This window comes from Engystomops pustulosus, chromosome 9 (genome assembly GCF_040894005.1).
Source record: "Engystomops pustulosus chromosome 9, aEngPut4.maternal, whole genome shotgun sequence".
NCBI lineage: Eukaryota > Metazoa > Chordata > Amphibia > Anura > Leptodactylidae > Engystomops > Engystomops pustulosus.
This window is the reverse complement of record NC_092419.1, coordinates 42,425,455-42,497,543: the sequence shown is the minus strand read 5'-3', so window position 1 is coordinate 42,497,543 and position 72,089 is coordinate 42,425,455. Positions and strand designations below refer to the sequence as shown.

Genomic DNA, 72,089 nt, shown 5'->3' with positions numbered 1-72,089 from the left:
CAATTTCAAAATCACTTGGATATGTTAAAGCGTTCCAAAGTTATAACCACTTATAGTGACACAGGGCAGATTTGAAAAAATGGGCCGTGTCAGGAAGGTGAAAAGTGGCTTTGGCGTTAAGAGGTTAAAGGGCATCCACCAGGATTGTAAACCAAGTACACTGACATACGGGTGTGTGGCCCCTCTGGCAGGATCTGCGCTTTGTGTAGTTTCTTATGCCCTTGTTTTTAAGAAATAAAGGTTTTATTCAAATGAGCCTGAGGGGCTCTGGGTTCCATTGAGATCCATGGAGCTTGGAGCCCCTCAGGTTCATTTGCATAATTTGTAAAGGTTCTAAGAAGCTAAAAGCAGAGCAGATCCTGCCAGAGGGGGCACACACTGGTATGTCAGTGTGCTTGGTTTACAATCCTTCATCCTGGTAGTAGATGTCCATTAAAGTAGCTTTAGCTGTTTGTTTAGGGTTAAGTAAAAAGTCCATCAGACACTACAAAAAGTCCAAAGATAAAATTGAAGTTGTTTCTCTGCTTCAATGTTCTCCTATGCACCGAAAAAAATGAATTAAAGCAGGAAACAGGACCTTAAGATTCCAAGTCCAAGTTTTGGAGTAAAGATAATGTGCAATGTTGCAGTTGTTTTCCTGGAGGAAAAATCGCTACCAACCTTAGTAGCCATGGAAGGTGTTACTAGTCGGAGGACCATTTTGTGGGGACTAGGTAGATCCAAAGGAAGGAACAGACACAAGACGTGAGTGTTTTTTTGTCCAGGAAAAAGACTGCAACATTGTGCATTATCTTTACTCCAAATCTTGGACTGGGAATCAAAAAAGTAGAAATTCCTTTTTGGGTGTAAAGGAGAACGAGCCCCCCAGCCCCCCCCCCCCCCCCCCCACCACCAAAATGATACTGTCACCATCATCCTTCATGGTGGAGATAGTATTATTTGGGTGATGGTCAGTTTTGGCTTTCCTCCAAACATTGCGTTTTGCATTCAGGTCAGCGGATAAATTTTGATTTCATGTGACCAGAGCTCCTACTTTCATAGGCTTTCTGTGTCCCTTACAAAACTTTCTGCAAACTGGACTTCTCATGGCTCATTTTCTAAAATAGCTTTCTCTGTGCCTCTTTTCCATTAAAAAAAAACTTTAAACAGATCTCCTAGGAACACCGGAGCTGTGGATCTCTGCAGCCAGTCATAGGCAAGAACAGAGACTTGTCAATGGTAACACATAACACTGCAGCAAGAGATTAGACAAAGTTTAGGCAATGATTATTAATGATCCACATTGATGATATTTTACTAATATTTATAGAGTAGGATCACCTCCGGTTTAGAAGAAGTAATCCACTGTGAAATGACCCTTGTTCACATTATTGGTGGTGGCCCCAATTGGTGGGATATGCACTTTTTAAACCCTTGTTACTCTGATTTTCACTCGGCTTTTTCCACAAGCCATAACTTTTAGATTTTTTTACATAGCAATATGACATCTTATACTGTACCAGATTAATCATCCAGCCAGGGCCAGATTAGGGCCTTATGAAATATGGAGCTCTTCAATTCTTGAGGGGCCCCCTCCCACACATTTAAAGGTGCGGCATTTGTATGGCATTTACATATATAATGTAAATACACTGGGGCAGCGATCGGCCTTATTGCATATGGGTTTCTATTGAAATGTATGCAATTGTAACCAGCACCCAATGGAAAAACATATGCGACAGGGCCAAGCCCCGCCCCAGGGTGTTTGCATTATGTTTGTAAATGCAATGCAAATGCCACGTGTGGCCTCCCCTCTTAATCAACAAATCAACAAACTATTGTAAAAAGTTACCCATAAAATAGGCTTAAATTCTGACCTGTCACCCATAAAAAACGCAGTAGCACTACCCAATTTTTGTGGGTGATAAAGGGTTCCGATAAAGCTAGCAAAAAATGCAGTGCCGTAGCTTCAGAACACAGGACCAAGCTCAAAGCGGTCGGGCATATTCATGAGGGGCGGTCCGAGGCGCTGCTTCTTCCCCGGACCGACCCTCCCACTCCATAGGCCCGTGGTGACATCACCTCCTAGTCCCGCCCCCTCATGAATACGCCCGGCCTCTTGAGTTCGGTCTGGCGTTCAGAAGGTGCGGTGCTGCAGTGTCTATTAGCTTTATCAGAGGGTTACACAAATAGCAGAAAAATCTTTTTCAATAATTCTGTCATATAGTATATACACAATTCTCAGCCAGAAAAAATGACAGTTAAAAAGGCATAAGTTTAATTATAATCCTCTAAAAGGTACCTAGCGTACCAGCAACTCACACACTATAAATAGTCAATTGATTAACGCACCAAACAACTACACCCTAGTGCAGATACATAATATTGTGAACAATCGAAAACATGCTCAGATCTCATACAGGCTAGAAAGTGGCAAATTGGATTGGTTACATACCCTGAGGGAGCATCTACTGCATAGGATCCCTCTTGGATCCAAACTTACCACTCCTTATGTAGCCAGGTTGAGAGGGCCTATGGCGGGAGGAGATAAATACTTGTATTCTCATGGATCAAATGGGGGAGGTGTGAATTGTGTTCTAGATACACCCTATCCCCCAAAAAGACTCCCGTCCTTACAAGGACAGTACCAATATTCTGTCCCTAGTACTCATTCAAACAAAAAGCACACCTCCCTGACGCGTTTCCACAATCATGCTTCATAAGAGGGAGAATATACACTGACATGGACAAGTGGCCCACAGGGGTACGTGGTCGAGTCCAAAAGAGGTGCTAGGTAAGGAGGGAGTGCCCTCTCATACCTGCCATACCTCGTGTTCACACCAGTGGCAGGTATGAGAGGGCACTCCCTCCTTACCTAGCACCTCTTTTGGTCTAGAATATAAGACATATTTTCAGTTGTTTCACACTTTTTTGTTAAAGGGGTATTCCCATCTGGACATTCACATTTAATTTAATTCATTTGCCATATGTAAACATTTCTTCAGTTGGATGTTTTTTAAAAAAATGTTCCTGTGTGAAGATCATTGCTCATAAATGTAACCATGTTGTCCCTTAGAAACAAGATGGCCTCCCTGGATACGACCACCCCGCACTCTGGCAGCCATGGTCTGACATGCGCTATTGAGCCCTGCCTGACCACCTGGACTCTGTGGGACATCCAGTAACTTTTGTTTCTTTGTGCAATCTCTCCAGCAGAGGTGGTCATATCCAAGGACACAGTCTTGGTTCTAAGGGGCCATATGACTACATTTATGAGAAATTATCTTCACACAGGTAAAAAAAATTTTAATAACATCTAATTGAAGAAATGTATATATGTGGCAGATTAATTAAATCACGTATGATTGCCCAGATAAGAATACCCCTTAGTATATAATTCCACGTGTGTTAATTCATAATTTTGATTCATATATATATATATATATATATATATACACACACATACAAATATATACAGGTTCTTCTCACTTATGACATCACAATTAGCGCAGGTTCTATGGGCGGCAGTTTCTCATACAGTAAGTGTTATTCTCCTTTGGAATGACTGTAAGTAGCCTGTATTCCTCCTTACTCCATATTATGTCACATATCTCATCACTTTCTTATCTCAAACTTCTACTAAGCTCTTTGTGGTCTTTTCAGTAACAACTATTAGTGTTCTCTCTCTTTCTAAAATGTTATTTTATGTGTATTTTATAACTTCTTGCCTTAGCCATAAGCCATGTACATAGGAGAATTCCTCCATAGTGAGGTTACAGGCTCATGTACACGTCCTGTTATGTCTTTACTGCGTTATCACATATAATCTATGGCTCATGTAAAGTTTGTTAAAGGGGTTGTACAGAGGTTGAAAAACTTTGCCAGATTCTTACAAAAAAACAGCGCCACAACTGACTCTGGCTTGTGCCAGTATTGCAGCTCAGCTGCATTGAAATGAATGGAGCTTACTTGTTATACCACATATTATCCATGGTCAGGTGTCTAGCTGTTATTGGAAAAAAGTAGCCATGTTTTTGGACATTTGGACAAGCCCTTTAATAGATCCATGGGCTTGGCTCAATAAACTTGATGCTTGCCTCATTTTGGTCCATTTGTACAGAGCACATGAAGCCATTCTGAACTAATGAAATCCATAAAAGAACAATAACTGTGTATGTTACAGATGCAACATGGATGTAAAAAATTAACACATAGATAATATTTCAGGTCAGAAATCTATTCTATCTGCGACCAACAGCTGTCACCTCACTATGGGCCTATGGCTACATATGAGCTCTCTGGTGGACGTGCATATTGCTACACATGAACATTTGGAGGACATGTTATTTTCCTCTCATGGTTACAGTGAATCTGATATATTATGATGGGACAACCCCTTAAACAATTTCTTGTTCTCACTTTATAGCAAATGGATTACGAGATGAATTCTTTTGGCTTTATGAGCATATCGTATACTAGCTCTGGAGTGGATATTGAGATGATCAGATACAACCACACACCAATGGAAGAAAGGTGGACAACACCTCCGAATATGATGGGATACTCGGCACTGGAGGAAGAAGTTTTCATTCCCTCCGATGAAGACCTGCCCCCCATTCCTTCATGGTACAGCACGGGATGTGATATTGTGAGGCATATTCATGCTCCATCAGACATCAGCAGATCAGAGTCTCCAGATATTCTGCTGTATTCACCTGAGGAGGAGGGGGACTTCAATCCCCTCCATGATGAGATGCCTTCATTTACCTACTGGCCAGACACCGGATGTGAGATTGTAAAACACATTCGTGCACCATCAGATGATAGCAGGTCAACTACTCCAGGACATATGGAGGAGTTCCCTGAGGAAGAAGACTCTTCAGATGATGATCTGCCCCCCATCCACCAGGATCCAGAGGAGGACAAAATCCTCTATGATGTTTCATCACTAAATGTGGATGGCTGGATGGATGAAGAATCAACAGAAAACTCTGAAGAAATAAGACGTCCAAGAAGATGGTCTCTGCGATGGATGAGACTTGGACTGAGAAGAATAACCAATGCTCTTTTTAGCTGCCACAGGGGGCAGCAAGTAGAGTAATAAGCCCATATGCAATGGCTGGCCTCCCATGACATCGGAGGTCATGATAAATGCTGCTAGCAAGCAGTTCAAAACACACTAAAAAGAAGCAAATTATAATGCCCCCCCCCCCCCCAAAAAAAAAAAAAGTTTTATCAATAGAACTTGTCACCATAGAGGCACTAGAGACATCAGCATTTGAAATAACAGATCAAAGGACTTCACAGAGGTCTCAAGCATCAAAAAGAGACCTTCCCTAATAGTGGCTTTAATGATGTTGCCGGATCAAAAAAAAAACCTTAAGAAGATCATTAATCCATCATAGAAGCCTTTTTCCAGGGTCTGTTGATAACAAAAGTTTTCAAGTGGACCTTGTAGAGATCAGGACTTACTGGCACCCTCATCGGCACAACTTTAATCCTTCTGAGACCATAAAGGCAAATTGAAAGTACCTTTATCAAGAGACCCAAATAGATAGGTCCCAAAAAAAACCCAGGGCTCATCAAGAAACCCAACATAATGCCTCTAAACACTGCAATTTCAGGAGACCTTTATTACAAGCATTCATTACATGATTGTCTCTGAAAATCTACCCAAGACACTGGAAGCCGCCACAGGCTGTAAGACACATATCTGTCTGCTGCAAGTCATGAAGCTCCCTAAGCCGTCAAATAACCACAAGGATCTTGCTGGAACCCACAACAGACATCAGAGAGCCCAATAAAGACCCCAAAGACATATTGCAGGTGCCTCTGTCAGGAGACTGACCATGATTTCAGAGAACCATAAAGACTTTACGGATATACATAAAAGACCTGAAATGTACCCTCCCCAGACAACTGTTGGTCTCTATTTTGTTCTATTTTCAGTTTAATAAATATTACATTAACTTGAAAATAAAATTGTGTGGATTATTGTTTCCCTCTATCTATAGTGCAATGTGATATCTGCAATAGTTGCAGATACAGAGGTTTCTTGGGATCTTGGCCCAACAAAATAGTACGGGCTGGAAATCATAAGCTAGCGCCCATGTATTGGGTCACAGCGTCTTATAAAGTACTACGTTTAGTCTCTGCCATCAGATTGACTTACTGAGACCACAGACTGGTTTAGGAATGTAACATCCAAAACACAGGGGTGGACTGATGATGTCGGCAATCCAATGAAGAGAGGATGTGGTCACTGTATCCCACTCCTGCTCAGCGTGCTGAACCTACAGATAGCATGAAGCCCTTGGGCACAATAGGGACACCATTAATGGGAGGAGGGGACAATACTCCTGGATGGTGTCTATAAGGGAGCTGTAAGCTCTAGGTCAGGGGTAGGGAACCTATGGCTCGGGAGCCAGATATGGCTCTTTTGTTGGCTGCATCTGGCTCTCAGACAGAGCTTTAATAAATAGTGATGGCTGCTATGTGTCATAGACTGATCACTTGACACAGGCAGCGATGTTACCGCTGCCACGTCCTTTGTATGACCCAAGTGCCATCGCCGCCATTGTCTAAGCCTGGGTCAAAAAGAAGAGCATGGGAGCAATGAGGAGCTGGCTGCAGGGAGCGCTGTTAAGTGAATATTACCTATTTACTTGGGGGCATGTGCTGTGGGCACCTATATACTGGGGGACATGTGCTATGGTTTCCTATCTGGTAGCCGCCGGTCTTTATAGGAACCTGGGAAGTGGGCAGCACCAATGAGCGGTGCACTGGCCCTTTAAATTCGCGAGTGCTGGCCGGACCCGGGAAGGGGTGGGTTGAGTGAGCTCGGAAAGGGGCGCCGCCAAAGAGAGTGGCACAGGTATGCCTGCGTTCGGAGACCTAGATCGCAGGGGCACCTGTGACACTGGGACTACCTATCTACTGGGGGGCATGTGCATTTGGTACGGCTCTTACGGAATAATATTTTAAAATATGTGGCGTTCATGGCTCTCTCAGCCAAAAAGGTTCCTGACCCCTGCTCTAGGTGAAGGCATAAGTTGGGTTATTACAACCAAGTTGGGATGTAAAGTGAGCAGGGGCGTTATTACTAAATGGGGCATAACTGGGACTTTATTACTAAGTTCTACCATGGAAGGGGGTATTAGTTTTGTGTATATGGTTCGGACAAAGGAACCAAAGAAGCAGATGTGATGGTCAGGTACAAAGAAACTAGTCCTCAGGATAGTTGGATGGAGGAGAATAGATGAGCAATATGTGGTCTGTAAGAACCTATACTGTAATCTTACACATGATATGTATATATTTGGCATCACACAATATGGTCACTGTATGGCGATGATATCCAACATTGCCTATCCTTCATTAAGCAGAAGTTAGGAGGCTCCCTTACACATGAGATGGTCAGCCAAACCTGCTGATGTCTCAATGAGCCTAAGCGTATGGGCAGACAAGTTAGGCCCTTGATGGGCAACCTTTTGAGTTAGGTGTGTCAAAATTCGCCAAAAAAACGAGCATAACTCGGGTGCTGTGTCACCTTTTGAAAAACCTAATTTTGTAATAACCTGTCCAGCAGCGGCCTCCCCTTATTAATAACATGTCCAGCAGCGACCTCCTCTTATTAATAACATGTCCAGCAGCGGCCTCCCCTTATTAATAACATGTCCAGCAGCGCCCTCCCTTTACTACTAAAATACCCCTGGCGGCCTCCCTTTACTACTAAAATACCCCTAGCGCCCTCCCTTTACTACTAAAATACCCCTAGCGCCCTCCCTTTACTACTAAAATACCCCTAGCGGCCTCCCTTTACTACTTAAATACCCCTAGCGGCCTCCCTTTACTACTTAAATACCCCTAGCGGCCTCCTTTACTACTAAAATACCCCTAGCGGCCTCCCTTTACTACTAAAATACCCCTAGCGGCCTCCCTTTACTATTAAAATACCCCTAGCGGCCTCCCTTTACTACTAAAATACCCCTAGCACCCTCCCTTTACTACTAAATTACCCCTGGCGCCCTCCCTTTAAATATAATAAACTTACACACTTACCCAGTGATGTCTACTTCCCTGTAGCCTTACTGCAGGCGGCTCGGCTCCTCCAGGTTGCACCGCGCGCCTCGGGTCACGTGACTAGCAGCGCGCATTGCAGCCTGGAGGAGCCGGAGGAGTTGCAGAAGGTGGGTGGACCAACGCGGCGCCGGACAGGTAAGCAGGGGGCAGAAACAGGGGGCAGGGACGGGGGCGGGACATTACCACAGGGGCAGCACATTACACAGGGACATTAACACAGGGGGAGCACATTGCACAGGGACAGAAACACAAGGACGGGGGCGGGACATTAACATAGGGGTAGCACATTACACTTGGGCAGCACATTACACAGGGAGGGGGGCGGACAGCGGGCGCTGGGCGGCCGCGTGTTAGCAAAAATGACTTGGGTCATAGGTTTGCCATCACTGCCCTATACCGTGAATAGGGTCTAACTTTCCTTTGTGGGAAAACCCCTTTAAGAACACCCGACTTACAGACAAACGGACCTCTGGATGTTGGTAATTTACTGTACATTAGCCCTAGGCTACAATAAACAGCTATAACCGTTATCACAGGTGTCTGTAATGAAGCTCTAGTGTTAATCCTGGTTCATGTCACAATCAAACATTTTTAAAATCCAAATGTCAAAGAGAACAAAAAAATTTGTCTGGAGTTAGAATTATAAAATGTACAGTTCCAACTTATAAATTCAACTTAAGAACAAACCTACAGAACTTGTCTTGTACGTAACCCGGGGACTACCTGTATATCAAACTATAGCACTTTTTCATCACTTTTACCAAACTTCAGATACAGCCGCAAAATAAATTACAGGCAGTCCCCGGGTTACATACAAGATAGGGTCTGTAGGTTTGTTCTTAAGTTGAATTTGTATGTAAGTCGGAACTGTATATTTTATCATTGAAATCCCAGCCAGAACTTTTTTGGTCTCTGTGACAATTGGATTTTAAAAATGTAGAGTTGTCATAAGAATCAGGATTAACACTAAAGCTTCATTACAGACGCCTGTGATAACTGTTACAGCTGATTATTGTAGCCTAGGACTAAAGCACAATAAATTACCAATATCCAGAGGTCCGTTTGTAACTAGGGGTCGTATGTAAGTCGAGTGTTCTTAAGTAGGGGACCGCCTGTATATATAACATGTAGTGGGTTGCACTATTTCTGCCCTTTTATTTTTTTTGAATTCTTGAACACTACAACTACAAACTATTTTAACAATATTTTATGTGATGGAGAAACACAAATAAAAATGATAAAACGGAAAAGTGTGGTGTGCATATGTCGTCAGCCCCTCTATGAATAGTTTCTAAGATCACCTTTACATGCAATAAGAGCTGCCAGGCTGTTGGCGGATGTCTTTACCAGTTTTGCACATTGTGAGACACCGAAGGGGTTAACTGTGGATGGGGGATATGTTTCCCCAGGTTTTCTTTTTATGCAAGGCCTTAGGCTTAGGGTGATGTCAGACATGGCGTTGTTGGCCGTTTTTAGTTAGTGCGTTTTTTAATGCGTTAAATACCGCATCCGTTTTTGCGCAATTAAAAAGGGATAAAAACGCATACAGTCTTTACAATCTGAAAAACTAAAAACGGCCCAAAAACGCCATGTGTGACATCACCCTTAATGCGGAGTTTGAGTTGTCCAGCACCTTGGACACAGGTGGTGGGAGCAGCCTTATCAGCCTGCATAAAGCTGCTGAGCAGAGCTGAGAGTGTGGGCTCTGACAGGAGGCTGGAGAGCAGAACTGAGAGTGTGGGCTCTGACAGGAGGCTGGAGAGCAGAGCTGAGAGTGTGGGCTCTGACAGGAGGCTGGAGAGCAGAGCTGAGAGTGTGGGCTCTGACAGGAGGCTGGAGAGCAGAGCTGAGAGTGTGGGCTCTGACAGGAGGCTGGAAAGCAGAGCTGAGAGTGTGGGCTCTGACAGGAGGCTGGAGAGCAGAGCTGGGGGTGGGGGCTCCGACAGGAGGCTGGAGAGCAGAGCTGAGAGTGTTGGCTCTGACAGGAGGCTGGAGAGCAGAGCTGAGAGTGTGGGCTCTGACAGGAGGCTGGAGAGCAGAGCTGAGAGTGTGGGCTCTGACAGGAGGCTGGAGAGCAGAGCTGAGAGTGTGGGCTCTGACAGGAAGCTGTAGAGCAGAGCTGAGGGTGGGGGCTCTGACAGGAGGCTGGAGAGCAGAGCTGAGAGTGGGGGCTCTGACAGGAGGCTGGAGAGCAGAGCTGAGGGTGGGGGCTCTGACAGGAGGCTAGAGAGCAGAGCTGAGGGCGGGGGCTCTGACAGGAGGCTGGAGTGCAGAGCTGAGAGTGTGGGCTCTGACAGGAGGCTGGAGAGCAGAGCTGAGAGTGTGGGCTCTGACAGGAGGCTGGAGAGCAGAGCTGAGAGTGTGGGCTCTGACAGGAGGCTGGAGAGCAGAGTTGAGAGTGTGGGCTCTGACAGGAGGCTGGAGAGCAGAGCTGAGAGTGTGGGCTCTGACAGGAGGCTGGAGAGCAGAGCTGAGGGTGGGGGCTCTGACAGGAGGCTAGAGAGCAGAGCTGAGGGCGGGGGCTCTGACAGGAGGCTGGAGTGCAGAGCTGAGAGTGTGGGCTCTGACAGGAGGCTGGAGAGCAGAGCTGAGAGTGTGGGCTCTGACAGGAGGCTGGAGAGCAGAGCTGAGAGTGTGGGCTCTGACAGGAGGCTGGAGAGCAGAGTTGAGAGTGTGGGCTCTGACAGGAGGCTGGAGAGCAGAGCTGAGAGTGTGGGCTCTGACAGGAGGCTGGAGAGCAGAGCTGGGGGTGGGGGCTCCGACAGGAGGCTGGAGAGCAGAGCTGAGAGTGTTGGCTCTGACAGGAGGCTGCATTTCATAGTTTCATAGTTTATACGGTTGAAAAAAAGACACTTGTCCATCAAGTTCAACTGAGGAAGGGTAATTTCAAAATTGCATCTGATTTTGTTTTAACCCCTGTAAACCAATTGAAGGGTTAACAAACTTCATAAAAGTTGTTTTATATACGTTGAGGGGTGTAGTTTCTATAATGGGGTAATTTATGGGGTTTTACTTTTATTTAGGTCTCTCAAAGTGACTTCAAACCTGAGCAGGTCCCTCAATAGCAGGATTTAGCTTTTTCTATGAAAATGTGAAAAATCGCACCTAACGTTCAAAGCCCCATAACATCTTACAAAAATAAGAGTATGCATAAAAAACCATGGAGGTATAAAGTAGACATTTGGTGAATGTTAGTTATTATGTTTTCTGGTGTTATGACTCATGTGTGGAAAAAGTAGAACATTTTGAATTTTTCAAAATTTTCACCAAATATCTGATTTTCTCATAAATAAATGCAAAACATACCACCAAAATTTTGTAACTAACATGAAGTACAATGTGTCACGAGAAAACAATTTCAAAATCACTTGGATATGTTAAAGCGTTCCGAAGTTATAACCACTTGTAGTGACACAGGGCAGATTTGAAAAAATGGGCCGTGTCAGGAAGGTGAAAAGTGGCTTTGGCGTTAAGGGGTTAAAGGGCATCTACCACCAGGATTGTAAACCAAGTACACTGACATACGGGTGTGTGGCCCCTCTGGCAGGATCTGCGCTTTGTGTAGTTTCTTATGCCCTTGTTTTTAAGAAATAAAGGTTTTATTCAAATGAGCCTGAGGGGCTCTGGGCTCCATTGAGATCCATGGAGCTTGGAGCCCCTCAGGTTCATTTGCATAATTTGTAAAGGTTCTAAGAAACTAAGAGCAGAGCAGATCCTGCCAGAAGAGGCACACACTGGTATGTCAGTGTGCTTGGTTTACAATCCTTCATCCTGGTAGTAGATGTCCATTAAAGTAGCTTTAGCTGTTTGTTTAGGGTTAAGTAAAAAGTCCATCAGACACTACAAAAAGTCCAAAGATAAAATTGAAGTTATTTCTCTGCTTCAATGTTCTCCTATGCACCGAAAAAAATGAATTAAAGCAGGAAACAGGACCTTAAGATTCCAAGTCCAAGTTTTGGAGTAAAGATAATGTGCAATGTTGCAGTTGTTTTCCTGGAGGTGTTACTAGTCGGAGGATCATTTTGTGGGGACTAGGTAGATCGGAAGGAAGGAACAGACACAAGACGTGAAGGTTTTTTTCTCCAGGAAAAAGACTGCAACATTGTGCATTATCTTTACTCCAAATCTTGAACTGGGAATCAAAAAAGTAGTGTTTCCTGTAGAAATTCCTTTTTGGGTGTAAAGTAGAACGACCCCCCCCAAAAAAAATTATTCTGCCACCATCATCCTTCATGGTGGAGATGGTATTTTTTGGGTGATGGTCAGTTTTGGCTTTCCTCCAAACATTGCGTTTTGCATTCAGGTCAGCGGATAAATTTTGATTTCATGTGACCAGAGCTCCTACTTTCATAGGCTTTCTGTGTCCCTTACAAAACTTTCTGCAAACTGGACTTCTCATGGCTCATTTTCTAAAATGGCTTTCATCATGCCTCTTTTCCATTAAACAAAGATTTAAGCAGATCTCCTGGGAACACCGGAGCTGTGGATCACTGCAGCCAGTCATAGGCAAGAACAGAGACTTGTCAATGGTAACACATAAGACTGCAGCAAGAGATTAGACAAAGTTTAGGCAATGATTATTAATGATCCACATTGATGATATTTTATCAATATTTAGTAGGTTCACCTCCGGTTTAGAAGAAGTAATCCACTGTGAAATGACCCTTGTTCACATTATTGGTGGGATATGCACTTTTTAAAATTTGTCTGGAGTTAGAATTATAAAATGTACAGTTCCAACTTATAAATTCAACTTAAGAACAAACCTACAGAACTTGTCTTGTACGTAACCCGGGGACTGCCTGTATATCAAACTATAGCACTTTTTCATCACTTTTAGCAAACTTCAGATACAGCCGCAAAATAAATTACAGGCAGTCCCCGGGTTACATACAAGATAGGGTCTGTAGGTTTGTTCTTAAGTTGAATTTGTATGTAAGTCGGAACTGTATATTTTATCATTGTAATCCCAGCCAGAACTTTTTTGGTCTCTGTGACAATTGGATTTTAAAAATGTAGAGTTGTCATTAGAATCAGGATTAACAATAAATCTTCATTACAGACACCTGTGATAACTTTTACAGCTGATTATTGTAGCCTGGGACTAAAGTACAATAAATTACAAATATCCAGTGGCCTGTTTGTAACTAGGGGTCGTATGTAAGTCGAGTGTTCTTAAGTAGGGGACCGCCTGTATATATAACATGTAGTGAGTTGCAGTATTTATGCCCTTTTAATTTTTTTGAATTCTTGAACACTACAACTACAAACTATTTTAACAATATTTTATGTGATGGAGAATCACAGAGACAAATGATAAAACTGAAAAGTGTGGTGGGCATATGTCTTCAACCCCTCTATGAATAGTTTCTAAGATCACCTTTACATACAATAAGAGCTGCCAGGCTGTTGGCGGATGTCTTTACCAGTTTTGCACATTTTGAGACACAGAAGGGGTTAACTGTGGATGGGGGATATGTTTCCCCAGGTTTTCTTTTTATGCAAGGCCTTAGGCTTAGGGTGATGTCAGACATGGCGTTTTTTTGGCCGTTTTTAGTTAGTGCGTTTTTTAATGCGTTAAATACCGCATCCGTTTTTGCGCAATTAAAAACGGACAAAAACGCATGCGGTTTTTAACACATGCAGTCTTTACAATCAGAAAAAGCACTAACTAAAAACGGCCCAAAAACGCCATGTGTGACATCACCCTTAATGCAGAGGTTGAGTTGTCCAGCACCTTGGACACAGGTGGTGGGAGCAGCCTTATCAGCCTGCATAAAGCTGCTGAGCAGAGCTGAGAGTGTGGGCTCTGACAGGAGGCTGGAGAGCAGAGCTGAGGGTGGGGGCTCTATAAGGAGGCTGGAGAGCAGAGCTGAGAGTCTTGGCTCTGACAGGAGGCTGGAGAGCAGAGCTGAGAGTGTGGGGGCTCTGACAGGAGGCTGGAGAGCAGAGCTGAGAGTGTGGGGGCTCTATAAGGAGGCTGGAGAGCAGAGCTGAGAGTGTTGGCTCTGACAGGAGGCTGGAGAGCAGAGCTGAGAGTGTGGGGGCTCTGACAGGAGGCTGGAGAGCAGAGCTGAGAGTGTGGGCTCTGACAGGAGGCTGGAGAGCAGAGCTGAGAGTGTGGGGGCTCTGACAGGAGGCTAGAGAGCAGAGCTGAGAGTGTGGGCTCTGACAGGAGGCTGGAGAGCAGAGCTGAGGGTGGGGGCTCTATAAGGAGGCTGGAGAGAAGAGCTGAGAGTGTTGGCTCTGACAGGAGGCTGTAGAGCAGAGCTGAGAGTGTGTGGGCTCTGACAGGAGGCTGGAGAGCAGAGCTGAGAGTGTGGGCTCTGACAGGAGGCTGGATAGCAGAGCTGAGAGTGTGGGCTCTGACAGGAGGCTGGAGAGCAGAGCTGAGAGTGTGGGCTCTGACAGGAGGCTGGAGAGCAGAGCTGAGAGTGTGGGGGCTCTGACAGGAGGCTGGAGAGCAGAGCTGAGAGTGTGGGGGCTCTGACAGGAGGCTGGAGAGCAGAGCTGAGAGTGTGGGCTCTGACAGGAGGCTGGAGAGCAGAGCTGAGAGTGTGGGCTCTGACAGGAGGCTGGAGAGCAGAGCTGAGAGTGTGGTCTCTGACAGGAGGCTGGAGAGCAGAGCTGAGAGTGTGGTCTCTGAGTGGAGGCTGGAGAGCAGAGCTGAGAGTGTGGGCTCTGAGTGGAGGCTGGAGAGCACACAGCCCCGACTTCTGTGCCTGGAGCAGCGACGTCTTTTATATGTTTTAGTGGTGAGTTAGGAGAACTCTGTTTAGCTAGCACCCGGACGGGTATTATTTTGTTTTATGTTTGATGCCTGAATGTGAAGGTTGTTTTATTTCGTACCTGCTGCTGGAATAAACGCAGGCGAGATGTGTTTGGACTGAACTTTGGTGTCACGGTCTTGAACTGCATCACACATTTCCACTACGTCAGTCTCTAGATGTTCTGGAAGATTTGGCCCAGTAGAGGCTGCTATTTGTGCTCATTCTTCTTTGCAGCATTCCTCTTGGAGAACATTGGTGAACATCAAGTCAAGCCACAGATTCCCAAAGAGCATGACTATGCATTAACCCCTTGCCGACATTTGACGTACTATTACATTTGACGACTATTACTGCATTACTACTATTACTGCATGCTCCGATCGCAGCCCGGGGACTGCCAGTGCCTGGGGCTGCGCGATCTGCTTCCGGGGAGCCGTGTCCTGCCTTCTGGCAGGACCCGGCTCTGACACACTGAACATGCCCAGCATGCTCAGTGTGTCACATAATACAGTGTTAAACATCTGTATTACACTGTATTAGATGAAGAATAGCTTGAACAAGTGATCAGTGGATCGCTTGTTCAAGCTAACCTGTAAAAGTAAAGAAAAAAAGTAAAAAACACTAATTCAACACACTTTTGAACAAAAAGAATTAATTAAATAAAGTTAAAGTCCCCTAAACACAAACATTCCCTATACACATCTAATAAAGTGAAAAAAACCTGAAAATCACCAAAACCCCCCACATATTTGGTATCACAGCTTCCGTAACAATCTGTACAATAAGAAACATTATTCGACCTGTACGGTGAACGCCGTAAAAACAAAACGCGAAAAACTCGCCAAAAATGTAAATTTTCATAAAATCCCTTCACTAAAATGTTCCAAAAAGTGATAAAAAAAGTTATGTGCACCAAAATGGTACCACTGAAAAGGACAACTCAACATGTAAAAAATAAGCCCTAAACTAGCACTGTCAACCAAAAAATATTAAAGTTATATTTCCGAAAAGGTGGCGATGCAAAAACAAATGAGATTTTCTTTATATTCGTTTTTTCCTGTAAAATTGTAAAATATATAAAAAACTATATAAATGAGGTATCACCGTAATCGTAGTGACCTATAGAATAAAAATATTATAGTATTTTTAGTGTACGGTGTACGACCCCCAAAATATACAAAAAAAAGAACCCAAAATTGACAATTTTCTTTTCCTCCATACATTAAAGAGTTAATTAAATCTCATCAAAAAGCTACAGGCATCTCATGTCGCAAAAAATAAGCCCTTATATGTCCAAATTGCCAAAAAAATAAAGATTGTATAGCCATTATAAAGTGACAATGCATAATCTGCTCTGAATGGCGCAGCTCCCCCCTCAATGCCCTGACGTGTGCCCATACAGCAGGTTACCACCACAAATTTTGTGGAGCGTTTTAGTATTCACTGAGAATTTGTACATTTTATGAAAAACACATTAATTTAGTAAAAAAAAAATTAATTTCAAAATTGCATCTGATTTTGTTTTAACCCCTGTAAACCAATTAAAGGGTTAACAAACTTCATAAAAGTTGTTTTATGTACGTTGAGGGGTGTAGTTTCTATAATGGGGTAATTTATGGGGTTTTACTTTTATTTAGGTCTCTCAAAGTGACTTCAAACCTGAGCAGGTCCCTCAATAGCAGGATTTTGTGTTTTTTATGAAAATGTGAAAAATCACACCTCACGTTCAAAGCCCCATAACAGCTTATAAAAATGATAGTATGTATAAAAAACCACAGAGGTATAAAGTATACATTCGGTGAATGTTAGTTATTACGTTTTTTGGTGTTATGACTCATGTGTGGAAAAAGTAGAACATTTTGAATTTTTCCAAATTTTCACCAAATATCTGATTTTCTCATAAATAAATGCAAAACATACCACCAAAATTTTGTAACTAACATGAATTACAATGTGTCACGAGAAAACAATTTCAAAATCACTTGGATATGTTAAAGCGTTCCAAAGTTATAACCACTTACAGTGACACAGGGCAAATTTGAAAAAATGGGCCGTGTCAGGAAGGTGAAAAGTGGCTTTGGCGTTAAGGGGTTAAAGGGCATCTACCACCAGGATTGTAAACCAAGTACAGTGACATACGGGTGTGTGGCCCCTCTGGCAGGATCTGCGCTTTGTGTAGTTTCTTATGCCCTTGTTTTTAAGAAATAAAGGTTTTATTCAAATGAGCCTGAGGGGCTCTGGGCTCCATTGAGATCCATGGAGCTTGGAGCCCCTCATTTGCATAATTTGTAAAGGTTCTAAGAAACTAAGAGCAGAGCAGATCCTGCCAGAAGAGGCACACACTGGTATGTCAGTGTGCTTGGTTTACAATCCTTCATCCTGGTAGTAGATGTCCATTAAAGTAGCTTTAGCTGTTTGTTTAGGGTTAAGTAAAAAGTCCATCAGACACTACAAAAAGTCCAAAGATAAAATTGAAGTTATTTCTCTGCTTCAATGTTCTCCTATGCACCGAAAAAAATGAATTAAAGCAGGAAACAGGACCTTAAGATTCCAAGTCCAAGTTTTGGAGTAAAGATAATGTGCAATGTTGCAGTCTTTTTCCTGGAGGTGTTACTAGTCGGAGGATCATTTTGTGGGGACTAGGTAGATCGGAAGGAAGGAACAGACACAAGACGTGAAGGTTTTTTTCTCCAGGAAAAAGACTGCAACATTGTGCATTATCTTTACTCCAAATCTTGAACTGGGAATCAAAAAAGTAGTGTTTCCTGTAGAAATTCCTTTTTGGGTGTAAAGTAGAACGACCCCCCCCAAAAAAAATGATTCTGCCACCATCATCCTTCATGGTGGAGATGGTATTTTTTGGGTGATGGTCAGTTTTGGCTTTCCTCCAAACATTGCGTTTTGCATTCAGGTCAGCGGATAAATTTTGATTTCATGTGACCAGAGCTCCTACTTTCATAGGCTTTCTGTGTCCCTTACAAAACTTTCTGCAAACTGGACTTCTCATGGCTCATTTTCTAAAATGGCTTTCATCATGCCTCTTTTCCATTAAACAAAGATTTAAGCAGATCTCCTGGGAACACCGGAGCTGTGGATCACTGCAGCCAGTCATAGGCAAGAACAGAGACTTGTCAATGGTAACACATAACACTGCAGCAAGAGATTAGACAAAGTTTAGGCAATGATTATTAATGATCCACATTGATGATATTTTACCAATATTTAGTAGGTTCACCTCCGGTTTAGAAGAAGTAATCCACTGTGAAATGACCCTTGTTCACATTATTGGTGGGATATGCACTTTTTAAACCCTTGTTACTCTGATTTTTACTCTGCTTTTTCCACAAGCCATAACTTTTAGATTTTTTTACATAGCAATATGACATCTTATACTGCACCAGATTAATCATCCAGCCAGGGCCAGATTAAGGCCTTATGAAGTATGGAGCTCTTCAATTCTTGAGGGGCCCCCTCCCACACATTTAAAGGTGCGGCATTTGTATGGCATTTACATATATAATGTAAATACACTGGGGCAGCGATCGGCCTTATTGCATATGGGTTTCTATTGAAATGTATGCAATTGTAACCAGCACCCAATGGAAAAACATATGCGACAGGGCCAAGCCCCGCCCCAGGGTGTTTGCATTATGTTTGTAAATGCAATGCAAATGCCACGTGTGGCTTCCCCTCTTAATCAACAAATCAACAAACTATTGTAAAAAGTTACCCACAAAACAGGCTTAAATCCTGACCTGTCACCCATAAAAAACGCAGTAGCACTACCCAATTTTTGTGGGTGATAAAGGGTTCCGATAAAGCTAGCAAAAAATGCAGTGCCGTAGCTTCAGAACAGTGGACCAAGCTCAAAGCGGTCGGGCATATTCATGAGGGGCGGTCCGAGGCGCTGCTTCTTCCCCGGACTGACCCTCCCACTCCATAGGCCCGTGGTGACATCACCTCCTAGTCCCGTCCCCTCATGAATACGCCCGGCCTCTTCGAGTTCGGTCTGGCGTTCAGAAGGTGCGGTGCTGCAGTGTCTATTAGCTTTATCAGAGGGTTACAATAAAGCTAGCAGTGTAACATTGCTACATCTGGGGTAGCGCTAGGAGCTGCAAAGCAGTAATCAAAACACAAGGCGGCTCCTTTGAAGAACCTAGAATAAAAGACATATTTTTAGTTGTTTCACACTTTTTTGTTAAAGGGGTATTCCCATCTGGACATTCACATTTAATTCAATTCATTTGCCATATGTAAACATTTCTTCTGTTGGATGTAATTTAAAAAAATGTTCCTGTGTGAAGATCATTGCTCATAAATGTAACCATGTTGTCCCTTAGAAACGAGATAGCTTCCCTGGATACGACCACCCCGCACTCTGGCAGCCATGGTCTGACATGCGCTATTGAGTCCTGCCTGACCACCTGGACTCTGTGGGACATCCAGTAACTTTTGTTTCTTTGTGCAATCTCTCCAGCAGAGGTGGTCATATCCAAGGACACAGTCTTGTTTCTAAGGGACCATATGACTACATTTATGAGAAATTATCTTCAGACAGGTAAAAAATTTTTTAATAACATCTAATTGAAGAAATGTATATAAGTGGCAGATTAATTAAATCGCGTTTGATTGCCCAGATAAGAATACCCCTATAAGTATATAATTCCACGTTTGTTAATTCATAATTTTGATTTATATATATATATATATATATATATATATATATATATATACACACACACATACAAATATATACAGGTTCTTCTCACTTATGACATCACAATTAGCGCAGGTTCTATGGGCGGCAGTTTCTCATACAGTAAGTGTTATTCTCCTTTGGAATGACTGTAAGTAGCCTGTATTCCTCCTTACTCCATTATGTCACATATCTCATCACTTTCTTATCCCAAACTTCAACTAAGCTCTTTGCGGTTTTTGCAGTAACAACTATTAGTGTTCTATCCCTTCTTACATGTTCTTTTATGTGTATTTCATAACTTCTTGCCTTAGCCATAAGCCATGTACATAGGAGAATTCCTCCATAGTGATGTTACAGGCTCATGTACACGTCCTGTTATGTCTTTACTGCATTATCACATACAAGTCTATGGCTCATGTAAAGTTTGTTAAAGGGGTTGTACAGAGGTTGAAAAACATTGCCAGATTCTTACAAAAGACAGCGCCACAACTGACTCTGGCTTGTGCCAGTATTGCAGCTCAGCTGCATTGAAATGAATGGAGCTTACTTGTCATACCACATATTATCCATGGTCAGGTGTCTAGCTGTTATTGGAAGTAAGTAGCCATGTTTTTGGACATCTGGACAACCCCTTAATAGATCCATGTGCTTGGTTCAATAAACTTGGAGCTTGCCTCATTTTGGTCCATTTGTACAGAGCACATGAAGCCATTCTGAACTAATGAAATCCATAAAAGAACAATAACTGTGTAGGTTACAGATGCAACATGGATGTAAAAAATTAACACATAGATAATATTTCAGGTCAGAAATCTATTCTATGTGCGACCAACAGCTGTCACCTCACTATGGGCCTATGGCTACATATGAGCTCTCTGGTGGACGTGCATATTGCTACACATGAACATTTGGAGGACATGTTATTTTCCTCTCATGGTTACAGTGAATCTGATATATTATGATTGGACAACCCCTTAAACAATTTCTTGTTCTCACTTTATAGCAAATGGATTTCGAGATGAATTCTTTTGGCTTTATGAGCATATCGTATACTAGCTCTGGAGTGGATATTGAGATGATCAGATACAACCACACACCAATGGAAGAAAGGTGGACAACACCTCCGAATATGATGGGATACTCGGCACTGGAGGAGGAAGTTTTCATTCCCTCCGATGAAGACCTGCCCCCCATTCCTTCATGGTACAGCACGGGATGTGATATTGTGAGGCATATTCATGCTCCATCAGACTTCAGCAGATCAGAGTCTCCAGATATTCTGCTGTATTCACCTGAGGAGGAGGGGGACTTCAATCCCCACCATGATGAGATGCCTTCATTTACCTACTGGCCAGACACCGGATGTGAGATTGTAAAACACATTCGTGCACCATCAGATGATAGCAGGTCAACTACTCCAGGACATATGGAGGAGTTCCCTGAGGAAGAAGACTCTTCAGATGATGATCTGCCCCCCATCCACCAGGATCCAGAGGAGGACAAAATCCTCTATGATGTTTCATCATTAAATGTGGATGGCTGGATGGATGAAGAATCAACAGAAAACTCTGAAGAAATAAGACGTCCAAGAAGATGGTCTCTGCGATGGATGAGACTTGGACTGAGAAGAATAACCAATGCTCTTTTTAGCTGCCACAGGGGGCAGCAAGTAGAGTAATAAGCACATAAGCAATGGCTGGCCTCCCATGACATCGGAGGTCATGATAAATGCTGCAAGCAAGCAGTTCAAAACACACTAAAAAGAAGCAAATTATAATGCCCCCCCCCCAAAAAAAAAAACAAACAAAAAAAAAAACCCCAAAGCTTTATCAATAGAACTTGTCACCATAGAGGCACTAGAAACATCAGCAGTTGGATCAATAGATCAAATGACTTTAAAGAGGTCTCAAGCATCAAAAAGAGACCTTCCCTAATAGTGGCTTTAATGATGTTGCCGGACCAAAAAAAAAAACCTTAAGAAGATCATTAATCCATCATAGAAGCCTTTTTCCAGGGTCTGTTGATAACAAAAGTTCTCAAGTGGGCCTTGTAGAGATCAGGACTTACTGGCACCCTCATCGGCACAACTTTAATCCTTCTGAGACCATAAAGACAAATTGAAAGTACCTTCATCAAGAGACCCAAGTAGATAGGTCCCAAAAAAACCCAGGGCTCATCAAGAAACCAAACATAATGCCTCTAAACACTGCAATTTCAGGAGACCTTTATTATAAGCACTCATTACATGATTGTCTCTGAAAATCTACCCAAGACACTGGAAGCCGCCACAGGCTGTAAGACACATATCTGTCTGCTGCAATTCATGAAGCTCCCTAAGCCGTCAAATAATGAGGATCTTGCAGGCACCCACACCAGACATCAGAGAGCCCAATAAAGACCCCAAAGACATATTGCAGGTGCCCCTGTCAGGAGACTGACCATGATTTCAGAGAACCATAAAGACTTTACGGATATACATAAAAGACCCCAGACAACGGATGGTCTCTGTTTTGTTCTATTTTAAGTTTAATAAATATTACATTAACTTGAAAAAAAATTGTGTGGATTATTGTTTCCCCATATCTATAGTGCAATGTGATATCTGCAATAGTTACAGATACAGAGGTTTCTTGGGATCTTGGCCCAACAAAATAGTACGGGCTGGAAATCATAAGCTAGCGCCCATGTATGAGGTCACAGCGTCTTATAAAGTACTACGTTTAGTCTCTGCCATCAGATTGACTTACTGAGACCACAGACTGGTTTAGGAATGTGACATCCAAAACACAGGGGTGGACTGATGATGTCGGCAATCCAATGAAGAGAGGATGAGGTCACTGTATCCCACTCCTGCTCAGGGTGCTGAACCTACAGATTGCATGAAGCCCTTGGGCACAATAGGGACACCATTAATGGGAGGAGGGGACAATACTCCTGGATGGTGTCTATAAGGGAGCTGTAAGCTCTAGGTGAAGGCATAAGTTGGGTTATTACAACCAAGTTGGGATGTAAAGTGAGCAGGGGCATTATTAATAAATGGGGCATAACTGGGACTTTATGTTCTACTATGGAAGGGGGTATTAGTTTTGTGCATATGGTTCTGACAAAGGCACCAAAGAAGCAGATGTGATGGTCAGGTACAAAGAAACTAGTCCTCAGGATAGTTGGATGGAGGAGACTAGATGAGCAATATGTGGTCTGTAAGAACCTATACTGTAATCTCATACATGATATGTATATATTCTGCATCACACAATATGGTCACTGTATGGCGATGATATCCAACATTGCCTATCCTTCATTAAGCAGAAGTTAGGAGGCTCCCTTACACATGAGATGGTCAGCCAAACCTGCTGATGTCTCAATGAGCCGAAGCGTATGGGCAGACGCTTATATCTCCATTTAGGGGGCAGTGGACTGGCCGGGTGTGCAGTCTGGTCTCCACCTTAGATAGTTAGTTGTTCCTTACGACCACTTACTACATAAATACAATTAATTGTTTAATGATTTGGGGGGAGGGATATTACACATACAGTGATCACGGTTACTTTATATCAGTGAGGTAGAGGATAGACTGTATATCTATGGTATCAGAGACCAGATAACAACATGCGGCTGCAGAGCAGAAAAATCTTTTTATTTTTATTTATGGTAGAAGGAGAATAATTAATGTAAAATATCAGGGGTGCACAACCCAGGGCACTCAGGTTGCGGCCTCTGCCTTGCAGCTTCCAGTGCCATTTGTCAAAGGAAAAATGCAATAAAAGGTGTGGAGTGAGCACACAGCGCTACAGGACCTTCGCTGTACAGCCGGGCAGCTGAAGGACCTCCGTCTTCTAGTTTATGCACTGGCCAGGGAAAGGAAAGGGAACTAGACAGGGGGGACTAGCTTTGTGAGACCTGGAGGGGGAGGGGGGGGGGATTGTATAATAAGGTGGTAGCAGACATTGAGGGGGGGCTACCTGAGTGAGAAGAGAGACAAGACCTGGTGGGGGCATATGGGGAGGTATTATAGTAGTTATATTCTTGTACATAGGGGGCAGTATTATAGTAGTTATATTCTTGTACATAGGGAGCAGTATTATAGTAGTTATATTCTTGTACATAGTGGGCAGTATTATAGTAGTTAAATTCCTGTACATAGGCGGCAGTATTATAGTAGTTATATTCTTGTACATAGTGGGCAGTATTATAGTAGTTATATTCTTGTACATAGAGGGCAGTATTATAGTAGTTATATTCTTGTACATAGAGGGCAGTATTATAGTAGTTATATTCTTGTACATAGAGGGCAGTATTATAGTAGTTATATTCTTGTACATAGGGGGCAGTATTATAGTAGTTATATTCCTGTACATAGGGGCAGTATTATAGTAGTTATATTCCTGTACATAGGGGGCAGTATTATAGTAGTTATATTCTTGTACATAGGAGCAGTATTATAGTAGTTATATTCTTGTACATAGTGGGCAGTATTATAGTAGTTATATTCTTGTACATAGAGGGCAGTATTATAGTAGTTATATTCCTGTACATAGGGGGCAGTATTATAGTAGTTATATTCTTGTACATAGGGGGCAGTATTATAGTAGTTATATTCCTGTACATAGGGGCAGTATTATAGTAGTTATATTCTTGTACATAGGGGGCAGTATTATAGTAGTTATATTCCTGTACATAGGGGCAGTATTATAGTAGTTATATTCTTGTACATAGGGGGCAGTATTATAGTAGTTATATTCTTGTACATAGGGAGCAGTAAAATAGTAGCTATATTCTTGTACATAGGGGGCAGTATTATAGTAGTTATATTCTTGTACATAGGGGCAGTATTACAGTAGTTATATTCTTGTACATAGGGGGGCAGTATTATGTAGTTATATTCCTGTACATAGGGGGCAGTATTATAGTAGTTATATTCTTGTACATAGGGGCAGTATTACAGTAGTTATATTCTTGTACATAGGGGGGCAGTATTACAGTAGTTATATTCCTGTACATAGGGGGCAGTATTATAGTAGTTATATTCTTGTACATGGGGGCAGTATTATGTAGTTATATTCCTGTACATAGGGGGCAGTATTATAGTAGTTATATTCTTGTACATAGGGGCAGTATTATGTAGTTATATTCCTGTACATAGGGGGCAGTATTATAGTAGTTATATTCTTGTACATAGGGGCAGTATTACAGTAGTTATATTCTTGTACATAGGGGGGCAGTATTACAGTAGTTATATTCCTGTACATAGGGGGCAGTATTATAGTAGTTATATTCTTGTACATGGGGGCAGTATTATAGTAGTTATATTCTTGTACATAGGGGGCAGTATTATAGTAGTTATATTCCTGTACATAGGGGCAGTATTATAGTAGTTATATTCTTGTACATAGGGGGCAGTATTATAGTAGTTATATTCCTGTACATAGGGGCAGTATTATAGTAGTTATACTCTTGCACATAAGTTATAGATTTTTGAAGGTGGGTTGTGAAAAATGTAACTGCAAAGACAAAAAAGGGCCTGGTTGTTAAGGGTATAACAGATTTATTGACATTTTCAAATGAGCAAAAGCTGAAAACCCCGTTTAATTGATCATTTAATGTAAACAACACTTTGAAGACTTACAAATATGTTTTGGGCGTAGAACGGGTCACTTTGTTTTAAGAAATAGGGTATGTTACCAAATAAAGTAATAATATTAGAACTTAACATCTGAAATGTCATTATTAAAAAAAAAAAAAACTTTTTTCCCTATAACTTAAAGCATTATTACAAGCATGAATGTATTTTGAAGTAAAATGGACATTGTCCATATTATCCATGCACCATGTGACAACCTGCACGAGGTCTCCATGTGCACATAGTCCTTATCCTGAGCCTCAGTCTTGTTTTCCTTCACGCCATTGCCGGGAACCTTCATTCCACGCCACGTACACGAACATAGCCAAAACCACATGTACAGCGATCACAGCCACAATGGCAGCATAAAAGTAACTATCCCTGTTAGACATCCCATATACACCTAGAAACAAGGAGTAAAAATACAATGAATTAGTTTACATATTCAAAGGGTTTTTTTAATTTAAAGAAAAACACTTGTCCTAAAGATATTTTTAGAAAGGTAGGCTGGTTTTATATGGCACCCTCTGGAACAAAAGCAGTGTCTAAGCATTATAGTGACAGCCATTTATTCATGTCACAACTACCATACGGCTATAAACGTCCTATGCACATATCCCTTGCAGGTAGTAAGACAGAGACAGACATCATGATAGTGGCCCACTTTATCTTCGGAACGGAGGCACCTAAAACACAGTTCTGGTATCATATGAAAGAGGAGAATCATAGGTTACATGTGTTTCAAAGTGCCACAAAACTGGAGATACAGATGGTCCCCTACTTAAGAACACTCGACTTACATACGACCTCTGGATATTGGTAATTTATTATACTTTAGTCCCAGGCTACAATAAACAGCTGTAACAGTTATCACAGGTGTCTGTAATGAAGATTTATTGTTAATCCTGGTTCTTATGACAACCCAACATTTTTAAAATCCAATTGTCACAGAGACCAAAAAAGTTCTGATAAAATATACAGTTCCGACTTACATACAAATTCAACTTAAGAACAAACCTACAGACCCTATCTTGTATGTAACCCGGGGACTGCCTGTATCCACTTTTAAAGTTGTAGAAAAAAATGACATTTTTACATTCCGCTCTCCGTTCCGGACTACAACTTTAACATCCGAATATCTCCGGTTCTGTTACACCTAGAAACACAATGAAGGGGAAATTATCCTCTTTAAAATGATTGCAGAACTGTGTTTCTAGGTGTCATGGTTCAAAAGTTTTCAGTGTACCCCCCTCCAGCTGGTCTAGCTAAGGGCAGAATGGAGGAGGAGCTGACAGTTTTAGGAAGTACATGCACCCTCTGTATCTGTAGGCAGTACATATTTTTACATAGAAGAACTGCAAAATTTGACCTGTACATTCAGTTACCAATGACCTATCATGTGTGACAGACTACTGACAGTGGGATGAGAAAGATTTGTAACTTCATGTTATAGGTGTCTATACTGGACATCCACAAAGCACGGAGACTTCTAACATGACCCACATAGAACAGCGGAAGTGTACATTGTATTTCAGCCTCTCTATGAGAGAACATGTTGTTCTTTCTTTCACAGTCAAATCAATTCCCAGGGAAATATAAGAGGGCGTAATGAAATTCAATATTTAGTATTGGGAACACAACAATTGCCCAACCCAATAGTACAATGTGAGCAGTGTTCTCCTACTGCCCTACAGCCGTCAACTGAATTCTGGTAACAATATGGAAATGGAAAAGTGAAAATCCAAGAGGTAGATCTGATTGATAAAAATATATGTAACCCCATGGGTCATCTGCACTCCAAGACCCGGAGGAAGGGGCCTGTATGTGCGGCAGCCAAATATAAGGGAGAAGGCTGCATTAGGATTAGAGTTGCACTAATACTTCGTGATACTCAAAACCAAAACAATACTTTGGAATAAAAAAATATGGGGTAAAAAAAATGGATATCTACACATTAGTGGAGCGGCAGCTGGATTTACTCCAGTGTTACTCCTGCAGCTATTCCACAAGCATCAAAAACACTGCCCAAAACGACTCACTTCTGATATGTAAAATGCAGCAAATAGCTGTTATATATTTGTAACACTAGTTAGAAATAGGGTCTGGGGCTCCGGCTATCACCACATTGGCCTTCCTGCAATACAAAGGTTATATTGCATGACAGTGGAAGACCTAATAATGCTCAGCAATGAAAAAAATGCAAAAAAAAAGTTACGTTTTTGTAAAGCGACAACCTAAAAACAAGGCCCAAAAAAAATTCTAAACGGAGTAAGGTAAGGGTAGTGCCGATATATAGTCTGTAGGGCTCTGACCTTCAAACACATAGACCTTAGAGGAAAAGTAGAGGCCGATCGGTAACATAATCATTAAGATGGTGAAGAACAGGAGAGTTTTCAGGGTGGAAAGGAGGGAGCCGTCATTTCTGTAAGAAAAAAAAGAAAAAAAAGTCTAATCAGTATCTGGATCTATGTGCAAATCATAACCACAGTGCATAAGATGTATAATAACAGGGGACAAGTTCCCAATGGGAAAGTAACAAGGGACCCCTTCCAATAGTATATTATAGGAAATCTACCATCCAAATCCATCATGATAAACCAGGGACACTTACTCGTAGACCCAGGCCAGTGACTGTGGTAATCTTCTTATATTTGTTATCCATGGCCTCCTTCCTCCTACAATCAACATTTAACATTATGCTAATTAGTCAAATGAGCTCTGGGGAGTTACCAGAAACCCTCCGTGCTGCTGATGCTGAAGCATCCCCCCTCCAACAGTGAGCTGAAGTTTTCTCTCCAGTAGTGAGATTACATCAGGGAAGGGGGGAGTGTAAAAGGAGCAGAGGGGGAGGAGGAGACAGTGTAACAACCTGTGAAGCTGCAGCATGGAGGGGCTCTAGTAATGACCTGCTGAGCTCTTCTGGGTCATTAGCACAATTTTAATGGGATTTTTAGAAAGAAGGAGGCCATGGATAACAAATATAAGAAGAAGATTACCACAGTCACAGTGCCTGAATCTAGGAGTAAGTGTCCCTGGTTTATCATGATGGATTTTGATAGTATATTTACTTTAAAGGCATTCTAGAGTGTTTTTATCATTGTGCTTAAAGGGGTTGACCACAATAGCATCAGTCTATGGGTTGTGTGTGGTATTGCATATCTATTTACTTCAACTGAGATGTACTGCAATACCAGACCCATCCAATGAACAAGGGTGGCGCTGTTTTTAGAAGAATGCAGCCACATTTTTTTCTTTAATTATAAAATCACTATTATGTATTTTATCCCCAAAACAAACTCCCCAACAATCCTGTATTGGGGTTGAATAAATCACCCTGTGCCATGTTGAGCCATTGAGAAAATTGTACAAGAATGTGTAAGAATCACTCCTGTATCACCCAGTAGACACACATATATTCCGAAAAGGCAGGAGAAACAGGAACTGCTATAGTTTTCATAGAAAATGTTTAACAGTCATTTCCTTTCTGGCCTTATAATATGTATAGTAGTAGATGACCAAGTGTGTAAATGGTTACAATGCATTCATATTTCATAACTGTCAGCCAGTTATTGGGGAAACCAAATAAGGGAATGTTGAATTGGACTTATTTGACTGTACATGTCCCCGGCACAGTTGTGTTAATTCGGCCTTAAAGGTATATTCGCTTCAATTGCATGTTATTAAAAAAAGTTACTTTTGTGAAGATAATTTCATATAAATGTAGTCACTTGGTCCCCAAGAAATGGAATATAGCTGTCCTTGGATAAGACCACTTCTGCTGGAGTGATTGGACAAAGAAACTAATGGCTTTTGCATATGAAATGGACATGTTGTATGTCGTACAACCACCCTGTGGTAATGAGTGCTGAATCCAAGCGAATCCAGTCAGGACTCAACAGTGCGTGTGTGGTCACTGCTACAGGGGCGGTCGTATCCAAGGTCAGCTATTTCTAAGTGACAACATGGCCACATTTATGAAAAAATATCTTCATACAGGTAAAATCTTTTCAAAGCATTGCTTGAAGGAAAGTATACATACGACATTCAGCAGTGACATCATCACAGCTTCTGTGATGCTGAGGCCAGTATTCAGCCACAGTAGACCGATCCCTGGCACTTTTATTCCAGGTAAGAATAAAGAGAAAGTACAAGGGCCGCCCAGAATCCGGGAATAGTTTTGCTGCAGGTGGTGTATGGTCTAAAAGGCACAAATCTGCAGCGTAATACAGTAGCATTAGTACTGTATGGGATATAGGACAATCCCATACACACATGGCCGTAAAAAAACGGTAGCAAATAGGGTTTGTGGTGTAGAAATCAAACTCTGTAATGCAATGGTTAAGCTCCGCCTCACCGAGCTGCGACAAAACGGCTGCAATATACACATCAGAAACCAGATGCTCGCGCAAAGGCTGCAGGAGTACCTCTGGTGTAAATCTCAAAGCCAATCTGAAACTTGTGTGTACAACCTTAGTGGGTACATGGACTTCCAGCATCATAGCCATCCATGTCACAAGAAGTCATGAGCCTGCTAAATGTCACGGAATACATAATTATAGTACAGGTTGGTATTCCTGCAGGGACTCCAAGCATCAAATAGCACTACAATACTAGGAGCATTGGCCCTTTGTGCAGGGACTGAGCATGGTCATATGTATTCAGCCACAGTGCAACAATATTTCACTTTAAGGTAAACCTGTCATCAGCTGGTGACAGGTTCCAATAGCCCTCCCTATGCTATGCCGATTTTAGTCAGCATTCTGCAAACTTTTCGGAATTATATGAAACTTTATTTCACATCAGCTGGCTCCCTGCAGTGTTTGGTCCTGGGGTGGTTCGAAGTTGGGAGGAGAGGAGACTGAGACAAAGCCTGCTACACCCACCCCCTTCCCCCACTGCTGCTGGCAGGAAGCAAAAGTAATATGAAATAAAGTTTTATAAAGTACTGAAATGATTCAGCCTGCTGACAAAGAAATCAGCATAGCATAAGGTATTAGAACCTGTCACCAGCTATAAATGACATTTCTGGGGAAAGGTTTGACGTAATAATGTAAATATTCAGTCTAAGCAGATAATATAATCTAGGCTCAGGGTTTACCACTGGTTCTCGAGCGTTGTATTTATACTGCCCTGACCCCAGGAGAAACCTGTTCCTACAAAATAGAGACTGGATTCCACTGGTTCCACTGTTTATACCATAACAAAGCTCTTATCACAGGAGCGATGGCGGTCAGGGGATATAATGGCATCAGCTAAACAGTTATTGTTTATTGGCTATACATTGCAGCAATAATACGCCATTGTTCACACCGGTGTCATGGCTGCTGGCTATAAGGGACGTAACACTGACATAATAAAGGGCAATAATAGACTATTTAATGAAGACTACGAAGGTGATCGGAGGCCGAGCTGACCAAATGTACCTAAAGAGCAGGAAAGACCTCAGTCCAGATAATATGCAGAAACAATGGACTTAAAGGGGTTTTCCATATTCATACACAGCGCTAATTGCTCAGTAGGACAAGAAGCTGATAAATGGGGGTACAGTGATCGCCCGCCCTCCCCATCAGCGCTGGAAGAACAAAAGTCTGCCCAGAATGTTCCAGACATGCAACAGAATGAAAACCCCTTTAAGTCGATCCAACCATCACATATACATTACACATACATTACACATACACATCTCCCCCGTGCCTCCTCTGCCAAGTAGGGGGCGCACATGTGGCTACATACAGCGCCTCACGCTCCTCCATTCATTCCCCTGCACAATGATCACACATGGACAATAAAGTTATCCACATTCAAACTGTACGGGATCTCTCACTCACGGCCTGAATTCGGCGGGCGGCAGGTTGGCTGCATTCAGAGACGCTTTGTTGTATACGTCCATGTCGCTTCTGTGTCAGGATCAGCTTCACTTCCTGGAGGAATGATGTCACGTGATCACGTCACATGACTCCCCCGGCGCTGACAGTGGGCGGGGTGTGACACTGTATACGCAGCGGCTCTGCTCTACCCGTCCTTGTCAGATGTACGGGAAGAAAGCTCGCATGTAGGAGCTCTGATGATGTCACGGTCATGTGACCAGTCACATGTGTGGGAGGAGCTTACTTGGTGTGATGTTGAATTACTGTTAGGAGGCGCGCTAGAGGTGACAAGAGATGTGTGTACAGTAATAGGATGTGTGTAAATATCAATGCACACAGTAGAGTAGTAGGGTGTATAGAGATATGTGCACACAGTAGAGTAGTAGGGTGTAGAGAGATATGTGCACATAGTAGAATAATAGGATGTAGAGAGAGATATGTGCACACAGTAGAGTAGTAGGGTGTATAGAGATATGTGCACACTGTAGAGTAGTAGGGTGTATAGAGATATGTGCACACAGTAGAGTAGTAGGGTGTATAGAGATATGTGCACACAGTAGAGTAGTAGGGTGTATAGAGATATGTGCACACAGTAGAGTAGTAGGGTGTATATAGATATGTGCCCACAGTAGAGTAGTAGGGTGTATAGAGATATGTGCACACTGTAGAGTAGTAGGGTGTATAGAGATATGTGCACATAGTAGAATAATAGGATGTAGAGAGAGATATGTGCGCACAGTATAGTAGTAGGGTGTATAGAGATATGTGCACACAGTTGAGTAGTAGGGTGTAGAGAGAGATGTGCACACAGTAGAGTAGTAGGGTGTAGAGAGAGATGTGCACACAGTAGAGTAGTAGGGTGTATAGAGATATGTGCACACAGTAGAGTAGTAGGGTGTATAGAGATATGTGCACACCGTAGAGTAGTAGGGTGTATAGAGATATGTGCACACCGTAGAGTAGTAGGGTGTATAGAGATATGTGCACACAGTAGAGTAGTAGGGTGTATAGAGATATGTGCACACAGTAGAGTAGTAGGGTGTATAGAGATATGTGCACACAGTAGAGTAGTAGGGTGTATAGAGATATGTGCACACAGTAGAGTAGTAGGGTGTATAGAGATATGTGCACACTGTAGAGTAGTAGGGTGTATAGAGATATGTGCACACCGTAGAGTAGTAGGGTGTAGAGAGATATGTGCACATAGTAGAATAATAGGATGTAGAGAGAGATATGTGCGCACAGTATAGTAGTAGGGTGTATAGAGATATGTGCACACAGTAGAGTAGTAGGGTGTATAGAGATATGTGCACACAGTAGAGTAGTAGGGTGTAGAGAGAGATGTGCACACAGTAGAGTAGTAGGGTGTAGAGAGAGATGTGCACACAGTAGAGTAGTAGGGTGTATAGAGATATGTGCACACAGTAGAGTAGTAGGGTGTATAGAGATATGTGCACACAGTAGAGTAGTAGGGTGTAGAGAGAGATGTGCACACAGTAGAGTAGTAGGGTGTAGAGAGATATGTGCACACAGTAGAGTAGTAGGGTGTATAGAGATATGTGCACACAGTAGAGTAGTAGGGTGTATAGAGATATGTGCACACAGTAGAGTAGTAGGGTGTATAGAGATATGTGCACACCGTAGAGTAGTACGGTGTAGAGAGATGTGCACACAGTAGAGTAGTAGGGTGTATAGAGATATGTGCACGCAGTTGAGTAGTAGGGTGTATAGAGATATGTGCACACAGTAGAGTAGTAGGGTGTATAGAGATATGTGCACACAGTAGAGTAGTAGGGTGTATAGAGATATGTGCACACTGTAGAGTAGTAGGGTGTATAGAGATATGTGCACACCGTAGAGTAGTAGGGTGTAGAGAGATATGTGCACATAGTAGAATAATAGGATGTAGAGAGAGATATGTGCGCACAGTATAGTAGTAGGGTGTATAGAGATATGTGCACACAGTAGAGTAGTAGGGTGTATAGAGATATGTGCACACAGTAGAGTAGTAGGGTGTAGAGAGAGATGTGCACACAGTAGAGTAGTAGGGTGTAGAGAGAGATGTGCACACAGTAGAGTAGTAGGGTGTATAGAGATATGTGCACACAGTAGAGTAGTAGGGTGTATAGAGATATGTGCACACAGTAGAGTAGTAGGGTGTAGAGAGAGATGTGCACACAGTAGAGTAGTAGGGTGTAGAGAGATATGTGCACACAGTAGAGTAGTAGGGTGTATAGAGATATGTGCACACAGTAGAGTAGTAGGGTGTATAGAGATATGTGCACACAGTAGAGTAGTAGGGTGTATAGAGATATGTGCACACCGTAGAGTAGTACGGTGTAGAGAGATGTGCACACAGTAGAGTAGTAGGGTGTATAGAGATATGTGCACGCAGTTGAGTAGTAGGGTGTATAGAGATATGTGCATACAGTAGAGTAGTAGGTTGTAGAGCAGGGGTCTCAAACTCAATTTACCTGGGGGCCGCTGGAGGTAGATTCTGGGTAAGGCTGGGCCGCATCAAGTTTTCCACACAAAATGCGCTTACAAAATATCATTATTCAGATTCAAATGTCATGGCGTCTCCCAGCGCAAGGAAAGCCCAGAGCGGGGAGACGTGTTTTCTCTATGAACGTGTCCTGTGCACCGAGGGGTCCCAAGCTCCTACCGCACTGAGCCCAGTCAGGGACACTCCATCCCCCCTCCCCCCGGTACTTGCCTCCCCGTGTCCCTCCCATCGAAGAAGATGAAGTCGCCGCTCTGACCTGCACCAAGTGCGTTCAGAGCGGCGACTTCATCTTCTTCAAGTACCGGAGGGAAGGGGATTAACCGGTTACGGGCCCTTTCCTGTTTTTTCATGTCCATTTTTCACTCCCCACCTTCAAAAATCTATAACTTTTTTATTTTTACACGTAAAGAGCTGTGTGAGGGCTTGTTTTCTGCGTAACAAATTGCACTTCATAATGATGGTATTAAATATTACATGCCATGTACTCGGAAGCGGGAAAAAAATTCCAAATGCAATGAAAATGCATTCGTGCCATTTTCTTGTGGGCTTGGATATTACGTCTTTCACTGAGCGCCCCAAATGACATGTCTACTTTATTCTTTGGGTCGGTACGATTAAGGGGATACCAAATTTGTATAGGATTTATAATGTTTTCATACATTTACAAAAATTAAAACCTCCTGTACAAAAATTATTTTTTTTGATTTTGCCAACTTCTGGCGCTAATAACTTTTTTATACTTTGGTGTACGGAGCTGTGGGTGGTGTCATTTTTTGCGAAATTTAATAATATGTTCAATGATATCATTTTTAGGACTGTACGACCTTTTGATCACTTTTTATAGATTTTCTTATATTTTTCAAAATGGCAAAAAAGTGCCATTTTCGACTTTGGTCGCTATTTTCCGTAACGGGGTTAAACGCATTGTAAAAAACATCATATTTTGATAGATCGGGCATTTTCGGACGTGTCGATACCTGATGTGTTTATGATTTTTACTGTTTATTTATATTTATGTCAGTTCTAGGGAAAGGGGGGTGATTTGAAATTTAATGTTTTTTTATTATAATTTTTTTTTTTAACTTTTTTTTATTTTTATTTATACTATTTTTCAGACTCCCTAGGGTACTTTAACCCTAGGTTGTCTGATCGATCCTATTATATACTGCCATACTACAGTATGGCAGTATATGGGGATTTTCCTCCTCATTCATTACAATGTGCTATCAGCACATTGTATTGAAGGGGTTAAAACGAAATAGCCTCGGGTCTTCGGAAGACCCGAGGCTACCATGGAGACAGATCGCCGCCCCCCCGATGACGTCAAGGGGAGCGGCGATCCCAGGTAAGATGGCGGCGCCCATGCGCCGCTATCTTTTTGAGGCTGCCGGCAGCCATCGCTGTGAAAGCACCCGCGATCGGTGCTGGCACCGATCGCGGGTGTTACCGGTAAGCCTTTGCTGCAATATGCAGCAAAGACTTACCGGCTATAGAGAGGGCTCAGCCCGTGAGCCCTCTCCATGCAGCGCTTCCCGACCGCCGTCGTGAATACACGGCGGGCGGTGCTTTTCTAGGTGGGGGCCGCAAAATGTTGTCCCGCGGGCCGCAGTTGGCCCGCGGGCCGCGAGTTTGAGACCCCTGTTGTAGAGAGATATGTGCACACAGTAGAGTAGTAGGATGTATAGAGATATGTGCACGCAGTTGAGTAGTAAGGTGTAGAGATATATGTGCATACAGTAGAGTAGTAGGTTGTAGAGAGATGTGCACACAGTAGAGTAGTAGGTTGTAGAGAGAGATTTGCACACATTAGAGTAGTAGGGTATAGAGATATGTGCACACAGGAGAGTATTAGGGTGTAGAGAGAGGTGTGCACACAGTAGAGTAGTAGGGTATAGAGAGATGTGCACACAGTAGAGTAGTAGGGTGTAGAGAGAGATTTGCACACATTAGAGTAATAGGATGTAGAGAGATATGTGCACAAAGTAGAGTAGTAGGGTGTAGAGAGAGATATGTGCACACAGTAGAGTAGTAGGGTATAGAGAGATGTGCACACAGTAGGGCAAAGATAGTGAACCTTTTAAATACCGAAAGCCTAAACTACAATCATCCTAAACCTTATTTTAACCCCTTAACGCTGAAGCCACTTTTCACCTTCCTGACACGGACCATTTTTTAAAATCTGACATGTGTCTATTTAAGTGGTTATAACTTTGGAACGCTTTAACATATCCAGTTGATTTTGAGATTGTTTTTTCGTGACACATTGTACTTCATGCTGGTTGAGAAATTTAATAAATATATTTAGTATTTATTTATGAAATAAATGGAAATTTGGCAAAAATTTTGAAAAAAACAATGTTTTCCAAATTCAAAATTTTCTACTTTTTGGAAAGTTGGTCATATCACTAAAATAACTTGATAACTAACATTTTCCATATGTCTGCTTTAACTTGGCATCATTTTTCAAACATCTTTTCCTTTATTTTGGATGTTAGGAGGCTTATAACTTTAGGTGCAATTTTTCAGATTTTCACGAAAATCATCAAAACCTACTTTTGGAGGGTCAATTTAGTTAGAAGTGACTTTATAAGGCCCACATGACAGAAAACCCCCACAAATGACACCATTTTAGAAACTACACCCCTCAAAATATTCAAAACAACCTTTGGGAATTTTGTTAACCCTTTGAGCGTTTCATGAGCGTGAAAGATAAATGAAAGTGAAATTAGAGAAATGTAATTTTATCTTACTATAGATTCATTGAACACTAAAATTTGCACCTTCACAATGGGTTAAAAAGGAAAATGCATTTTACAATGTTGAGGGCAATTCCTCTTGAGTATGCCAATACCCATTTTGTCACTGTACCCTGCTGTACGGGCACAGGGGGGCACTTGGAATGGAAAGAGCGTTGTTTCGTTTTTGCAGGGTAAATATGGCTGAAAAAGTTTACATGTGTCAGGATGCATTTGGAGAGCCATAGTGGTACCAAAACAGAGGAAAGCCCCAACATGAGACACCATTTTGGAAAGTACACCCCTTGGAGAGTTTAGCAACGTGTAATTTGTGTATTTTCCCCAACAGGTGTTTGATTCAATTAGGCCCCAAAAGGGAAAAAAGGTGAAAATTTTCTCAAAAAAGTCACTTTTACCCCAAATTTTTGTAAGTCACAAGGGATAAAAGATGAAACAACCCCATACATGTGTAAAACTATTTCTCCTAAGCACAGAACTGCACCACTTTTGCATATAAAGTGTTGTATGGGTGCAAAGTAGGGCTCAGAAGGGAAAGAGGGGCTTTGGCCTTTTAGAAGCCAGATTTAACAATCATCCTTTACATGTGTCAGGATGCATTTGGAGAGCCCTAGTGGTACCAAAACAGAGGGGAACCCCAACAAGTGTCACCATTTTGGAAAGTTCACCCTTTGGAGAATTCAGAAAGGTGTAATATGTGTATTTACCCCTACAGGTGTTTGCTTCAATTAGGTCCCTAAAAGGAAAAAGATGAACATTTTCCCAAAAAAGTCACTTTTACGGCTAATTTTTGTATCCCATAAGGCATTAAAGATGAAACAACCCCAAAAAATGTGTACTAGCATTTCTCCCGAGTATAAAATTGCCCCACACATGCAAATAAAATGTTGTATGGGTACGCAGTGAAGCTCAGAAGGGAAAGAGGGGCGCTGGCCTTTTAGAAGCCAAATTTGACAGACATCCTTTACATATGTCAGGATGCATTTAGAGAGCCGTAGTGGTACCAAAACAGAGCGGAACCCCAACAAGTATCACCATTTTGGAAAGCACACCCCTTAGAGAATTTAGCAAGGTGTAATATGTGTATTTGTCCGTAAAGGTGTTTGATTTAATTAGGACTTAAATAGATAAAAGGTGAACATTTTCCTATAAAGGTTATTTTACTCCTAATTTTATATAGCCACAAGGGATAAAAAAATGTAATAACCCCTCAAAATGTGTAAACCTATTTCTCTCGAGTGTAGAAGTACCCCACATGTGTATATAAAATGTTGTATGGGCGCACAGTAAAAGGAAAGGGGAATGTTTGCCTTTTAGAAGCCAAATTTGACAGAAATGTTTGACATGCATTTGGAGAACCCTAGTGGTATAAAACAGAGAAGAATCCGAAAAGTGACCCTAATCTTTGAATGCACACCCCTTAGAGAATTTTGCAATGTGTAATATATGTATTTGCCCTTACAGGTGAATGATCCAATTAGGCCCGAATCATTAAAAAGGTGAAAATTTTCCTATAAATGTCACTTTCCCCCTAATTTTTGTAAGCCACAAGGGATAATATATTAAATAACCCCAAAAAAGGTGTAAAACTATTTCTCCCGAGTGTAGAAGTACCCCACATGTGCCTATAAAATACTTTATGGGCGCACAGTAGAGGAAAAGAGGGATGTTTGTCTTTTAGAGGCCAAATTTGTAAGAAATCCTTCACATGTGTCAGGATACATTTGGAGAGATGTAGTGGTACCAAAACAGAGGAAAACCCGAAAAGTGACCCTAATTGTTGAATGTACACCCCTTGGGGAATATAGCAAGGTGTAATATGTGGTGTAGTGTAATACACGTGGTGAAATGAGCATTTTGAACATATAGGTGGTTTCCAAATATGATGTGCAATGAAGTCCGAGATGGAAATTGCAATTATTTCTGGAAAGTTCAGTGCCCGTTATGTGGCGCCCCTTATGAAATAATGGAGGGGTATAGGGAGCAACGGGACATAACAGTTGTTACAATTATTCATTTTACCAAAATTAATTCACAATAGGTTGAGCGTGAATTGTGAATGTGTTGCGTATAAGGAGGTAGAATAGACCAGGGGACCAACTAAACTTTTGTCACTCTGGAGTTGTCGCAGGTCTCTTAGTAGTATATAGTGTCCATCCCAACTCCTCTTTTGGAACAGACTCTTTATTGAGTCCTACCATTAGAAGCAGCAGAATTCACCGGGAAAATGCTGTCCTGGCAAAACACAGGAACATCTAAACCAGAGGTACTGGGGCCCCGTCCTTCTTGTCCCAATATTAGTTTCCTAATATCTTCCTCTTGAAAACAGAGAAATGATACGGCAGGACATGCACAATGGAACAGCTCGTAGGAGTTGTACAGCATAATCTGTACAATGTACATGGCCAGCACTTTTGTACCATATCTTGGTTTTTCGTAGGGAAATTATCGCCAAGTGTTGCTCTTATTCACCCTAGCGATGCCCATTGTGACGAATATTGCTGCTTTTGGCTGGACCATATCGACCAGCAAATAGCGACAAACATGGACAGAGGGGGGCAACAAAACCCCTCTGGACCGCAAGGCAAAATTGGTGGCTGTCAGGAACAGCCGCCACCCTGCCCCGATTACCGTGTCTATAGACATGGTGACCGGTATTACTGACGTCATAAGTAAATTCGCTGCTATCGGCTCGTCTGAATTGATGAGCCAGTAGCAGCGATAATAAACTGGGGGTGTGTGGGGGGGACGTAACCCTTCTGGTCCATGGGGCAGGATGGATGGCTGTCAGGAACAGCCGCCGTCTTACCCCGATCTGTGAACAGCCGCCGTCTTACCCTGACCGGTGTTGGAAAGTCACTACCCGCCGCACCGTTCTATAACAACGCTCGTTGGGAATAGGCTATACAATCTTTATTTTTTTAAGCAATTTAGACAAATAAGGGCTTATTTTTTGCGAGACGAGATGCACTGTAAAAAAAACCTTAATTTTAGTGGGTTTTTAGCTTATTGAAGAAATTTTATTAACTTTTTACGTGTGGAGGAAAATAAAATCATCAATTCTTGTTTTGGATTTTTAGCATTTTTTGGGGGGGTGTTCACTGTAGCATAACAATAATATATTATCTTTATTCTACGGATCACTACGATTACGGTGATACCTCATTTATATAGTTTTATTTTTATTTGTCCAATTTTATTGAAGGAAAACTAGAATAGAAAAAATTGCATTTGTTTTAGTATTGCCATTTTTATAGCGGCATAATTATAGTATTTTTTGGTTTACGGAGCTGGTTGTAAGCTTATTTTTTGCGTGACAAGTTGCTCTTTTTATTGGTATCATTTTGGTGCTTGTAACTTTTTCGGATCACTTTTTAGAACATTTTTTGTAAAGCAATTTGATAAAAAGTTTTAATTTTTGGCAAGTTTTTGGGTTTTTTTTTTTACCACGTTCACCGAGCGGGTCCAATTATGATTAGGATTTATTGTACAGATTGTTACGGACGCAGCGATACCAAATAAGTGGGGTTTTTTCGTGATTTAGTGTTTTTTATACTTTATTACTTGTGTAAAGGGAAATGTGGTGTTTGGGGGGACTTTCACTTTCTTTTATTATTTATTTTTATTGTAAAAAACGTTTATTTATTTTTACTTTTTTTACAGATACTGACATCTAAGCTTGAACAAGTGATCTTCTGATCACTTGTTCAAGCTTTTTTACAGGTTACACAGTGCAATACAGATGTATTGCACTGTGTAATGTAAGACACTGAGCATGCTGCGCATGCCCAGTGTCTTACAGCCGGGTCCTGCCAGGAGGCAGGGACCCGGCACCGAGAGGAGGATCGCGCAGCCCCGGGCACCGGCAGTCCCGGGGCTGCGATCGGAGGAGCGGACCCCCCCGGTAAGCGCCGCGGGGGGGTCCGATTTGCATTTAAACAACTTTAAATGCCTCTGACACGCCGCGGTCAGCGCGACCGCGGCGTGTTAGGGGTTAACACCCGCGATCGGAGAAATCTCCGATCGCGGGTGTTAGAGGCGGGTGTCAGCTATAACATATAGCCGACACCCGCAGCTTCTGGCCCCGGCTCCGTTCAGGAGCCGGGGCCAGAAGCTTGACGTAATAGTACTGCATTTTGCGGGAACGCACCTCCCGCGATGCAGTACTATTACGTCAAATGTCGGGAAGGGGTTAAAGTGCCAACATGGCTTGAGTTTCGCAGGCACTGCCGGACCTTGGAGTGGATTTGAAGACGGACACAAACTGTATAAGGAGCTGACAGGTGGCGGTATGCACTCTGGTGGTGCTCAGCGTTAGCAGAAAACTTTGATAACTGTTATAGTTGTTTATTGTTGCCTAAATTACAGTCAATTACCAACATCCAGATGTCCGTTTGTAACAAGGGGTCGTCTGTAAGTCGGATGTTCTTAAAGGGAACCTACCACCACGAATCTACCTATAAAGGTAGATCGGGTGGTAGGTGGATGTAAGGGACGTGAGGAGCGCTAACTTTTGGGAAACTTTATTGACCGAATATGTAAATTTAGTTATGCGGCTACTGGGGCGTGGAGTAGCCGGCACGAGGCTACACGGCGCGGCTACTCCACGCCCCAGTAGCCACATTACTCCTCCTACCCTGTTGTGTGCGGCGCGCAGCTCCTCGTAGCTACGTGCCCTCGTCCGTCATGATGGTGTTCTGCGCATGCGCAGAACACCGGCTGAGCAGTCCCAGCTCCGAGGCCGGAGCTACTGCGCATGCGCAGTAGCCGGATTGTCGGACGAGGGCGCGCAGCTCCTCAGGGTAGGAGGAGTAATGTGGCTACTGGGGCGTGGAGTAGCCGCGCCGTGTAGCCTCGTGCCGGCTACTCCACGCCCCAGTAGCCGCATAACTAAATTTACATATTTGTTCAATAAAGTTTCCCAAAAGTTAGCGGGGACGTGAGGATTAGCTCTAAAAAGAGCTTTCCTCACGTCCCTTACATCCACCTACCACCCAATCTACCTTTATAGGTAGATTCGTGGTGGTAGGTTCTCTTTAAGTAGGAGACTGCCTGTACAGTATATCTGGTGTTTGCTGGATAACCGATGGGAAAGGGACTTAGGATGGATTAGTAAAGAGAGAGTTGATATTTAATGCAGTTAGCCAGTGTGATATTAGTGTGATAGTCCGGGGAAAGGCATTCCTGAGAATTAGTGCGACTTGGAAGAAGTCCTGGAGACGTGCATGAGAGGTTCGAATTAAAGTACAGATTAATCTGAGATCATTGCCAAATCAAAGAGCACGGGTTGGGCGATAGACTTAACTGAGAGAAGGGAGACAGGGAGGTGCTGCATTATACAGAGCTTTGTGGGTGAGGGTGATTATTGTAAACTGTATTTGGAAGGAGATGGGCAGCCAGTGCAGCGACTGGCACAGTGACTGGAGGAATCCGTGTAGCGTTTGGACTGAAAGACGAGCCTGGCTGCTGCATTAAGAATAGGTTGAAGAGGAGAGAGTTTAGCGAGTAGAAGACCGATTAGTAGGGTGTTACAGTAGTCTAGTATAGACTGAATCAGAGCAACAATTGCCATTTTAGAGGTTTTAAAGGAAACCTACCATTTCAAATGGTCGGTGTAAGCTGTAAACACCGAGCACCAGCTCAGGGTGAGCTGGTGCCGGTGCTTAGCTTCGTTAGTGTTAAAACCGCGGTATCGCGGTTTTAACACTTTTTAAACTTTATAGCAGAAGCTGCTTCGGCGATGCGTGCGACCGTGCGTGCGCAACGCCTGCGGCATTTCCTATGTAGGCGCGCGCAGATCGTGCGCACGCAGCGCCGAAGCAGTTTCTGCTATAAAGTTTAAATAGTGTTAAAACCGCGATACCGCGGTTTTAACACTAACGAAACTAAGCACCGGCACCAGCTCACCCTGAGCTGGTGCCCGGTACTTACAGCTTACACCGACCATTTGAAATGGTAGGTTTCCTTTAATTGTAAGAAATGGTCAGATTCTGGAGTTGTTTCTGAGATGCATGCAGCAAGTTCATTGATAAACTTTTATTAGAAAAACATAATCTTTATATTATTTTTTTTTAAAGAAAGGATTTATAAAAATTTGAAATGAGGACAGAAAAAAAAAAAGAATGGCCATTCTGCGTATCCTGTGACGTCATGGGATGGTGCTGATCGGTTGCCATGGCAGCCTACAGTCTCGTAGAGACTTGAGGCCTGCCATCGATAGTGATCTCTAATAGCCTACCAATGGCTAGAGATCAGCAGTAAAATAACTATATACTCCAATACAGTAGTTTTGCAGTATATTGTATGATCAATCAGGCCCTGCAGGGTTAATGTACCCTAGAGCAGTGATGGCTAACCTATGGCACAATTTCTGTGTTGGTACTTTGCGATAAATAAGTGGGTCTTGGTTGTAGTTTGGGCACTCGGTCTCTAAAAGGTTCCCCATCACTGCCCTAGAGGGTCTGAAATAATACGGTAGTAAAAATATTAAATATTTAAAAAATGTTTAAATCAGCCTCCTTTCCCTAAAACACATATAAAAATAAATAAACAGTAAAAATTAACATGTTAGAGTACATTCACCCCTCCCCCCTCCATAGGAAAAAGTGTCGCATGGAGGCACACTCGGGAAAAGATAGGGCATGCTCTATCTTTTCCCTACGTAAGGCGCGGATCTGGGGCACTGTACCACCGCCGGGCCACCATTGCAGTCTATGGGGACTCATGTGCAGCCGCAAATTTGGGGCCACATATACATCCCCCCAGATGGCTGTGTAAATGCACCTTTAGATATTGCCACATCCCAAAATGCCTGTTCTATCAATAAATCAAAAAGATTATTCCCGCCCTTGAACAATGGGATGTAGTGCCCAAAAGCCACCACTTTTTTGCCATTTTTAGATCCTTGAATATTTGAATAAAAAAAATTATCAAAGTCATATAGATCCCAAATTGATATAAATTAAAATGTTAGCCTTACATAGGTCTGTGCACTAAAGTGTGTAAAAGTTATTGGCTTCAGAATATGGAAATTTTTTATTTTTTTTGTATAAAATATTTAAACTTAAAAATCTGCTAAAACCTAATAAAACCTATATAAATTTGGTTTCCCTGTGATCAAACCGACCCAGAGAATAAAGACACCCAGCATGTTTGTGTTTTTTATGCAGGGATCGGGAGCTTTGTATCACACAATACGAAGGATGTATAAAAGTATATGTTTATCAAAACTTTCTATCTTACCTATTCAAGTTTCTGTTTCTCTGTGTCTGTGCAGATAGATGCAGATTTCGTATAACTCTGAGGGTCAGGGAATGCTTTATTTATGCATTCATTTTATTTTTGTGGATTATGTTAAACTTGTCAGATTAGATTTTGTAAGTGACAAGAATAATAGATAAGCATGTCCCACATATCCAAGAAATCTGGATAATGTGTGTGCTCATAGAATTGTGATGTACTGTCAGCATCTAAAAGTGGAATTCTATAGCGGTGCAGCCCTGGGCTGATAAGTCTCTCTTATGTTCTGTCACTTGCGATGGGGCAGAAAACTCTGCTACAGCTCATTGCTTTGCTTATATGCCAAAATCTGAAGTATACTACAAAAGAAATAATTACTATTCTCTGGTTACGTTTCACATATACATCCATAATAATAGGGAGCATTTAAAAAAAAAAAAGGTAAAAAAAATGGTGTGCTGCCCATGGTCGGTATAAATTGTATTGTTACACAACAAAAAAATGGGGTGGTTAGCACAACCTAATTGTCTATGTGAGCCAATGCGCAGATAGAGATACCAAAACAAACAGAAAAAAGAATGCACCAAAATTCATATAGAAAGCATACATAATCTTTTTTTATTATTAAATGACAGACAACCAAAGGCACACATTTAAAAACATTTAAAACAAGTAATGTACATAAATACCACACAGTGACCAGGTATCAGTCCTCTGTGAAACACCCACTGTCAATCACTCTGTGTCGATAGTAACCCTTTCTGAGTAGATGTATCCAAAAATCACTACAAATACATCAAGAAGTGCTGCCGTGCTACGTGCACACCAAGATAAAGGGTCCACAAGGTTGTGAACATATAACACTAGATGACACCATAATGTCCTCCCAGAGCAATGTATAAATCAATCAACATGGTCAACGTGACCCGATATCTGAAAACAAGAAAAGATAAAGAAGGAATGATACAACCAATATGTCTCCTTTAGTGGACCAGCATACAGACAGAGGAGGTAAGTAAGGACAGGGGTGGCAGGCTCCCCATTCATTTTGTCGCATCGAATGACTTCCTCATGGGTAAGTAGCCCTAGAGGGATGCGACTCACCTTAAATATAGTCCTCATTGCTTAAACCTACCCAGACGGCATGTTATGTGAGTTACGGCGCAGAACCGGAAGTAGTCACATATCTTCTGGAAATGACAGCGTCAAGTTGCGCATGCGCAGCCCTGGCCGGGGTCTGAATGTTTAGACCGTAGCTAAGAAACCTCATGACGTAACAGCTGATTATGGTTAGGTGCCGAGAGTAACAGTCAATGTTGTATGATCGAAAAGGCAGAACTTATTATTTCTACAAACAGATATATGCCACACATTGGCCAGTGATCAAATGGTTTGGTGGATAAACTGCCAGAATAATAACAACATTTTTTGTCCTTACAAGCATATAAGTAACCTAAGTGCAATAACAAGATGATATATATACCCACCACAGAATGCACCTCAAGCATTGTATAATCAGTATTTGCGCTATCTACCCGTAAAAATCTTGCTAACCAAGCCAACCTGGATAAGACATGGGATGAGGACTTAAACCCAAGGTGAGTCCACACCTATACACAATTAAGTAAGTAAAACAAAATCAAAAGAGATCCTACCCCAAAGCTGGCAGAAATATGTCGGCCACAGAACCATCATCAAATGAAGATCTACAGATACCGTTGAGGGCGAAGGAAGATAAGAAAGGGCAGAACCGATCTACCAAACCTTAGAAAGAGGGCTTGCATTACAAGGAGAAATCTCCAGCATACAAGAAGGGCAAACAACAACAAATAAGAACCAGAAAATAATAGGATCACAAGCCCAGGATTTTTCTGGCAACGACAGTAAGTTACAGATTTTTAACCTCTCTGACTATGACCTTTCAACTGATGAATTGTTTGTATTGGGAAAGGGTCTGACTTTTTCACCAATGCAGACTCGATAAATTTGAACTTAATAAGGTTGTTTTTCTATTCTGTAGACAACTGGCTTAAAAAGTCTTTTACCACCAGCCCTCTGTAATGTACAGTGCCCCCCCCCCCCCAGAGGATTGACAAACATTAGGTGATGTACTGGAAGTCTGAGGCCCCTTCCACACTAGCGAGTGTGATGCGATGAACTCGCATCATACTCGCAACGCAAGCTGCCGGGAACGCACGGCCCGAACGCTGCACCGCGGGAGTGAACTCAGCATGTCAGTTCACTCCCGCGGTGCAGGGTTCGGGCCGTGCGTTCCCGGCAGCTTGCGTTGCGAGTGTGATGCGAGTTCATCGCATCACACTCGCTAGTGTGGAAGGGGCCTTACAGGAGAATGAGGACTCAAGTTCAACAGGTGGGAAGATCTGGCCACTAAGAACTCCATCACAAATTACACCAAATCTGGGTCTAGTACCTGCATTACAGACATTTTTTAACAGTGTCACCTTGGATATTGAGAACCTCCAGGAAGACCCGTACAGTGAAGAGAACCTCTCCAGGGGAGAGAGAATAGCAATAAGAAAGTTAAAATCTAATGCAAGCTTCCTTGTCAAAGAGGCTGATAAGGTGGGAAACATAGTGCTATGACCAATGGAGTTATACATCAAAGAGGCCAAAAGATAATTGAAGAATAGGACATACTACTCACCCCTCCCCTCTGATCCAACAGAGGTTTTTACCAAAAAATTGTCTACTCTTCTTGATGCAGCATTGAGATATGGGATTATTGCTAAAAAAGAACATGCAAATTCTTAACAGTGACTGACATTGTTATTCCAACATTCTATATGATACCAAAGGTCCACAAATCCCTGACCTGCCCACCAGGTAGACCCATTGCGTCGGGGATTGGGGGATTTTGTGAAAAAGCGTGTATGTTCATTGATTTCTTCCTGAAACCACTGGTACTTTCATTTCCCTCATACATCAGGGATTACACGGATTTGATGTTGAAGATGAACTACACACGCCTCTCTAATGATGTGTGGCTGGTCACACTAGACGCCAAGTCCCTGTACTCTCGCATAACGATGGCATACGGGCTGTGGCTTATTTTCTTGACAAATGTTCGACTGGAGATCGGAGGCTAGACTCCCTTGTGTTGGATTTACTGGAGTTCATACTCAAACATAATTACTTTATGTTTGACCTTAAATTTTATAGGCAGGTGTCTGTTCAAAATGTAAGAGGTTGACATCGATTCAGCGATGATGTAGTGTTTCTGTGGGAGGGTCCTTTGGATCTCTGTCATCATTTTGTTTCCGATTTGAATAAAAACTCGCTGAACATCAGTTAACATCTACTTTTTCACAGGCAGTAATTAAATTTCTGGATTTGAAGATCTCCAATGTGAACAACAATTTTGTATGAACCTCCACAGCAAAAGTACAGCCACTAATAGCTTACTTCACTACCAAAGTTTCCACCCTCAACACCTTAAAATTGGGATCCCGGTGGGACAGTTCATTCGCTTAAGGCAGAACTGCACTTCAGGAGAAATGCATGGGGCCTAACACAAAGGTTTAATGGGAGAAAATACCCAAGGAAGGTCATTTCCCAGGCCCATTGGAGGGCCCGTGACACCCCTAGACCAGACCTTCTGACCCCAAAACCATCAAAACCGAACTCCCAACTGGGCATTTATACCAGGTTCAACAACCAATGGAAGGGTTTACGAAATATTCTAGCCAAAAACTGGAACTTCCAAACCTCGGCTGAAACCCTTTATAGACAGCAAACCTAAACTTTGAAGGACCAGTTAGCATGGAGTAATTTTGTCCACCCTTCCATACCTCTTGGGAGAGGCTTAAGATTGAAGGGCTCTTTCCCTTGCGGACACTGTTCAGTTTGCCCTTTACTACATCCCACAAGAGAATTTGTGAATCCATTGGACCAAGGGCAGTTCTCACTTTTCAACTATATCAACTGCAGACCCAGAAACATCATTTATGCCCTAATCTGTGCTTGTTTAAAGGTGTATTTGGGACAGACCACACAGGAGCTAAGAAAAAGAGTCCAGCAGCACTTGTCAAGCATAAATAATGCTCATTCACACTTTTTACAAGGCAAGTCTCTTTCCTCAGTGGCCACACTCTCGAACAAACCACGAGGAGAAGACCAGGGGCTTGTAAGTGGTAGGTCTGGACAAGATCTGCTCCAATGTTAGGGGTGGTAACGTCACCTTAGAACTACTACGACGTGAAGCCCATTGGATCTTTAAGTTAAAATGCCTTTCTCCACAGGGACTTAAGGAAGAAGTTCTGTTTGCAGGATCTTTAAAAAAAGATGATGTTAATAATAATAATAATAATCTTTATTTATATAGCGCCATCAAATTCCATAGTGCTTTACAAATCATAGGGGACAAATACAACTATATTACATTACAAAGAACAAACAGTCATATGGAACAATAGGAGTGAGGGCCCTGCTCACAAGAGCTTACAGACTATGAGGATGAGGGTGTTGACATAAGAGGTTGTATAATGGTCCAGCTATTCTTTATAAGGGAACAATATAGAATAATAAATAATTTCATAAATAAAATTTTTGCTGCTTGAACCAGTCATCAGCCACCATCTTATTTACAGGGTCCTAGGTGAAAAAGACTGCAGAGAAGCCTGGAGCTTGGTAAATATCTGCTGTTTGCCAAATAACAGACGGGATGTTGGGATCAGTGGATTCTCTGGACCACCGCGGGAGGTGGTACTACACGACACCTGGGACCAGAGTCTAAGTGTCACCTGGTCTTCACCAGCGCCCGCCCTAAAGCGGGCTACCACTGGGTCAAGTCAAATCCGGGGTCAGCAATGGGAGGTCCAGGTAGATGGGAACGTGAACACAGGACTGGACTGGAACACACAGGAGCAGGGGAACACGGGAACACAGGAACACTCAGCAATACTGCAGAGGAGCTTTATATACAATAGCATAGGCTGAAAGATCCGTCAGGGAAGGGGCTGGAATTTACCAATTATCAATCAGGGGCTGGCCAGCACCAATTATCGACGCGCTGGCCCTTTAAATTCCTTGAAGCTTACGGCCGAGCGGCCTAGGATTTGATCATTTGATCACTGCCCAATGCACGGCATATATCTGTTTCTAGAAATAATAAGTTCCGCCGTTTCAATCATACAGCATGGACTGGTACTTTCAGCACCTAACCATAATCAGCTGTTACATCATGAGTTTTCTTAGCTGCGGTCTAAACCTCCACAGCCCCACCTGGACTGCGCATGCACAACTTGAATCCGTCATTTCCAGATTATATGCGACTACTACCGGTTCTGCGCCGTAACTCCTGTAACACACCGTCTGGGTAGGTTTAAGCAATGGGGACTGTATTTAAGGTGAGTAGAATCCCTCTAGGGCTACTTACCCATGAGGAAGTTGTTAGATATGACGAAACACGTGGGGAGCCTGCCACCCCTGTCCTTACTTACCTCCTCTGTCTGTATGCTGGTCCACTAAAGGAGACATATTGGTTGTATCATTCCTTCTTTATCTTATCCTGTTTTCGGATATCGGGTCACGTTGACCATGTTGATTGATTTATACATTGCTCTGGGAGGACATTATGGTGTCATCTACTGTTATATGTTCACAACCTTGTGGACCCTTTATCTTGGTGTGCACGTAGCACGGCAGCACTTCTTGATGTATTTGTAGTGATTTTTGGATACATCTACTAAGAGAGGGTTACTATCGCCACCGAGTGATTGACAGTGGGTGTTTCACAGAGGATCGATACCTGGTCACTGTGTGGTATTTATGTACATTACATGTTTTAAATAATACAAATATAATAATGATATACTTACTTTATTAAATGTTTTTAAATGTGTGTCTTTGGTTATCTGTCATTTAACCTGTTAGCGCTCAGCGTCCAATATGCGGCATTGGGAAACATGGAGTGCCGGCTGTGACTGATAGCCGACACCCCAGTGTAACACCCGTGGTCGGAGTGGGCTCCGATCGTGGGTGTTTAACCCATTAAATGCCACGGTCAGTGCGACTGCGGCATTTAACATGCCTTTGGGGGGTCTTTCCCCCACAATCGCCCCTTGCCCGCACCGTTTTTGGACCCCAGAGCTGCCTGTAGGCACTGGCTAAAAGATGGCGTCTGTGACATCATCTTAAAGGCACAGTGTCAGCCTCTGCATGTGACATATAACGCTAAAAAAAGTCAAAATCATAACACAAATCCCACATATATAGTATCACCGCGTCTGCAATAACCCGTACAATAAAAGTAAATAATTATTGAACCCGCACGATGAACGCCGTTAAAAAAAATGTTAAAAACCTGCCAAAAAAATTATGATTTTTACCTATTGAATCCCACAAAAAATGCAATAAAAAGTGATCAAAAAAACATATGTACTCCAGAATGATACTTTTGCAAAGTACATGCCCCGCAAAAAACAAGCCATCAACCAGCTCCGTAGCCAAAAAAGTAAAAATGTTATGCCACTTGAAAGATGACAATGCAAAAATGATAGATTTTTCCCACATTAGGGCTTTGTTTGACAAATTTAGTAAAACGTAAGAAGAAATATACATGTATGGTATCCCCTTAATCGTATCAATCCATAGAATAAAGATAACATGATTATTACTCTATACAGTGAAAATTTTTTTTAAAAAAGTAAAAATATTCCTAAATTTTCAACAATCGGGGATACCAACCCCAAAATGGTAACACTGGAAAAAGCATCTCATCCCGCAAAAAAAAAATGCCATCACATGGCCCAAATAACGAAAAACTGAAAATTTTATAGCTTACATAAAGGGCCAATGAGGAAACTAAAATCCTGGCAGCTGCAGGTCCCTTCTTCCCTTCTGCGCCCCGCTGTGCACCCATAAAACAAGGCCACATGTGGGGAGTCTCTGTACTCGGGAGAAATTACGCAACAAATTGTATGGTGGGTTTTCTCTTTTTATCTTTTGGAAATGTGTAAATTTTAGGGCTAAATGAACGTATAATCGACACAATTTGACCATTCTAAATTTCACCTCCATTTTGACTCAATTACTATGAAGATCTCAAGGGGTTAACAATCTTCCTAAAAGCTGTTTCCGATAGTTTGAGGGGTGCAATTTTGAAAATGGGTTGGTTATATAGGGGGTTTTGAGGTTAAATATGTAAAATTTCATTCAAAACAATATTTATCCCCCAAATAGTCAATTCTGAAAATCTGGAAAAGCGATATTCGATTTGTAAGCCGCGTGACATAAAAAAAATACCCAGATATTTCAAAAATGATGAAAATGTAAAGTAGACATATGGAAAATTTTATTCAGCAATTTATTTAGGTGGTAAATCTATCTGCCTGAAAATGCAATCATTTAGAATTTCGAAAAATGTCAAATTTTGCAAAAAAATTCATCATTTTTTCTTTTTTTTGTAAATAAATGCAAAACTCATGAGCCACAAATTACCACTAAAATGAAGTACAACCTGTGGAGAAAAAACAATCTCAGAATCGTTTTGATAAGTAACAGTGTTCAAAAGGTATAACCATATAAAGCAACGCAAGTCAGAATCCAAAAAATGGGGCTGAGCCTTAAAGGGAACCCGTCACCACTATTTTCACAAATACAGGTAGTGGCAGGTTCCCATAGAGCTCTAATAACTATCTGACACCCTGCTTTTAGCTAAAAATTGTTCCCCTCAGATCCCCATAAAATCAGAGTTATAATATTGCCTGGTATCTATGCAGCTTTGGAGCTAGTCCACGGGGGCGTGGCCTAATGTCATGTGACCAGGGTGACATCATCAAAGGTCCTTGAGCTACTTAATATGAAAACTATACCCCATGTACATATCTGACCACATAAAACCATCACAGCAGCCCCCATGGACTTCTACTCCTCTCCATGCAGGCTGCTGTGATTTCATGTGATAAAATATGCTGTGATTTCATGACATATATGCTTAGTGTACAGCTCCTAATGCTACAAAAGCTATAGGACCTGCGATGATGTCACCCTGGTCACATGACATTATAGCAGCATACAGAGATAGGGATGGGGAGGAGCTGCTGGATTCAGCCCGAGGAGGCCACGCCCACCTGGACTACATGTAGCCATGCTTAGTTACCAGATAAAACTATAAAGTTGAATATATGGGAATCTCAGGGGCATAATTTTTAGCTACAAGCAGGGTGTCAAATAGTTATTAGAGCTCTATAGGAACCTGTCACTAGCTGTATTTGTGAAAATAGTGGTGACGGGTTCCCTTTAAGCTATAAACTGGCTGCGTCCATAAAGGGTAATAACAAAAAATTATGTGTACTTTCTATATGAATTGAAGAGCCTTTTGGTGCATTCTTTTTTTCTGTTTGTTTTGGTATAAATTGTACTTAGTCCCCTATAGACTTTGTGTTATTTCTTACTCTCCTCCTTAAAGGGAACCTGTCAGCAAAAATTGACCTCATAAACCTCTACCAGTATGTTGTCAGGCAGCTGAACACCTTCCAGATAATATTTCTTTTATGACCCAGTGTGGTGGCATCATCCAGAAAATCAACTCTGAAGTGATGTAAACTGGTTGTATAAATTCAAGGACTACTCTATATCATTGAATTTGGGAGAATGTATATGGGGGATGTTATAAATTAATTAGAGGAACTGTATATAAATAAATGGATAAATATATAAATTAGCTGGGTGTGGTATATTTTATTTTGGGTGCTGTATGTACTATTATTTTTTTTGGGGCTATATAAAGGATGTTTTATGTGTGGAATAGTGAATAATTTATAAATAGGAACACAATCCATTATACTGTAACTAACTGTGCTTTTAGGGGCGCAGTGTGGAGTTGTGCTGCATGGAGCTGAAGACATTTGACTGTAAATTCATCAGAGATAAACCATGGCTGGGAGAAATCATAAAGAAGTCCACTTCCTGATGGAGCAGATAATCACCTGTAAGGTACTAGAGGCCACTAATGTCTGTGTCATTGATTGACTACTAGTGTGTAAGGTAGCATCATCCGGTGAACGAGAAGGGGGGGGGGGGCAGCATTTTTAAGTTTTGTCTCAGGCAGCAAAAATATTAGAATTGGCCCTGCATGTCTATGTACCAAAAAGCCAAAAAGGTTTTTAAACGCCATACAAGATAGCAGTGTATCGCTAAGGGGCTTCTATCAACTCTCTCTACATCTTAAAGATGTGGTGTTAATCATATGTGGTGCCTTTATGTTTCTGGAGAAATCATCATTTGAATAAAATAAGATATAGTAAAGCATATTAATAGAATGATGGATGTTCTCGCGTACATATGTTTTCCATCTCACCAGTAGAGGGCACTGTGTGTCAGTAGACCCATGACACAGGCTGAACGTACGGAGCAGAGGATCCTAGGAGACGTATTCAGACATGTAAACAGATGATTATGTACTAAGGTATGAAAATGGAAACTGATAGAAATGTCATTTCGACATTACATGTAGCATTATAAATGAGTCTCTCTGCAAATCAGTGAACTGAAAATGAAAATGCGCTGATCAGAAAGAGCTGTGAAAAATTGGGTCAGACTTTTTAATTAAAAATAAGTGTTCCTGTCTCATTTTGAACTTGCACAGTGGTCATTTTTTACTGAAGCCTGAGCATGTGGATGTGTAATATGCAATGTGTACATTTTTATTTCTTATCTACCAAGGTATGCCAATACAGAGTATTGCTGAGCCATACCACTGATTATCAGCTTCCAGCAGAAGAAGCTGAGTAGGTTGTATAAAGTGTCCTATCTGCATGCAGCTGTTATAGACCAGGGGTAACTAAGCAGGCTGTACAATGTGTCCTATCTGCTGGTAGCTGTTATAGAGCAGAAGGAGCTGAGCAGGTTGTACATAGTGTCCTATCTGCAGGTAGCTGTTATAGAGCAGAAGTAGCTGAGCAGGTTGTATAAAGTGTCCTATCTGCAGGTAGCTGTTATAGAGCAGAAGAAGCTGAGTAGGTTGTATAAAGTGTCCTATCTGCATGCAGCTGTTATAGACCAGGGGTAACTAAGCAGGCTGTACAAAGGTACAAAGTGTCCTATCTGCAGGTAGCTGTTATAGAGCAGAAGTAGCTGAGCAGGTTGTATAAAGTGTCCTATCTGCAGGTAGCTGTTTTAGAGCAGAAGGAGCTGAGCAGGTTGTATAAAGTGTCCTATCTGCAGGTAGCTGTTTTAGAGCAGAAGGAGCTGAGCAGGTTGTATAAAGTGTCCTATCTGCAGGTAGCTGTTTTAGAGCAGAAGGAGCTGAGCAGGTTGTATAAAGTGTCCTATCTGCAGGTAGCTGTTTTAGAGCAGAAGGAGCTGAGCAGGTTGTATAAAGTGTCCTATCTGCAGGTAGCCCTTTTCGAGCATAAGGAGCTGAGCAGGTTGTATAAATTGTCCTGTCTGCAGGTAGCTGTTATAGAGCAGAAGTAGCTGAGCAGGTTGTATAAAGTGTCCTATCTGCAGCTAGCTGTTATGGAGCAGAAGGAGCTGAGTAGGTTGTATAAAGTGTCCTATTTGTGGTAGCTGTTATAGACCAAAAGGAGCTGAGCAGGTTGTATAAAGTGTCCTATCTGCAGGTAGCTGTTATATATAAGCTTAAAAATGTAAGCAAAAAGGAAAAGTGAATCTGGCAACAACAAATTTCAATAAAAAATTAAATACTATTTTAGTATTAAAAAAAGACATCCACAATACCGAGCCCCGATAAATGACAATCAGCCTGAGGGTACATCCACATATTCAGTTTTTCAGATGCAGTTTTTGAAACCAAAAGCAGGTGTGGATCATAATGAGTTGAGACAAATAATTGAAAGATGCTGCTCCTGCTCCTACCTTTACTCCATTCCAGGTTTGGGCATCAAAAACTGCATCTGAAAAACTGAAAGTGCGGTCGTACCCTAATGCGTTAACATTGTGTTTACATTGTGTTTTGTAAATGCAAATGTTAACAGTAAGTAATGTAATAAGGCAAATTACCTCTCCTCAGCTGTTGTAATGCATTTCAAAACGCAATGGGGGAGATTTATCAGAAGTGTCTGAGAGCAGAACTGTTCTGGTTGCCAACGGAAACCAATCACAGCTCAGCTTCCATTTTCCCACAGCTGGTTATACAACTAAAGCTGAGCTCTGATTGGTTTCCATGGGCAACTAGAACAGTTTTACTTCAGTAAATTCTGATAAATCTCCCCCAATGTGTGACCTCACCCTTAAAGAGAACCTGTCACCAGGAGACCCATTTTTAGCACTCCCCAGTCCCCACAGAGCATAGTACATACACTGCCAAAGTGTTTTTGTATTAAAAATTGGTTTTACAGAAAAAAAGAGATGCTATATTGTACCTTTCATTAGCATCTGCTGTGTGACGAGGCAGTTGCCAAATCGGAGGGGCTGAAAAGGAGCAGTTCCCCCCCACCCTTGGGAAACGTGAACTTTTCAAATATATGAATAACTCCCCTCACTCGGGATTGGCTGTAGAGGAGCAGGGGGCGTCGCTAAGCCAAGTGATTGGTGTTTTCATATATGTGTTTTCACATGGAGAAGCTGTTCCCCAAGAGTGGGGGGGGGGACTGCTCCTTTCCAGCTCCTCCCATTTGACAACTGCCTAGTCACACAGCAGATGCTAATGAAAGGTACAGTATAACATATCTTTTTTTTTGTAAAACCAATTTTTAATACAAAAACACTTTGGCAGTGTATGTACTATGCTCTGTGGGGACTGGGGGAGTGCTAAAAATGGCTCTCCTGGTGACAGGTTCCCTTTAATGTAGTAAAGCGGCTTCTTGGAGTTGATCCGGGCCGGCTTTTATTGGAGTAGTTACAGCAGGGTGGGGGACTACTCCCACATATACAGGCCAGATTTTGGCTGACAGATAAATCCAGGAAGCTCAGGTGAGTTGGGGGTGTATTTTTGTAGTGTGGGAGTCTGCTATAAGGTGCAGAGCTGGAGGTGTTACATAGCCATGGACCAGCAATAGTGGCAGTGACTGCCCGTGCTGCTGGATGGATACACAACCTACAGAGGACTGCGAGTCAGGTCCCTTTACATGGACTGTGTTTTTTCTGTTAAATGCTGAAGCAAGCTATTCTGTTCTGTTTAACTGTTTTGGAAAGAAATCAAACTGTTACCTGGACTGTTACTGAAGTCGCCATTTGAGCTGATCCCTCACAAACTCAATAATTAGAATATCAGCAAATAGTTATTTTTTTCAGTTGTTCATTTTAAAAAGTGACAAGTGTTTATTTGTATGTGGATGATTATGGCTTACAGTCCAGGAAAACCCAAAATTCATTGGGGCACATTTACTTACTTGTCCCGTTGTATCCGCTGATCCGGAATGTCCGATTCACTTACAGCGTGCAGCCGATTTCTTGAATGTGTCGCTTACCCGCTCAGGTCTGCCGGAGTACACCATCTTCTTCCCAGTGCATGTGAGTGCTGATCTTGTGACACAATTTGAATTTTAAATTCCGTGGTTTGTCCGAATCAGTCGAGATTTGTGTCGCCTGAAAGCCGGCCCCGGTGCGCCAAAATTCGGTGCCCCATTATCTCAGAAAATTTGATTATTATATAAGACCAACAGAAACGTTGGCCACAGGTAAAGTATGTACAATAATTCCCCTCAATACAGTAATTACCCGCAGTAACAGCCGGGATCACGACTATCGCAATCCCACCTGTTAAACCCTATAGACGCCACGGTTATAGTGACTGCGGTGTCTATAGTGCATCTATGCGACGATCGTCACCCTCCATTCAGGGCACAGAGATGCCGATCCTTACCACAGCAGCCCTGAGGTCTTATAAGGACCCCAGGACTGCCTTCAGTAGGAGCCTCTTAGGATCGTGCTTTCAGCACGATCTAACATTGCAGCTGTTGGCCCTTGCAGAATGCTGCAATACATTATTATTGCAGTACAGACAGTCCCCGGGTTACGTACAAGATAGGTTCTGCAGGTTTGTTCTTAAGTTGAGTTTGTGTAAGTCGGAACTGTATACTTTATTATTGTAACCCCAGTCAAAATTTTTTGGTTCTCTTGTGAAAATTGGATTTTAAAAATGTGATTGTCATAAGAACCATGATTAACAATAAAGCTTCATTGCAGACACATTTGATAACTGTTATAGCTGTTTATTGTTGCCTAGGACTAAAGTACAGCAAATTACCAAAATCCAGAGGTCAGTTTGTAACTAGGGGTCGTATGTAAGTCAGGTGTTCTTAAGTAGGGGACCGCCTGTATATTACATTCAACATGTGATAAAATGATCACTTGTTCCCGTCCCACCCTGGGACAAAATAAAAGTAAAAAAAAAAAGTACAATTAAAAAAGAATAAAAGCCCCCTGAAGTCCCATCCCATGTAATAATCAAATAAACCAAAAAAAGAGCACCCAAAAAAACAGAACGTATCGCAACATCCGTAACAACCTGTACAAAATATGGTCACTGAACCTGTACGGTGAACGCCGTAAAAAACAAAAAATGCACAAAACTTAGAAAATTTTCACATCTGACCTCTTAAAAAGTGATCAAAAAGTAACATTAACCCAGACATGATACCAATTGTCCCGCAAAAAATAAGCTCTGTAAACAAAACAATAAATATTATGCCCAATGTTACATGGCGATGCAAAAACAAGCAACTTTCTCACAAAATGAGTTCTATATTATTAACCATAAAAAAGCTATATTCGCTGTATTCGTCATGACCCATACATAAAGATAACTCATTATTTATATAGTATGGTGAACGTCCAGAAAAAAAAATGCTAAAAACCATAAACAAGAATTAATAATTTTCTTCACCACCAAGAAGAAAGATAATAAAATCTGATTACCTATCGAACCCCTGCTAAACGATGTACATGAAAAGTGCATCAAAAAATAATCCCCCATGTGTCCAAATTTTAAAAAAAAACATTTTATAGTCTGTACAATGTGACAAAGCAGATCTGCTCTGAATGGCGCTGCTTCCGTCCTTTACCCGGCCGTGTGCTCTTACAGCAGTTACTACCACATATGGGGCATCCTGATACTTGGGAGAAATTGGGTATCAAACTTGTGAAGTGTTTCATCATTTAAAACCTTGTGACGGTTCAATCTTTTCACCAACATTAATACATTGTCTAAAAAAAAATTCCAGCTTGTAAATTACACCTCCATTTTGTTTTAACTGTTGTAAAACATCCAAAGGGTTAACACAGTTCTTAAAGTTGATTTTTCACACATTGAAGGGTGCAGTTTCTAAAATGGCATAATTTACAGGGTTTTACTGTTATTTAGGCCTTTCAGTCACTTAAATCTGTGCAGGTGCCTCTAAATAAGGGTTTTATGCGATATTCATAAAATGAGAAAAATTGCATCCACAATTCTGAACCTCCAAACGACCTAGAAAAGAGACAGGATGGGAAAAAAGCCATGCCAATATAAGACATTTGGGATTTAGTTTTTTCATAACTAAACAAAAAAGATATCGAAATTTTTCTATTACTTTGAAGTACAATCTCAAAATACCCTGGGCAAATTTTAAAAATCAGGCCGGGTCCTAAGGCCCTAAAATGGCTTAGACCAGAAGGAGTTAAAGGTGCACCAAAAAAAAAAGTTTGTGCAATCTGTTGGGGCAGTGCAGGAAGCGACAGATTCATGAAGAATGTGCGCCAGAAATCCTGAATCTGGTGCCCTGTACACACTGCACAGGTAAGTGCACATTAGTAAATGTGCCCCACTGTCTTTAAGTATCATGCTATCTGCAATCTGATTGGCTCCTCCTGCTCTATAACAAGCAGTCTACAGGTTGGACACTATGTACAATCTGTTCAGCTCTAAATATATGGTGCATGTTGTTGAGGGGTGAATAGTGAACTGTATGTCTGTGTGTTTATACGTGTGTGTGTCCGTGTGTGTCCGTGTGTGTGTGTCTTGAGCTGAGGGTGAGCTGGGGTTATATAGCTGCATCTGATTACTACCAGGTGATGCAGAGCTGAAGCCATGAGATATGTGTTTGTATTTCTTACTTTGGTTACTATATTGTAAACGCCCCTTTAGTTTTATATTGTGTAATATACTGTATTGTGATGTTTTATATATTTATGTAAGAAATGTATCTTGTGATGGTTGTTGTTAAAGGTGCAACCTAGGGGTGTATCGCCGCCCCCCTGGAACGTCTCTTACAGTAGTATTGCAGTATATAGTATTAGCAATCTGACCCTGCAGGGTTAAATTACCATGGAAGATCTAAAATAATGGTAAAAAAATTGGAAAAAGAAAAAAGTAAAAGTTTAAATCGCCCCCCTTTCCCTAGAACTGATATAAATAAACAATAAAAATCATAAACACATTAGGTATCATTGCGTCCCAAAATGTCCAATCTATCAAAATATATTAGCGTCATCAAAAGTCGCAAAAAAATGACACCACCCACAGCTCCGTGCACTGAAGTATGAAAAAGTTATTAGTGCCAGAACATGGCAAAATGAATTTTTTTTTTTTGTACAGAAGGTTTTACATTTTTTTTTAAATGTATGAAAACATTATAAAACCTGTACAAATTTGGTATCCTCGTGATCTTGCTGAACCAAAGAATAAAATAGACATGTGACTTGGGGCGCTCAGTAAAAGCTGTAAAATCCAAGCCCACAAGAAAACGGCGCAAATGAATTTTTTTTTTTCATCATTTTCACTGCATTCTGATTTTTTTCTCCTGCTTCCCAGTACATGGCATGGAATAATAAATACCATCACTATGAAGTGCAATTTGTTAGGCAGAAAACAAGCCCAAACAGAGCTCTTTACATGGAAAAATAAAAAAGTTACAGAATTTTGAAGGTGAAAAATGAAAATGCAAAAATGAAAAAGGGCCACGCCCCTAAGGGGTTAAACTAAAACAAGATGGCACCTTTGCTTCAGTGTTTGCTCAGTTTAAAAATGTGCACTTTAAAAAATTACCCCTTGTATAGGGTTTGTGAGCATCCAAAGACAAAACAAGGATACTAACTCTATTCTTTTAGCCTAAAGTACATGCAGATGTTGCCAATTTTGGTGAATTTTGTCCAGAATGTCAGTATGTTTCCCCAGGTAACAAAAAATGTAAGATGATTCCTGTACCTGGGATTGATACTCCCTTTGAAAGAATAGCTCTGGATATAGTTGGCCCTCTTGAAAAAAGTAAAAAGGGTAACCAATATATTTTAGTTATAAGTGATTACACGACCCGCTATCCAGAGGATATTCCCTTAAGAACGATCACCACAAAAAGAATTGCAGAGGAACTGATGAAGTTTTTCGGTCAGATGGGTATTCCTCACACAGTTCTTACAGACCAAGGTTCAAATTTTCAGTCCAACTTGATGAAGCAAATCCATCAGCTTTTAGGAATCCAGGCAGTAAGAACTGCTCCCTATCATCCACAAACAGATGGCTTGGTGGAGCGCTTCAACCAAACTCTTAAAAGATTGCTTTGCAAGTTTGTGGAACCACAGGCATCCACTAGTTTTTGTCCCTTTCAGTTACTCTATGGTAGGGGACCACTGGATGTGATCGAAGAACGCTGGGAAAACCCTGGCCCAAACCAAAAAACCTTGGTGGAGTATGTCCTCTCAATCATCCTTTACATCCTTTATTTTGGTTGAATACAATGAAGGGTAACAATGCTCATCTAACACGTTGGTACTTGGGCTTACAGCCTTACCGGTTCTTGGTACAGTACAAACCAGGGAGTCGGCATAAGAATGAGAACTACTTTGTGGAAGGGCAAGCTTCTACTGAAGCTGGGAGGTATGTTGAGGGTGAATGGTGAACTGTTTGTATTTTTTCATCTTTTTCTCCTCCTGCTGTCAGCAAACCTTTGTCTCTGTTCACTATTATTTCAACAGACAAACCAGTTCAGCAGTCACCACTCAGCATTACCTGCTCTTAACTGTGTGTGTGAAACCTGAGCAGAGGGTGAGCTGGGGTTATATAGCTGTACCTGATTACTGCCAGGTGATGCAGAGCTGAAGCCATGCGGTTTTTGTTTGTATTTCTTACTTTGGTTACTTGTGTATATTGTAAATGCCCCTTTATTTTTATATTGTGTAATATACTGTATTGTGATATTTTATATTTTATTTATGTAAGAAATGTATCTTGTGATGGTTGTTGTTAAAGGTGCAACCCAGGGGTGTATCCCTTTAAGACTTAAGGGAAATAGTTGGGTATTTAATGACACCTGTGTGTACATGGATGGACTCTAGGTCAGAGTGTCTGATCTGACCACAGGGGAGCTGCTTGTTCCAAGGTAGATGGGAAATTATACGCAAACTGCTTTGCTCCTCCTGCTCTATAACATTAGGGTGCCTACAGATTGGACACTATGTCCAATCTACCCAGCTTTCCCTTCTCTATAACTGGCTACCTACAAGTTACTTAGCATTTTCATGGTAAAAGGTTGCCTTTAAGTGAAACATTTTCAATTGATTTGCAGAAGGTGAAAAATCTGTAGCCTGCCTACTTTTGTACCATGTTTACAAAAATACTCAGTGGGAGACATTTCCTATGCCTTTTATGGCACTTTATTCCCCGTTCTTGTGACTTTCATGCCACTTTTTTATAAAAACGGGTGTAGAAGAGCAGAATGGGGCCGCTCCAGTCCAGCGAATTTTGCTCTTGCCTGGCACAGATTATTGCTAAATACTACTGCAGGCAGGACCTGGCTTAGAATTCATCTGGCTCCAGATATACTATGAGGCAGAGCAATTTGGGCTCTTTTCACACTGGTATAATATGTCTAGTTTTTAACCCCTTAAGGATGCAGGGTTTTTTGCTAATTTCTCGCTGTCAACCTTCAAAATACTAAAACTTTAGTGTACAGAGATGTGTAAGGGCTTTTTTTTTTTTTTTCGTAACAAATTTTACTTCTCAGTGATGTTATTTATTATTCCATACTGTGTACTGGGAAGCTGGAAAAAATTTTTAAATGTGGTGAAATTGGCAAAACCCCCCCCCCCACATTTGCGTCACTTTCTTATGGGCTCAGTTTTTGACTTTCACTTTGCGCTCCAAATAATACCTCTGCTTTATTCTTTGGTTCGGTACGATCTGGGTGATACCATATTTATACAGTTTTTTTTAAAAATAATTTTATTTGTATTCACACTGGTTTGTACGTCGCATACATGGAATAAAGAGTAGCCAAAACATTATACAAATCATGCAATGTTATACGTCCAATTATAGAGAGAAACAGAAAAAAGAAAGATAGGGGGGAAAAAAACAACAAAAAAAGAGAAATATAACAAGCAACCAAGAACTTATCGAAACCTGGTAGAGAGAGGGAAAGACCCGCAAAAGAAGGTCAGAAAATGGGACAATAAGTGGCCTTCCCCCTCTCCGCTCCATTTCTTCCCTTACCCTCTCTCTTTCTTTCCTGCCTCTGTACTACTTCTTCCCTTTAATGACTTCCCCTTCTAGTATGCTCTCATTAATCTCTGGCCAATTTATAAAAAATATTTTCTTTTATTTTTAATTTTGTTTTTCAAGACCACATATTCCAACCTGAGTTTGTAATTTTTTTTGTAATTATTTTTCCCCCCTTCGTGCATATAAAGTTTGTTCATCCCCCGGATTACGTTCTCTATCGAGGGTATGATGTCACTTTTCCATTTACCCTGGATCTTTTATCTAGCTATTGCACACAGTCTGTAAAAAATACCTTTCTGTCCCCGTGAGAGCACGATATTTTCACCCAAAATGTTCAAAAGGAATACTTCTGGTGAGGTTGGAAGCTTCTTCTTACACAATCCTTCTGACGGGCTTATCACTTGTGCCCAAATTCATTGATGAGTGGGCATTTCCACTAAAGGTGAAAAAGATTGGCCTGTTCCCCACACCCTCTCCAGCAATAATTGGGAAAATTATTATATATATTTGACAGTCTGGATGGAGTTAGGTGCCATCTTAAAGCAATTTTTTTTTTTTAGGAGGCATTCACTGTGATTTAGGCAGGTTAGACTGTTTTGTGTGTCATTTATGGAGGAATGCCAGACTTTTATCGGAAAGGCTCTCCCCAGGTCTGCTTCCCACTTTGTCATGTAAGTGAATTTTTTGTTTGCTAGGCTGGAAGTGATCATGTCTCTGTAGGCAACTGAGCTTCCACCTTTCAATTTCGTTTTGATGTTCAAAAATGTTAGAAATGCGGGCAATTTTGCCTCTCTGGTAGATAGTTTCCCCTTGACCCCCTCAGATTTCAGAAACTTTTCTATTTTTTTTTTTTATAATTGAGAAATTCCCCCTTAGGAATGTTGTATGTTTTACAGATATCCTCAAAGGACATTAACATTTCTTCCCTGTAAATGTCGTCTATGGAGAGGTTGGATCCCTGTTTCCATTGAGCCAAAGACAAGTCTGGAATACACAAACTTAGTACATCCAACCCAACATCTTGTCACCCTAGGTACCATCCGACCCTTCTAGAGTGGTAAGTGGTAGAGTGGTGACTGTTAACATGGCCTTGGTAGTATAGTATATCCCTAGCATTAATATATCCCTCGTTCTCTTCAACCAATCTCCGATCATTAAATTTTTCAGGGATGCCTTTCTTATTACTTGCTCCTCTATTGTGATCCATTTCTCATACTGCATGTTTTGCCAAAAAAATTTCAATGGCTCTAAAAGGATCGCCTCTTGATATATTGCTATATTTGGGTGGGCGGCCCCTCCCACGGAACTTCGGAGCATGTAATGTTTCCCTAGGAAGCCGTGGGGGTTTTCCATATGTATCTATCGATGTACCTCTGGATCCTTTGAAGTTCTTCCTTTGGGAACCTCAATGGTATACATCTCATATAATAAAATATTCTTGGTAGGATATTTCTCTTGACTGCGGCTATTTTATTTAGCCAAGTCATTTATTTCTACAGGTTTTTTGTGTTTTAATACATTTTTAAAAATGAAACAAATGTGTATGGAAAAAAAATCAGCATCTTCTGATGCTAAAACTTTTTTAATACTATGGTGTATGCAGTTGTGTGAGTTGTCATTTTTGGCAAAATGAGCTGATGTTTTCATTGCTACCATCTGTTGCGATGTTGTAATCACTTTTTACTAGCTTTTTTTTTTTTTTGCGATGTAAAAGTAGACATTTGAGGACTGTTGGCGTCAGCAGGATTAATACACGCGTTTGCTGCTAGCACCGACCGTGGGTATTAGCAGTGGATGTTTTCTGCAATATGCAGCAAACCCCACCGCCGTGTGAGCCTGTGAGCCCTTTTCATACACCCCCCACACCACTGCACCGTATGTGTATGGCGCAAAATGTGAAGGGGGTTAAAGGATGCACAAATTATATAATATAATCATTGTCTGGGAACTGGTCTGGGTATCATGGTCTAGTGAATATGTTGTGTTCTCCACAGGATGAATAACATTGGTTTTTAAATTGGTGAACATAGTGATTCATTTACTAAGACATGCACTGTAGTTTAAAACTACATACGAGAATAAATCGCTCTGAAAGTTAGGAGAAACTTATTATGTCATAACAAATTTAACACTGATTATAATTACCTGTTTATATTGGAAGATGGTGATAAAAATAGCCTTTGTATCAAGTACATTTCACTACATTCTTCCACTTTATGGCTCTTGTTACGCTCCTGTTCTCTGTAACTGCAGGTGTCTCGTGCAGTAGCAAGTCCTTATAATACGGCAGGGCAGTAATAAGGATTAGTGTGGCTGGGTTACAGTACATTAGCCTTATACATCCTCAGGGTAATCAGTGTTGATGGGTAATACATCTGCGAGCCAATGGGCTATGATGTGCAACAGTACCCAGACAAATCATAAATGTTTTTCATCTGTGGATTACCTTGATAATGAACTTGATACTCATTGTCCATAGCCTGAATCTAGAATTAATAAATTAATCATGAAATGACCTTAAACTCAAGTGATCACACTGCAATATCAGCCAGCAATCTATAGAGAAGCGCACATCTGCAAATTGTGGCTATTTCCCTTTTGTCAGATGTTATAAATAGATAGGTACAGCTCTTGAAGTTAATGGGGGAAATTATCAGAAGTGTCTTAGAGCAAAACTGTTTTAGTTGCTCAAGGCAACCAATCAGAGCGTGGCTTTAATTTTCCCATAGTTTTAAAAATGAAAGCTGATCGCTGATTGGTTGCTGTGAGAGTATGACCCCTGTTTAACCCCTTATCAATGGACTGAGTCCTCTCCATACAAACTGGGTGTTTGCTTCATATAGCTAGTACCAATTGTGGGTGTTAACCCCTTGTTTGCCTCCAGTGGTGCGTGAATGTCTCCATATTGGCTTGGATTGTTGCACGCAGTGATGCTATCAGGGAGCAACGATCTGTCGCCATGACAGACTCTGTCTTTATAACACCTAAAGCTGTATAATTTATTTGGCAGTGACATATTGTAACAGATGACGTATAAAATCCACTACTGTAATATGGCAGTATATGTAGGATCAATCAAACACGCTAGGGTTAAAGGGAACCTGTCATCAGAAGGCTGAATTTCATTGACAGATACGACTAGGCACGGCATAGTACATTCCATAACTCTTACGTTCACAACTGAGTTCTACTCCGTTCGTGTAATATCCACTGCTAAAGCGGACCTGGCTTCCTGCCAAGAAGTCCTGCTCAAGTCCTTGAGGGATGCCGCTATGCAAATTAAGACTTTCGCTCGGTAATATAACACATAACCATCAGTCTGGCCCCTGCTTATTGATATTCAATTTCTTCCCCTCCCACAGCCTCCCTGTGATTAGCCCTCCCTTTCTGATGTCGGCTCACCATCGCAGTGAGCCTCCTTAGAAAGGAGAGAGATGGTGCACATGCGCAGTTTGCTGCGAGGCACATTGAGTTGCCGGGCAGCTTGGTGCCAGGGTGTACTGCTCACCGCGCATGTGACAGGGTGTACAGCTCACGGCGAAGGTGCAAGTTTCCTGTGCAGTGAGCTGATATCAGAAAGGGAGAGGGGAGGGGGAGAAATTGAACATCAATGAGTGGGGGCTGGGCTGAGTGTTATGCTAATTACCTAGCAAATGTTTTGAATAGTGGCGTCCCACAAGGACTTGAGTAGCACTTCTTGGCAGGGAGCCAGGTCCGCTTTAGCCATGGATATTACACGAACGGAAGGGAACTCTGTTGTGAAAGTGTTATGGAATGTACTATGCAGTGCCTATTGGGATCTGTCACCAGTGAGATTCAGCCTTCTGCTGATCTGTTCCCTTTAACCCCTTAACGTTTCCCCCACGATCGCCCCCCCAAATTACTTTCAGGGGTGCCGATCGTTGCTATAGCAACTCTGGGGTCCAACCTGGACCCCAGAGTTACCTGCAAGAACTGCCAGTAAGATGGCGTCTGTGAGTATTGCAGGATATTATCATGAACAAGCAATCAGATGATTGCTTGTTCATTTCCCATGGTGGAAATTGTAAAAAAAAGTGAAAAAAAAGTTATTCAATAAAAAATAAAGTTAGAAATCAATAAAAATGCCCATAAGCCCCAAAACATATAAAGAGACATATAACAAAAAAAAGTCTAAATCATAACACAAACCCCACATATACAGTATCACCGCGTCCGTAACAACCCATAGAAGAAAAGTAAATTATTATTGAACCCGCACGATGAACGCTGTTAAAAAAAGGGTTATAAACGCTCCAGAAATTATGATTTTTACCTATTCAATCCAACAAAAATTGTAATAAAATGTGATCAAAAAAACATATGTACTCCGACATGATACTGGTGCAAAGTACAACATCTCCCGCTAAAAACGAGCTATCAACCAGCTCCGTAGCCAAAAAAGTAAAAATGTTATGCCACTTGGAAAATGGCAATGCAAAAATTATAGATTTTTCCCCACATTAGGGTTTTATTTGACAAATTTAGTAAAAAGTAAGAAAATATATTCAAGTCTGCTATAACTGTAATCATATCGACTCATAGAATAAAGATAACAACATGATTATTAGGCTAAACAATGAACACGGGAAAAAAAAAAAAAGTAAAATATCCAGTACAGAATTGATGCTTTTCTACTCCTGCCCTCAAAAAAAAGTTCCTAAATTTTCAACAATAGGGGATACCAACCCCAAAATGGTAACACTGGAAAAAGCATCTCATGCCGCAAAAAAAAATGCGGTCACATGGCCTCAATAACGAAAAACCTGAGAACTTTATAGCCTACAAAAGGGGCCGATGAGGAAACTAAAATCCTGGCAGCTGCAGGGCGCTCCTTCCCTTCACGGACACATGTGGGGGGGTCTCTGCATTCAGGAGAAATTGTAGAACAAATTGTAGGGGTTAAAGCACCCTGAGGGAGGGGGGGGGGTCTTAATAGTAAAAAAAAAAAAAATCTAATAAACCCACTTTTCCTAGAAGTGATAAATGTAAATATATAAAATCATAACTGCACTGCATCCTAAAATGCTCTATGAAAATATAATAACTTATTCTTGGTGTTGAATCCCATGATGGAAAATGGCACCCAAATGTCCAAAATGCCTTCTTTTTCCATTTTGCAATAAAAATGTACTGTATATACTCAAGTATAAGCCAACCCAAATATAGGCTAAAGTTCCTGCGGTTACCACAAAAAAACCCAGGAAAAATCTATTGACTCGAGTATAAGCCTAGGGTGGGAATGCATTATATGCATTACGTATCTATTCAGCCCCATATTGCCCAATTCATAAAAAAAAAGTCAATACTCGCCTTTCCGACACCCGGGCAGGTCGTCTCTTCTATCCATCGGGCAGCTGCAGGTCCGTGCGGTGCATAGCTTTGACGTCAGACACAATACGGGCACACACAATACTATTGCAGCGGCAGCTGAAGTCAGAGCCCGAGGCATCGCAAGGACCTGCCGCTACCCGATGAATGGGAAGAGAAGACCTGTGGGGGAGTGTCAGAAAGGTGAGTATTGATAGTGGGGAGGGAAAAATGGAAACGCCAAGAAAATTAGGTCCAAGTCGTTAAAGAGGACCTGTCATAATTTGGGCTCTAGGAGCTGCTTACTAAAGTAAGCAGCTCCTAGTGATTAAACAAATGCTGCAGTGTTAGAATGATGGCGTTATCGAAAACCTCCGGTAACGCTATCGAACACTGCAAAGCGGTCCGACGTATTCATGAGGGGGCTGTCTGAGCTGCTGCCTCTTCCCTGGACCGCCCCGCTCGCTCCATAGGCCAGCGATGACTGACTGCCGCACGTCATGCGGCAATCACCGCCCCTAACCACGCCCCAACCCCGCCCCCTCATGAATACATCGGACCTCTTGGCGAGCAGTCCGGCGTTTAAATTGTACTTTGCCGCAGTGTTAGAATAATATCGGAAACTTCCAGTAACGCTATCTAACACTGCGACGTTTGTTTAAGCACTAGGAGCCACTTCTGTTCACACCACTGTGTATATTGCAGGACCACGGTCTGTGGCATGAATAGCCTAATACGGCTCATGCACCTTGTTCCATCTCCCCTGATGAAAGATCCTCCAGGCAGGCGGATCTGAAAACACATTGGGAGGACACCATTTGTCAATCCTAGGGACCTATGAAAGTTTAGGGACCTTCTGGGACTGTCCTTATAAGGACGGGAGCTTTACTTGGGAAACGGGGATAGAGTAGCTCTAGTGATTCCCGGGTGCAGTGCCTCCACCTGCTCCGGGTCTGGGACTCTATCTGACTACAGCAACCCTGCTATCCTGCCTATTACTCTGGCTCCTGATTCTTCCATATGGGTGAGAGATCTCTGATTTATCTAGTTTTGAGATTCTTTTGTCTTTTGTGCATTTTTGCATTATGGCTGCTACATTGTGTCTCTCCATCCACTGGTTGTGATGAGATGGAGTTATTAATAACATCCGCTGCCCAGCACCCATTTTTTCGTCTGTTTCACAGACATGACTTTTTTTTTTTTTTCTATATTTGACAAACTTGGGATTTTATTGTCTTTGGCTCAAAGTCTCAAATTTTTTTTTTTTTGGTATTCTATTAGTTTAGCATTTGAGTTTGCCAGCTTTACAATGATTTAGAGCTCCTTGGTGTAATTAGATTTAGAATTTACTATTGTATATTTTGTTTGGTTTGTGCGTAGATATCACATTAACCAAACCATTATGCCTGTGGCCACCCGCATCGCACATAGGGGTCTAGGATGTCAGCTGTGTCAGTGATACACAGCTGCCATCGCTGGGGGAGTTCGCCGATGCACTTTTTTGGCGGCAGCAGGTTGTGATGGGACGCCGGTGGCAAGTGATGATGTAATGCTGTCAACGTCTGATCACTACATGCTGTTGCCTAAACAGGGCATTGGCGATCTCCTCCAGCGATGGCAGCTGTGTTTTCAGTGGCCGGCAGCTGCCTGGAGATCAAGGAAGAGCCTGCAGCGTTGTGGGATCACTAGAAGGGAAGGTGAGGGAAGTATGAAGTTAATTTTTTGTGGCCATATTCTACAGGGGGCTGGCAGGCTATATACTACAGGGGGCTGGCAGGCTATATACTACAGAGGCTGGCAGGCTATATACTACAGGGGGCTGGCAGGCTATATACTACAGAGGCTGGCAGGCTATATACTACAGGGGGCTGGCAGGCTTTATACTACAGGGGGCTGGCAGGCTCTATACTACAGGGGGCTGGCAGGCTATATACTACAGGGGGCTGGCAGGCTATATACTTCCAAAAACATTGTTGGAAGGGCCCCCACCAGTTTGCACCCACCATCCTTAATCTGGCCCTGATTAGGACAATTATATGTCATTGACGTCTGTGCGTCCTGATCAGGGGACACAACGTGATTCTACAGCAAAATAGGTGTGATACTGCCTCCAGCATTTCGGCACATAATAGCTGGTCACCAAGGATTTTTCCAGTTACTGTATATCCTTTAAGTAGATTGGGTTTCAGTATGATTAATGATTGATCAATCATTTACGTTGTACAAAAAAAAAACAACTTTATAACCTTTTAAAAGTACTAGAAGACCATACAAGCTGATTTCTGCTGATCACGGAATAATAATCATCTTAAGAATCCCATCATCTCATCACTATAAATGAATGCAGCAGAGACCTTGATGATTTAAGTGGAATTTTACATTTTTTAAAGGTATGAAACTCGTACAAGTACAGTATATAGATAGTAACTCTCAGTCATAGAAGTACTATCTATGCAATGCTGACAAAATTATGTGCTAAAATGCTGCAGCAGATTATTTTAACCTTCTGACCCCTGCCTAGGGTGTCATACAGACTCATTTTGCCACTAGTCTGCTTGGTGCATATTGTAGCTCTGAATGCCTCCAACGTTGGAACACTGTGGATTTTATTAATCCATATGTACCGGTAATTGTATATACAAGTAATCTTGCTAAATACATAACATTGTTTTATAAACCATTTTAATTTAATATTGCATATTCTTTATTTTCTTTTAAATGTGTATTAATTTTTTACAAATCCGGTTCTAGGACACCATTCTGTCCATATACTACAGCACGGACAGCAGATAACATGAAGCGGATTTAGTATACAAGGCAGTGAACACTGAGATATCAGGCAATGCCAGGACAGTAGTAACTTCAGCAACTAAATTACTACAATAGTGATTTTTTGTTTTTTTTTAACTTACAAATTTCTGAAGCCGAAAATTGCATTGTAAACATCTTGTGTATCCCTTCAGAAAATAACAATGTATCTAACACAGGAAGAAGCGGAGATAAACACAGGAAAAAAGGGGAGGTCTCCATTATAGAGGCGTGGTTTTCCTTATCCCATATTGGAAAACTTTATTTGCATGTTTTCTCTTAAAGGGGTTGTACCAAGTTGGCATGTTATCTTTTATCCACAAGATAGAATAATGTCCTACTGCTCGGACCCTAAACAATCAATCACAAGAACCTTTTGATTGTCCCTTTCTCACTAATTGATGGAGCACCAAGCCATTCAATAGAACAGGGTGTTGAAAATAAATGGGCACAGCACCCGGCTATCTCTGGCACTTGCATTCACTGTCTATAGGGGTGCAGGGGTGCAATTTCCAACACTTGCTTAGCAACAAGACACATTTTGGACCTGCCAGTTCACCCATTAGTGAGAATGGGACCCATGTTCTCCAGATTGCTGGAGGTCCATTCTTATGATCAGTCGGGGTTCCAGCAGTCAGACATTCCCTGATCAGCTTGTTATCTCTATCCTGTTGATGGCACATACTCAAGAGGAATGAGTGTTTTTTTTGCTATCAAGACCTAAAACGTGGCAAGATAGTATGTCCATAAGCAGTAAATATGGGATAACTTTAAAGTGTACAGTAGTAGTGTACAGAAGGGGACAGTTCCAAAAAGAGCCCACCCTGCTTTCAGCATTGGTTGGAAAAGCTAAATAAAAGCTAACCGCTCCAGGGTGTAGTAAACTTTGTTCAGGAGTGTACAGTGAACCTCAGGTCAGCACACTTGATGGACCATGTACATTTCATTTTACAATTTATTTTTTTCTGCCATGGGTATATATATTTTTGCCAGTTAAGAAAGTGGGCTTATCCAAGTGAACCTCCTCTTAAACATTAACCCCTTCCTGACATTTGATGTACTATTACTGCATGGCGGGAGGTGCGTTCCCGCAAAATGCAGTAATAGTACGTCAAGCTTCTGGCGCCGGCTCCTGAACGGAGCCGGCGCCAGAAGCTGCGGGTGTCGGCTATATATTAAAGCCGACACCTGCCTCTAACACCCGCGATCGGAGATTTCTCCGATCGCGGGTGTTAACCCCTAACAGGGGCATTTTTGCTGGAATTTTTCTGCCGGTGCCCGGGGCTGCGCGATCCTCCTGCCGGGAGCCAGGTCCCTGCCTTCTGGCAGGACCCGGCTGTGACACACTGAGCATGCGCATCTGTATTAGACTGTATTGGGTGAAGAATAGCTTGAACAAGTGATCAATGGATCACTTGTTCAAGCTAACCTGTAAAAGTAAAGAAAAAAGGTAAAAAAACACTAATAACACACTTTTGAATAAAAATAATTAATTAAATAAAGTTAAAGTCCCCCTAAACACAAACATTCCCTATACACATCTAATAAAGTGAAAAAACCTGAAAATTTCCAAACTACCCCACATATTTGGTATCGCCGCGTCCGTAACAATCTGTACAATAAGTCAGAAACATTATTGGACCCGTACAGTGAACGCCGTAATAACAAAACGCGAAAAACTCGCCAAAAATGTAAATTTTCATAAAATCCCTTCACAAAAATGTTCCAAAAAGTGATAAAAAAAAGTTATGTGCACCAAAATGGTACCACTGAAAAGGACAACTCAACACGTAAAAAATAAGCCCTAAACTAGCACTGTCAACAAAAAAATATTAAAATTATATCTCCAAAAAGATGGCGATGCAAAAACAAAGGAGATTTTCTTTATATTAGTTTTTTTCCTGTAAAATATATAAAAAACTATATAAATGAGGTATCACCGTAATCGTAGTGATCTAGAGAATAAAAATATTTTAGTATTTTTAGTGTATGGTGTACGACCCCCAAAATATACAAAAAAAAGGAACCCAAAATTGAC

At 41.7% G+C, this 72,089-nt stretch overlaps 2 protein-coding genes across 2 annotated transcripts; one reads left to right on the top strand and one right to left on the bottom strand.

Moving 5' to 3' along the window:
* The first annotated feature begins 19,657 nt into the window (after window positions 1–19,657).
* Window positions 19,658–21,332, top strand: LOC140077204 (uncharacterized). Its single transcript, XM_072124187.1, has 2 exons — window positions 19,658–19,678; window positions 20,534–21,332. Exons 1-2 carry the CDS (start codon window positions 19,673–19,675, stop codon window positions 21,206–21,208), a joined length of 681 nt encoding a protein of 226 aa, XP_071980288.1. The 5' UTR covers window positions 19,658–19,672; the 3' UTR covers window positions 21,209–21,332.
* Window positions 21,333–25,084: 3,752 nt separating this feature from the next.
* Window positions 25,085–31,202, bottom strand: VMA21 (vacuolar ATPase assembly factor VMA21). The gene is made up of 3 exons (XM_072122924.1): window positions 30,979–31,202; window positions 27,463–27,572; window positions 25,085–25,553 (listed from the first exon to the last, which is right to left on the bottom strand). The coding sequence occupies exons 1-3, from the start codon at window positions 31,038–31,040 to the stop codon at window positions 25,411–25,413; spliced, it is 315 nt and encodes a 104-aa protein (XP_071979025.1). The 5' UTR covers window positions 31,041–31,202; the 3' UTR covers window positions 25,085–25,410.
* Between the last annotated feature and the right edge of the window lie 40,887 nt (window positions 31,203–72,089).

Bases quoted from the DNA above. Each gene is read 5' to 3' on its own strand.
- VMA21 (XM_072122924.1), bottom strand. From the start codon at position 31,040: ATGGACGTATACAACAAAGCGTCTCTGAATGCAGCCAACCTGCCGCCC. The intron at 27,573-30,978 runs GTGAGTGAGAGA...TTTTTCTTACAG, and splicing joins CCGCCCGCCGAATTCAGGCC to AAATGACGGCTCCCTCCTTT. The intron at 25,554-27,462 runs GTCAGAGCCCTA...CCTTGTTTCTAG, and splicing joins TAAGGTCTATGTGTTTGAAG to GTGTATATGGGATGTCTAAC.